At 46.1% G+C, this 72,089-nt stretch overlaps 1 pseudogene; it reads right to left on the bottom strand.

Annotated features, from left to right (window-relative positions):
* Positions 1-12,514: 12,514 nt before the first annotated feature.
* On the bottom strand, positions 12,515-45,696 carry LOC144506093 (dynamin-like GTPase OPA1, mitochondrial; annotated as a pseudogene).
* Between the last annotated feature and the right edge of the window lie 26,393 nt (positions 45,697-72,089).

Genomic DNA, 72,089 nt, shown 5'->3' with positions numbered 1-72,089 from the left:
ATTGAGTCGCTGGACTGACTATTTTCCCTGGAGTTGAAAAGAACAAAACCTGTAAAAATCTTGAGGAGTTTAAGAGGGTAGATGCTGAAAAAGTCTTTCCCCTGGCCAGGGAATGTAGAACACAGGGTCACAGTCTCAGAATAAGCATTCAACCATTTAAGACTACAGTGAGGGAATATTCTTAACTCAAAGTTTGTGCATCTTTTCAATACCCCAGAGCGCTGTGAATGCCAGTCGTTGAGTATATTCAATACAAAAGTCAAAGGATTTTAATGTTTAAAGTTTATTTATCAGTGTCACAAAGAGGCTTCCATTAACAGTGCAATGAAGTTGCTGTGAAAATCCCCCAGTCGCCACACTCCAGCGCCTGTTCGGGTACACTGAGGGAGAATTTAGCATGGCAAATGCACCTAACCAGCACGTCTTTCGGACTATGGGAGGGAATCGGAGCACCCGGAGGAATCCCACGCAGACACGGGGAGAACGTGCCGACTCCGCACAGACAGTGACCCAAGCTGGGAATTTTGGGTATTGGGGGATATGAGGGTAATTGGAGTTGAGCAGCACATCAATCATGATGGGTTGGAATTTTGTAGTAGGTTCAAAGGGCTAAATGGCCTATTTCTACTCCTGTTTGTTATAACCTTATGTCCTTAATGAGGGAGTGGGGCCATGCATATCCAGCCAGATACAAATATCGTGCTGTAGGATTCCGACTCATCGAATCATAGAATCCCTACAGTGCAAAAAGAGGCCATTTGGCCCATCGAGTCTGCACTAATCAAAATTCCCTCTCAGGCCCTATCCCCATAACCCCACTTTTTTACCCTGCTAACCCCCCTAACACTAAGGGACAATTTAGCATCGCCAATGCACCTAACCTGCACACCATTTGACTGTGGGATGAAACCGGAGCAACCGGAGTAAACTCATGCAGACACGGGGAGAATGTGGAAACTTCACACAGGCAGTCACCCAAACCGGGAATCAAACCCGGGTCCCTGGCGCTGCGAGGTGGCAGTGCTAACCACTGTGCAACTGTGCTGCCCAAATGTATCTCTGAGCCGAAAACTTGCTCCTTTTTGGAAAGTTGTATGTTTCTGATGGTATCTTTGTGTTTTAATGTACTGAGTGGAGTAATAAGTCACAAACAAATTAAATTTGTTCTCACTACACTCTTGACATTTTACTTTAAGTCACATAATTCTTAATAAAGCAATATTATGAAACAGTCCCCTCATCTTGAAAGAATTTGATACATGCAACCTCAAGTGGGCAGCACTGCATTTTGTCACGGCTGAGATATGAAAGAAAAACAAAATAGATATCTACATATATATGGACAATTCTGGAGCAGCCAAGAGGTCTCCAGCTGGTCATATGCTGGTTCCAGCAGTTTCAAAGCTAATAAAGACCGATGCTTCAAATGTCTGGAATCTAATCCCCTCTGCATAGCGTGAACAGAGGCAAAGCTTTGCAGGTCTTAACCTCCCAAAATGAGTTAATGGCAGGAGCTTTAATTCTTCTAACACAGTGGTTTGAACAAGAGAGCTTTAATTAATTACCCAAAACCAGTGTCTCCAAGAACAAAAGGAATCCTGACTCCATGTAAACACCTCAAGAGTCCAGCCATGGGAATCCACCTTCGTCCCACATTGAGGTAAGGTGATGGGAGTTGTGTCAGATGTCCTCCCCCAAGCTACACTGTAATATTGACCAGACATACTGAACTCCCGTAGTTACTGTCTGACCTCCAACATGAACAGGACTCCAGGCAAGAGCCGGTGCTGTCCACCATCAAGTTGGTGGCAGCAGGAAGAAGCCTGGCCCTCATCAAACCTGCCAACTGCTGGAACCTTGAAATTTGTCCCTCCAGACTAACTCATTCTACATGACATCGCCCATTGTGGAAGTCTCACTCTGGAAAGACAGATTACTCTACGATTAGTCAATTGCCCCTGGGAAGGAACATTCCAATTGGCTTCTGATTCTGGCTCTGGATACATGTGAAACCTCAACTTGTATTTTATTGAGGTCGTGCCCTGAACCTTCTTAGAGTCATAGGGCCCTATTTTACCATTGCGGGCGCGGAAACGTGGTAAAGTCGGGTGAGAGGCCATTAACGTGATCCGCACCCGTGTCCGCGCAGATTGCCACTTTACCGAAACCCGGGAATGGCGGCGATCTGCTTTTGCATGCATCTAAATTGAATTGATGAACTGCCCGCCCAACTTTATCAGCATTTCCCCCTTTATCACCGCGTTTGCCGATCCGGGACTGCGCCGTAATGGACCTGCTAAATAAAAGTCTGAATCGGACGCTCCAGCTTCTGGAGAGCGCATTCAGAGCTTCCAACAGCTCTCTGACTCGATCAGTGGTGGTGGGGGGCAGGGGAAGGGAGGGGGTGGGGGGGGAGGAGGGAGGCGGGTCAGATCATTCTCTGGTTGGGGGGGGAGGGAAGTGAGGCCAGACTGTTGTCTGGTTTGTGGGGGGGGGGGGGGGGGGGGAGGCGGGTCAGATGTATCTCTGTGGAGGGGGGGAGAGGGCCGATCGTTATCTGGTGGGGAGGGAGGAGGAGGTGGGCCAGATGTTCCTCTGGAGCGGGGAGAGGGGTGAGTGAGGCCAGACCATTCTCCGGGGGGGATGAATGAGGCCAGATCGGTGTCTGGAGGTGGGGGGGGGGAGGTGAGGCCAGATCGTTGTCTGGGGGGGGGGAGGAGGTGAGGCCAGATCGTTGTCTGGGGGGGGGGAGGAGGGAGGCGGGTAAAATGGATCTCTGATGGAGGGGGGGCCGATGGATATCTGGTGGGGGGGGGTAGATGGATTTCTGGTGGGGAGGTAGATGGATCACTGGTGGGGGGCAGCGGGTCCGCTGCCACTCTGCGTGTGATCAGTAGGGGGGGGAGGGGGCAGGGGTGGCGATTGGTCTGGGTATTGGGGGGGTGGAGAAGGGGGACAGTGATGTGTGTGGGTAGTGGGGGGTGGATAAGGGGGAAAGTGATGTGTGTGGGTAGTGGGGGGGGGGTGGATAAGAGGGACAGTGATGTGTGTGGGTGGTGGGGGGGTGGATAGGGGGAAAGTGATGTGTGTGGGTAGTGGAGGGGGTGGGTAAGGGGGACAGTGATGTCTGTGGGGGCCATCGCTCCCACTTTTCGCTCCCAGGCCGCTTTCTCCTCTTTCTGCGGCCCGGAGCGATCTGACACGGGCGCGCTTTTTCAAATTTTTTCTAACTGCGCATGCGCAGTTCAGAGCTCCGATCGTTTTGGCCACGCTAAGCCCCACCCACAGCGCGAATGGGACTGGAGATGGCTGAGTGCGTATGGGGGCGTCTGAAAGCAGATTTCTAAGTCGGATCTGCATTACGCCCAGATTCAGCACTTAGAATGAAAATGGTAAAATCAGGCCCATAGAGTCATAGAGGTTTACAGCATGGAAACAGGCCATTCAGCCCAATTCGTCCATGTCGCCCTTTTTTTTTAAACCCCTAAATTAGTCCCAATTGCCCGCATTTGGCCCATATCCCTCTATACCCCTCTTACCCATGTAACTGTCTAAATGCTTTTTAAAAGACAAAACTATGCCAGCCTCTACTACTACTTCTGGCAGCTTGTTCCAGACACTCACCACCCTCTGTGTGAAAGAATTGCCCCTCTGGACCCTTTTATATCTCTCCCTTCTTACATTAAATCTATGCTCTCTAGTTTTAGATTCCCCTACCTTTGGGAAAATATATTGACTATCTCGCTGATCTATGCCGCTCATTATTTTATAGACCTTTATAAAATCACCCCTCAGCCTCCTACACTCCAGAGAAAAAAGTCCCAGTCTATTCAGCCTCAGCTTATAATTCAAACCATCAACTCCCGGTAGCATCCCAGCAAATCTTTTCTGCACTCTTTCTAGTTTAATAATATCCTTTCTATAATAGGGGTGACCAGAACTGTACACAGTATTCCAATTGTGGCCTCATCAATGTCTTGTACAACTTCAACAAGACGTCCCAACTCCCATATTCAATGCTCTGGCCAATGAAACCAAGCATGCTGAATGCCTTCTTCACCACTCTGTCCACCTCTTCCTTTTTCCGCATGCCCCGTTTATTGTGTGAGTGGATGGATGTGGTGGATGTTGCGAAATCTCTCTCACAGTGTGCATGCGTGTGTGCGCGTGTGTGGCCCTGGCACTCTGGGATCATCTGAATCAGATGCTACATTCCGTTATCCTTCATTAATGGAATGGACTGTTTCATGATGGCTGGCTTTTTGGTATCATCAGCCTCTTTTGCTTCCACATTTGGTGGGTCACCTCATGTACGAGGCCAGCTTCAGCTGCAGTAAAGCATTTTCCAGTCACTATTACCCAGTAGAATATGATGGTGGTAAGGTCAGGGACCAGTAATCCGAAGGCCCAGGCAATAGAGCTGGGGACACGGTTCAAGCCCCGTCCTGATGGCTGGTGGAATTTCAATTCAATGAACAAAATCTGGAATTGAGAGCTGGTGGTAGTAATGATGACCATTTATGGACATTCTGTTTATCCCTATTCACTCTCTCCTTTCTACTAACCAATCCTAATGTATATAGCGCTAATATATTAACCTCCATTAGCCCTTGCATTGCACACTAACCTTTAGTGTGGCACCTTAATTTACCTGTGGTTGTCGCAAATAACCATATGATTCACTGGTGCACTTGAAGGAAGGGCATCTGCCACACTTACCTGGTCTCGCCTACTTGCGACTCCAGATCCACCAGAATAACTCAATGCTGAAATGGTCTAACGGGCCATCTGGTTCAGAAACAATTAGGAATGGGCAAAAATATTGGTCTTGGCAGTAATGCCCACATCCCATCTTAGAATCCGTACAGAGAGGAAGGGGGCCATTCGGCCCATCGAGTGTGCACTGACTCACTGACAGAGCACCTCACCAAGACCCTATCCCTATAACCCCCCATATTTAACCTGCTAACCCCCCTAACCGATACATCTTGGGACACTGATGGGCAATTTACCACAGCCAATTCACCTAACCAGGTGTCGGACTGTGGGAGAAAACCGGAGCACCCGGAGGAAACCCAGTCAGACACGGGGAGAGCATGCAGACTCCACACAGTCAGCCAAGGCCAGAATTGAACCCGGGTCCCTGGCGCTGTGAGGTGGCAGTGCTAATCACTGTGCCACTGTCTGCCCATGAAAGAATACATTTAAAAAAGCAAGTTCCTCTGTCAAGAAAAGAAAACTGCTAATATTGATACACGGCTGCTCTGTGCATTCACAGTTTGAACAGATTGTTAGCTAACTACAGCTCATAAACAGCTCATAAACGGTTCTGCTGACTCACTTCAGTCTTTTAAAGATATATCAAATTTACAGTCCCTGGATCGTTAACGCTGTGGCTATAGGAGGGTGCAAGTGGAATGTCTCAGCAGTGCTTTGGGTATTTATTTGCTCTTATCCAATAAATAATTTTGAGCCTATTAATTATTTTGATGGAGTAAGGTGAAAATCCCACTGATTACCTTGAACTTCAGGAATTAAAATTACTTTGGTTAGATTATAATTCACTATCTGTTCTGAAGCAATCAGTAAGATAATTTTTATTTGGCCAATATATGTTAAAGATTGTTAAGAACTTTATTTTCTTTGCATATATAAGTAAAGTCTTCATCAATTTTCTTTCCATTTGACTTTTACACTTTCCATAGGATCCCTAGAGTGCGGGAGGAGGCCATTTGGCCCATGCAGTCTGCACCGACTCCCCCAAGAGCATCTTACCCAGCCCCAATGCCCACCTCCATCTTATCCCCGTAACTCCACATATCCAGCATAGCTAATCGACACATCTTGGGACACTAAGGGGCAATTTAGCATGGAGAATCCAAATAACCTGCACATCTTTGGATTGTGGGAAGAAACAGCACCCAGAGGAAACCCATGCAGACACGGGGAGAATGTGCAAACTCCACACAGGTAGTCACCCAAGCTGGGAAACAAACCCAGGTCCCTGGTGCTGTGGGGCAGCTGTGCTAACCACTGTGCCACCGTGCCATCCACCAAAAGCAAAGATTTTAATTTGATACTTTTGTCCTCCGTTCTTCCCACTTTTCTCCTGCTTTACATTTCTGTCTCTCTTTTTTAAGTTGAGACATGCTTCTCTGATCAGTGCAACGTGCTTGCGGGGGAAAAGGTGACTGTCGGTTTATGAGGGCAGAGGGTTTGGGGATGGGGGAAGGGTGTGGGCAGTCAATTGACAAATGCGAGGTTATTCACTTTGGAGGAAATAATAGCAAATTGGATTATTATCTAAATGGAAAGAAATTACAACATGCTGCTGTGCAGAGGGACCTGGGGGTCCTTGTGCATGAGACGCAAAAACCCAGTCTGCAGGTGCAACAGGTGATCAAGAAGGCAAATGGGATGTTGGCCTATATCGCAAGGGGGATAGAATATAAAAGCAGAGATGTCTTGCTGCATCTGTACAGGGCATTGGTGAGGCCGCAGCTGGAATACTGTGTGCAGTATTGGTCCCCTTATTTACGGAAGGATCTATTGGCCTTGGAGGGAGTGCAGAGAAGGTTCACCAGGTTGATACCAGAGATGAGGGGTGTTGATTATGAGGAGAGACTGAGCAGATTGGGTTTGTACTCGTTGGAATTTAGAAGGCTGAGGGGGGATCTTATAGAGACCTATAAGATAATGAAGGAGCTGGATAGCATAGAGGTGGAGAGATTCCTTCCACTTAGAAAGGAAGCTAGAACTAGAGGGCACAGCCTCAAAATAAAGGGGGGTCAGTTTAGGACAGAGTTGAGGAGGAACTTCTTCTCTCAGAGGGTGGTGAATCTCTGGAATTCTCTGCCCACTGAAGTGGTGGAGGCTACCTCGTTGAATATGTTTAAATCACGGATAGATGGATTCCTGATCGGTAAGGGAATTAGGGGTTATCGGGATCAGGCGGGTAAGTGGAACTGATCCACTTCAGATCAGCCATGATCTTATTGAATGGCGGGGCAGGCTCGAGGGGCTAGATGGCCTACTCCTGCTCCTATTTCTTATGTTCTTATGCTACTCCTAATCCCAGTAATAGTGGAATAAAATCAAAATGTGCTGGAAAAGCTCAGCAGGTCGGGCAGCACCTGTGGAGAGAGAGACAAAACATAAGAATTAGGAGCAGGAGTGGGCAATTCAACCACTCAAACCTGTTCTGCCATTTAACCCCATCATGGCTGATCTCATCTTGGCCTCAACTTCACTTTCCATAACGCTTCAACCCATTATTAATTAAAATTCAAGAAAGCCCACCAATGCCTCTACTTTCTCAAAAGACTAAGGAAATTTGGCATGTCAGCTATGACTCTCACCAATTTTTACAGATGCACCATCGAAAGCATTCTTTCTGGTTGTATCACAGCTTGGTATGGCTCCTGCTCTGTCCAAGACCGCAAGGAACTACAAAAGGTCATGAATGTAGCCCAGCTCATCACGCAAACCAGCCTCCCATCCACTGACTCTGTCTCCACTTCCCGCTGCCTCGGCAAAGCAGCCAGCATAGTTAAGGACCCCACCCACCCCGAACATTCTCTCTTCCACCTTCTTCCGTCGGGAAAAAGATACAAAGGTCTGAGGTCACGTACCAACTGACTCAAGAACAGCTTCTTCCCTGTTGCTGTCAGACTTTTGAATGGACCTATCTTGCATTAAGTTGATCTTTCTCTATGCCCTAGGTATGTGTGTAACACTACATTCTGCACTCTCTCGTTTCCTTCTCGATGAATGGTATGCTTTGTCTGTATAGCGTGCAAGCAACAATACTTTTCACTGTATGTTAATACATGTGACAATAATAAATCAAATCAAATCAAAATCTGTCTATTTCCTCCTTAAATTTACTCAATTCCCTGGCATCCACTGTACTCTTGGATGAATCCCATAAATTCATGACCCTTTGAGAGAAGTAGTTTCTCCTCACGTCTGTTTTAAATCAGCTCGTAAGAGTTTTAACAACACCAGGTTAAAGTCCAACAGGTTTATTTGGTAGCAAATACCATTAGCTTTCGGAGCGCTGCTCCTTCGTCAGATGGAGTGGAAATCTGCTCTCAAACAGGGCACAGAGACACAAAATCAAGTTGCAGAATACTGATTAGAATGCGAATCCCTACAGCCAACCAGATCTTAAAGATACAGACAATGTGGGTGGAGGGAGCATTAAGCACAGGTTAAAGAGATGTGTATTGTCTCCAGACAGGACAGCCCGCAAGTCCAGGAGGCAAGCTGTGGAGGTTACTGATAATGTGACATAAATCCAACATCCCGGTTTAGGCCGTCCTCATGTGTGCGGAACTTGGCTATCAGTTTCTGCTCAGCGACTCTGCGCTGTCGTGTGTCGTGAAGGCCGCCTTGGAGAACGCTTACCTGAAGATCAGAGTCTGAATGCCCGTGACTGCTGAAGTGCTCCCCCACAGGAAGAGAACAGTCTTGCCTGGTCATTGTCGAGCGGTGTTCATTCATCCGTTGTCGTAGCGTCTGCATGGTTTCCCCAATGTACCATGCCTCGGGACATCCTTTCCTGCAGCGTATCAGGTAGCTACCCCTTATTTCCCCACATGCACAGAGTCACCCCCTCTCCCATCCACGGACAGAGGGAACAGTCACAACCTCTCCAACCCACCCTCATAGTTACAGTTCTTTAACCCTGGGATCATTCTTATGAATCTCCTCTGTACTCTCTCCAATGCCTGGAGAAAGATAGATAATTATGTGAGAGGGAAAGGAATAGGTGGACATTCTGGTAGGGAGAGTTGCACTGAGAGTTCGAGGAGAATTGTGTGGAGAACAAATGTCTGTGTAGATCTATTGGACTGAATGGTCTGCTCCTTTGCTGTAAATTCATGATTCCACATAATACAGAATAAAACCAATTGAATGTCTAAAAGATATTGCAGTGACTTGGATGCTGACCTTTCACCTCTAAGCCACAGAATTCCCAGACCGATGAAGTGAATGGTATCTACATGTGTCTAATGGAGGCCTTGTGACGTAGTGTGTAGCATCCCTGCATCTGAACCAGAACCTCCGGGTTCGGGACCCACCCCAGGGCCAAGGTAGGTATATTCATAACGTGGTCTAAAAAGCTGTACGTCAACTTGCAAAATCCTTCCAAACACCCAATAGCTGGCGGTAAGTACAGAAGAGATTCCTGGTCAGCCATGCTTGATGAGGAGTGATGTCCCTCAAGCAATAAGCCCTTGGTGATAGACTAAACGACCTGTTCCAGGAATAACTAATAATGGAAGGTCCATTAATGATCCAAGGTGAATGTCTGCCTTAGTGCGCCACTAAGTGCAGGAAGAGAATTGGAAACAGGGGTCTAAACTGTGTTTGGACAATTTTAATGCACTCAGCGAAAGATTAGCCAGTGACCAGCTGTGGTATTCAGAGAACACTGACCCCTTATCAGATTGTCCAGATTAGAAAACAAACTGGAAATTTTTGACAGAATTTGCACCTTATATTAGATTTTTTATTCCTTTTCGAGGAGCATGTTTCTGCCGTAAATAAGCAGACCTTGTTCACAACACAACTGGCAATCTGATCAAAAGAAATGGTTTGACTTTATTGTCGTAAAAGTCTATCTTTCCATAAAGAATGTGCCTTACTTACTGAAAGCTATTTCCCTGTTGTTTTATGATTGCATTACCTTCCGTATTGATTTCATATTATAATGCATAGATCACTGAAATTTCCATTACATTCAGAAGTGCATAACGTTCATGAGCTATTCTACTCCTTTGGTACACATTATTGTCTCTCATGCTCAGTACTGCTATGATGCCAGTTCCAATTTTTTTTCTGCTTGCTGTCCCCTTTTGACTCACCATTATGTTATTTTATATTGCCAACCAAAGTTCAATGTCTGAATGGTCACACCAGATCATGGAGACATCGAAACCTTACAGGGCAGAAGGAGGCCATTCAGCCCATTGAGTCTGTACCGGCAACAATCCCACCTTATATTAGATTTTTTATTCCTTTTTGAGGAGCATGTTTCTGCCATAAATAAGCAGACCTTGTTCACAACACAACTGGCAATCTGATAAAAAGAAATGGTTTGACTTTATTGTCGTAAAAATCTATCTTTCCATAAAGAATGTGCCTTACTTATTGTTATACAATTTAGCCTGGCCAATGCACCTAACTCCCAAATCTTTGGACTGTGGAAGGAAACCGGAGAACCCGGAAGAAACCCACGCAGACACATTCCGCACAGACAGTGACCCAAGTTGGGAATCGAACCCAGGTCCCTGGTGCTGTGAGGCAGCAGTGCTAACCACTGTGCCACCGTGCCACCCATTCAGGAGATGGTTGGCCCAAGAGGACACCTCCGACAGTGCAACACATCCTCACCATATGCTAAGAAGCATCTTCCTGGATTTCACACTCGATGAGTTATGATGATCTGCAATGTGTTGTTTGAAAGAGTGATGGAAGCAGCTTCAACATCATTTTCAAAAGCGATTTGGATCAATCTTGGATCAGCACCACCTGAAGTTTTTCATCATTTTAATAGCTCCTGTTCTTGAAAATTGACTATTCTTTGACCACCAAGAGAGGTCAGGGACCTGCACATTCAGACCTGTGTTCCATTAACCGTCAAGGCTTTATTATAGGGACGGATAGAGAATCATGCAAAGGGTAGCAGGACTTCAAAAGGGTCTGCTCACACCTGCAGCTTCTAACAGGGAGAAAGGGAAATCTCTGTTGCAGAATGGAGTGCTGCAGTGATTTAAAATCCTGCCAGGTGACCAGGGGGCCTGGAGATGAAAGTGACCTGGCCACTTCAGAATTTTCACGGCTGACAGATAGGAATGCAGATGCTGATCACAGGGCTGCCTGAAATCACCATGCCAGGGGTGATCTCAGGTCTGCCAGGGCTCAAAAAGGCCATCTATCCATGTGATCCCCATCCCAGAGGGAGAGTGGCAATGTCAACCCCTTGCCCCCAGCCAGAGCCCACCCAACCTCCGACCCTTGAAAGACCCTTACTGTGCAGCCTAGCAGTGGCAGAGAGGCAAAGGACCACTAGAACGACCTCCTTAACCCCCTCCTCCCCTCAGGGCCCAAGACACCAAGCCAGAGGGTGTCAGTACCAGGGTACCAGAGGGCAGTGCACTGTTGGCACTGTCAAAGTGCATGGCCTGGAGGTGGACCTGAGTGTAGGTTGGGGGGAGGTGGGGTCTGAGGGATGAGGGAGTTGAGTGTGAGGGTCAGGTTGGGTCACCCTAATTTGTGTGTGTGTGGCCTGTTGGTGACCTATTATTTGAGTCTTGGAGGGAGAATGCCCCTCTTTTCTGAGGAGTTAGTGATGCTCCCCTGGATGTTCAGGGCATGATTTTCCAGCCGCGCTCATCCTAAGATTGGAAAACCCCACCCAGGATCAACGGATCTTTGCAGGGTCCTGTCCTGCCCACTAAAATTCCCGGGGTCGGGCAGGATGGGAAAATCCCATCCTCATTGTCCAGCATTGAATCATAGAGTCCTACAGTGCAGAAGGAGGCCATTCAGCCCATCAAACACAATCCCACCCAGGCCCTATTCGCATAACCCCATGCATTTACGCTAGCTCGTCCCCCTGATGCTAAGTGGCAATTTAGCATGGCCAATCCACCTAACCTGCACATCTTTGGAGGAAACCGGAGCACCCGGAGGAAACCCACGCAGACACGGGGAGAACAAGCAAGCCAGATCCACATCGGTCATGACCAGCACCAAAGCCCATGGCATTTCCCACTGGAGAGGTGGGTGAATGGCAGGGGTGCTGGTGAATGGGCCGTTAAGCCAGTTAATGGTATTAGCGGGTTTGCATAATTATCGGGCTGCCACCCGCTCGGGGTGCGAGCTCGAATGGGGTGAGTGAGACGGGCCGGGAGCATTGCGATGGGCTTTTTGCCTGACGCCCTATTCTCCGAGCCAATGCGATTCTCGCTAGCAGCAAGCGGGCACAGAGAATCCCCCCCTAGGTCTGGTGCTGGCAATGAGGCAGCTTACTTAATCCAGCATCGACAAGGCTTCACTTCATCTCTGCGTAAAAACCAGCACACTGGATGTTAAACTTTTGCGTGTTTAATTGCAATAAAAAACAGGCTTTTGGTATCAGACACAAAAAGTACTGGAAAAGATTTCAGTGTAACAGAGAAATTCAAAAATGTTTCAGTCTAAGCAGAGACGAAGCTTTACAGCACTAGATGTTTGGGTGATGAGTCTGAGTACATGATAGATAGAAATTGAAGCATTTGTTTTAAAGATGAAGATATTGATCAATTGTATATAAGTGTTCTGCTTCATTACGTTGCTATTTCATTCCTGTTTACAGAGGTCACTGGGGTTTACTATCCTTACATCCTGCTTCAATTTTTCCACAATACTCCTTTCATCAATGTGTTCCTAATATTATTCATTGGAATCATTTGAAGCTGTAAAACCTTGAATCTTTAATGATGACTCGCGCTGTCAGTTTAGCTTAAAAGTAATAACTCAAATTCAAAGCTGTTTTCATGCAAACACCGGATTCATACAAAGGTCGATCTTCTTCAATATTATCTTCTTCCATTTTCTTCTCCCGCTTGAAATGGATACATCCGGCATGAGATCCGGCAACCGACTCCTCCTGAATTAAAAGAAACTGAAAACCTCGGCTTCATCTGGCAGCCTCTGCGGAGAGAGAAACAGAGTTAAACATTTCGCGTCCACATAACACTTCTCCTCCCCACTGCACCAGAGAAATGCAGTCTGGAGATTACAGCTGAAAATTGTGTGTGAGGACAGGATTAGAGTCAGCTAGGGTGCACCCTGCAGTGAAGGGGTTGCTAATAGTTACTGTCAACTAGGCAATCTGGCACTTCAGTGAGTTAACATAAAAGCACAAGAACTAGGAGCAGGAGTAGGCCATCTGGCCCCTCGAGCCTGCTCCACCATTCAATAAGATCATGGCTGATCTTTTTGTGGACTCAGCTCCACTTACCTGCCCGCTCACCATAACCCTTAATTGCTTTACTGTTCAAAAACTTCTTGATCCTTGCCTTAAAAACATTCAACGAGGTAGCCTCAACTGCTTCATTAGGCATGGAATTCCACAGATTCACAACCCTTTGTGTGAAGAAGTTCCTCCTCAACTCTGTCCTAAATCTGTTCCCCCCTATTTTGAGGCCATGTCCCCTAGTTCTGGTTTCGCCCGCCAGTGGATTATGTTTCTATAAGATTCCCTGCTCATTCTTCTAAATTCCAATGAGTATAGCCCCAGTCTACTCAGTCTCTCCTCATAAAGCCAACACTCTCAACTCTGTTACTTAGTAACAGAAGTTATAGTAACTCAGTTACTATAGGGCAGTGGTTCCCAACCTTGTATATATCATGGCATATCTCCATATTTTTTTAAAAATTGAATCACACTTCCTATTTCCTCTGTCTTCTTCCCTTGCTGGAAACTTTGTTTTTAACTTGTAACAGCGAACCACTTTAACAGCTAACCACTGTCCCACTGTGCTACCGTGGGGCAGCATGGTGGCACAGTGGTTAGCACTGCTACCTCACAATGCCAGGGACCCGGGTTCGATTCCCGGCTTGGGTTACAGTCTGTCTGGAGTTTGCACATTCTTCTCGTGTCTGTGCATGTTTCTTCCAGGTGCTCCGGTTTCCTCAGTCCAAAGATGTGCGGGTTAGGTCGATTGGCCACGCTAAATTGCAGGGGGATTAGTAAGGTAAATAAGTAGGGTTATGGGGCTGGGGCCTGGGTGGGACTGTGGTTGGTGTAGACTTGATAGGCCGAATGGCCTCCATCTGCACTGTAGGGATTCTATGATTCTCTAACTTCTCCCTGTCCTCTTGCCTGTTTTGGTTTAACCACTCCCTGCCTCTCTCACTTCTCCCAGGGCTTTTGTGCCATTATTTAGTTTTCCCTGTTTGTACAGGTACATGGGACCTTTGCCTTTGGCTCCAAGATCCATTGGCCTTGCACATGGGCCTGACCTACATAAAAAATCTAAACTGCACAGACGAAACTCTTTCCCAGCTGATGCTTGCGCGGGAGGCTCAAGATTTGTCAGGTCTTGGAGATGCCAGCGTGAATCTTTTTTCGTGGTACACTTTGGGGGGGGGGGGGTCTTCACAGCACACCATCATGCCACGGAGCACTGGATGGAAACCACTGCCATAGAGAGTGTTTTTCCCTTTTGCCAAATTTGGATACTCATTATTTATTAACTGGGAAGTTTTGGGACAATACAAAATGGAAAGGCATGGGACAATGTATATAAAAGATAGAAGAATTCAAACCTCTTCTAACCTCTGGGTAACTAATGTAAAAACCTAGACTGATCACCCCACGGAATTCACCCACACCCCAAATATCCCTCCCCCAATGGGTTTCCCCATCACCACAACCCGACCATTGGCTCCAAACCCCCCTCTTCCCTGACTCATCAACCCAGTGGTCTAACCCTACTGAATTCACTTCCCAGGCCCCTTTCCTGTGCCTGGCCCGCAGCCCCGACACTATCCGCAGACTGGAAGCCCCCCCCACCCCTGACCCGCAGATCTAAACCAACCATCCCCCTGACCCTGCGGACCTGACCTAACCTGTCCCCTCACCCCCGACCAACAGACCAGCCTCCTCCTGTCCCTGGCCCGCAGACCTGACCAGACCTGACCAAACCCGCCCCTCCCTCCCATTACCTCATTCCCCCACCCTCCCGGCCTCTGAGCACTCCCACCCTCCTGAAAAACCCCACGCTCGAAATCCAAACCTCCCCTCCCCCCCCCGCCCGACCTCCGACATCTCAACTCTCTGACCCTCCCAGCCACCTAAATTCCATTCACTTACCTTAGACACTTACATTCTTCCATTTCCACTGGCCCTGTTAAACCTACCTGCTCTATGGCAGCAACTGCAGTAAAAAGATAGAGGGCATGGCATCCTTAAATCCACTGATGCTGGACTGCGCTGGGGCCTGAGAGGAACCTTTAGATGCAGACCCCAATCAGCTCCAGTAATTGGATGTTTCAGCGCAGTTTTCAAAAGCAGCTAGTGCACTTTAGTGTCTTCTCACTGATGGGGGCGACCTCTTCCCAATGCTAGTCACAAATTATGGCCCATAGTTCCAAGTCAGGATAGTTTGAGGCTTGGAGTCAAATGTATAGTTCCTGTAATCATCTTCAGACCTTCATTACTCTATCCGACATACATTTATACACTTTGCAGAAAATAGGCTTCCTTTGCCTCAATCTTGAAATGTGTCTTTCATCAGTTGCGTCTACTTATCCCAGGGTTCTCAGGATTGACATGGGGCGGCACGGTGGCACAATGGTTAGCACTGCTGCCTCACAGCTCCAGGAACCTGGGTTCGATTCCCGGCTTGGGTCACTGTCTGGGTGGAGTTTGCACATTCTCCCCCGTGTCTGCGTGTGTTTCCTCCAGGTCCTCCGGTTTCCTCCCACAGCCCAAAGATGTGCAGGTTAGATTGATTGACCCTGCTAAATTGCCCATAGTGTCCCAGGATGTGTAGGATAGAAGGATTAGTGGGGCAAATGTGTGGGGTTGTGGAGATGGGGCCTAGGATAGAATTGTTGTCGGTGCAGACTCGATGGGCCGAATGGCCTCTTTCCTCACTGTAGGGTTTCTATGATTCTATGATTTCTATGATTGTTCTGTCCAATACAACAACAATTTTCATTTATACAGCACCTTCATTGCAATGGAATACTTTAAGATGGTTCCCAGGAATGTTATTAATTAAAATTTGACAGGGAGAAGATATTCAGTTGGGTGACCAAAAAGCTTGGCCAAAGTTCATCGTAATGTCCAAGGGAGGAGTGGAGAGATGGAAAGGTTTAGGGATGGAATTCCAGAACTTGGGACTCAGGCAGCTGAAGGCACAGCCGCCAATCGTGGGCAACGGACATCACAAATGAGGGAGATAGTTGAAGGAGGATGCAGAACTAGGAGGATTGCAGAAAGGGAGGAGGTGATGGAGAAGGGAGGGAGGGAGAATCAAGGGGAAATTTTACACGCGAGGATGAGAATTATAAAATTGAGATTTTGCAGAACTTGAGGCAACATTGGACATTGATCATATGGGTGACAGGTGAAAGGGACCTGGTGCGAGTTCGGAAAAGATAGCAGAGTTTTCGAAAAGCTCACATTTACACATGGGAGGCCAGCCAGGAGAACATTCAGACAGTCACATCTACAGGTAATAAAGGCATGGACTAAGCATTCAACAGCAGATAGCCAGGGTTAGGAAGGGAGACAGCATTGTCTGTGCGGAATTTGCACGGTCCCCCTGTGTCTGCGTGGGTTTCCTCTGGGTGCTCCGGTGTCCTCCCACAGTCTGAAAGACGTGCTGGTTAGGTTGCATTGGCCATGCTAAATTCTCCCTCAGTGTACCCGAACAGGCGCCGGTGTATGGTGACGAGAGGATTTTCATAGTAACTTCATTGCGGTGTTAATGTAAGCCCACCCGTGACACTAATAAAGAAACATGAAAACGTTAAACTTTAAAACTTAGCAAAAGAAAAATAGATGACTTTTAGATCCAAAATCCTTCCAATTTTCTGGCACTATGCTTTTGCAACTTCATGAGAATTTATTTATTTAATGATTTATTTCTCATCCCGAGGTGGCTGAAAAAAAAGTTTATTTATTAGTCACAAGTAAGCTTACATTAACACTGCAATGAAGTTACTGTGAAAATTCCCTAGTCGCCACACTGTGGCACCTGTGCGGATACACTGAGGGAGAATTTAGCAGGGCCAATCCACTTAACCTGCACGCCTTTGACCGTGGGAGGAAACCCAGTAAGAAGTTTAACAACACCAGGTTAAAGTCCAACAGGTTTATTTGGTAGCAAAAGCCACACCCACACAGACATGGGGAGAACGTGCAAACTCCACACAGACAGCGACCCAAGCTGGGAATTGAACCCAGGTCGCTGGTGCTGTGAGGCAGCAGTGCTAACCATTGTGCCACCGTGCCGTCAGATGGTGGTGACAATTGTGGACTTTCTTCTACAACTGCTGCAGGACATGGGTTTGAATGAAACAGTTTGAATGGCTCACTAGGCTAGATCTGAGGGCACATTTCAGTGTGGCACTGGAGTCATAAAATTCCCAGACTGTAAGGACAAGAGACTGTTTTCCCTTCGGAGACAGTAGTGATGTTAATTTGATCACAGGTCTGATGGTGCAGTATGAATCTTAGGCACTAATACTTTTCTTGATAATAGGAATGCAGCATTACTTGAATCTGCTTCCTAGCCACTAACCCTGTGTCCCAGCATCGTCTCTGGATACTCACTATGACCTTAAAACAAATGGCAAATTAGCGAATCAACAAATCGACATAAAGTAATAACCTCTTAAGAGGGCACTGTAACAGAAACCAAACTCCAAAGGAAACCTATTTAACTGAACCAAAGTATTGTTTTGGGGGCCAATGAGGCACTCCAGTCTCGGCAATGCCCACCGCTCATTGGAAGAGCTAAAACATACCAGTGTACTTCCTCTCCTAGGACACCTGGCCACAAAGTAATTGAGTAATAGAGGTCCTTCGGCCATCGAGTCTGCACTGGTCAAAGACAAACCATCCATTAATTCTCATTCCATTTTCCAGCACTTGGCCCATAGCCATATATGCCTTGGCATTGATATTTCTCAAATATTCTGAGGGTCTCTGCCTCCACCACCCTTCCAGGCAGTGAGTTCCAGACTCCCACCACCCTCTGGGTGCAAACATTTTTCCCCATGTCCCCTCTAAACCTCCTGCCCTTGCCTTAAATCATTCTCCTTGCTCATTGATCCCTCCACCAAAGGGAAAAGTTTCATCCTCTCTACTCTTTCTCTGCCCCTCATAATTTTATACTTCTCAATCATGTCCCCCTTCAGTCCTTCTGTTCCAAGGAAAACAGCCCCAGTGCATGACCTCACACTAATCCTTAGTGAATCCTATTTGCCATTGATCAGTCCATCTGACTAGCCGGTCCATATCCTGCTGTAATCCAAGACTATCCTCCTCTTTATTTATCACCCAACCAATTTTCATACCATCCACAAACCTCCCTTTAACAAAGCTATGCTGACTGATCTTGATTAATCTCTGCCTCTCCAAATGCAAATTAATTCTGTTTCTTCGAATTGCTTCTAATTGTTTCCCCATCACTGAGGTTAGACTCACTGGCCTGTAGTTTCCTGGTTTATCCCTTCCTCCCTTCTTGAATAATGGTACCACATTGGCTGTCCTCCAGTCCTCCGGCATCTCTCCTGTGGCCAGAGAGGAATTGAAAATTATTGCCAGCGCCCCTGCTATTTCCTCCCTTGCCTCACTCAACAGCCTGGGAGACATTTCATCCGGCCTTGAAGATTTACTTACTTTGAAGTGTGCCAAACCATTCAGAACCTCCTCAGCCTTCTCTTATAAATCTTTAAGCTTCTTACGTGGCTGCGAAGAGGAAGGATGCAGAATGTGATCAGTTGTGATGTTCCCTCCATCGCAAGTATGAGTAGGTTTGATATTTCCTGCCTCACCGACGCCTCTACTTCCTCAGAAGACTAAGGAAATTTGGCATGTCAGTTAAAACACACCAACTTTTACAGATGCACCATAGAAAGTGTTCTTTCTGGTTGTATCACAGCTTGATATGGCTCCTGTTCTGCCAAGACCGCAAAAAACTACAAAAAGTCGTGAATATAGCCCAATCCATCACACAAACCAGCCTCCCATCTATTGACTCTGTCTACATTTCCCGCTGCCTCAGAAAAGCAGCCAGCAAAATTAAGGACCTCACACACCCCGGACATTCTCCCTTCCACTTTCTTCCGTCGGGAAAAAACTACAAAAGTCTGAGGTCACGTAACAACTGACTCAAGAACAGCTTCTTCCCTGCTGCCATCAGACTTTTGAATGGACCTACCTTGCATTAAGTTGATCTTTCTCTACACTCTAGCTGTGACTGTAACACTACACTCTGCACTCTCTCCTTCCTTTCTCTATGAACGGTATGCTTTGTCTGTATAGCGCGCAAGAAACAATACTTTTCACTGCATACTAATACTTGTGACAATAATAAATCAAATCAAATCAAAATCAATTCTGTGTTGATAAATGAATCCTTGTGGTTCTTGGATGTACTGTTGCTGGGGCCTGACACTGGTGTGTACATACTTTTGAGGGGAAAATTACTCCAGAAATTCCTTTGATGGTTTTACAAATGGACAGCGAAACACTACTTTAAACCATAATATTGTCGCCACAGTAACAAATCTAAAGCAAAAGCAAGTTAATAAAATCACAACAGACTCCAGGAATATTGCTTCAGGGTGCTTGCTGTGTAACTTCTGATTTCCTGCTGCTGCTCCACATTATGTGCGTTGTCACAAGACTTGATATTTAAAGCACCCCCAGGTAGGCATGACATTAAGAAAAACACAGCCACCCTGGCGGTGTAGGTAGTACGGTGCGCACGAGTCCTGTTACCAAGGGAACATTGGGTAGCACCGCATCGTTCAGCCCAGCTTTACCCAGAGAAGATGAAGCAACAGCGATGGAGATTTGCTGAAGCTTCAGTGTCGCGGAGAGATAGTCCAGGCAGACAAAGAGAAGCAAAGGCTGTACTAATCAATTGTTAACAGTACATAACTCACTGAGGTGAAGTAGCAGCTCGAGAGAGTGTGGGAGGTGAGACGTGAAGTTTTGCAATCAAAACTCTGATATATTAGACGGATCCTGGCTGCAACGGTGATTAGCCAGGCATTATCCCTGCAATATCTGACATGGTTGGCTGATACTTGCAATAGCAGCGACACACTAAACATCCAATAACGATGCTCCTATAAGCTGGTGACAAACTGGCCCATAACCACTTTCAAATTGGTTCTCAAATCACTCCATTTATATATATATATACACTTCTATCCATTTATGCTCGCGCCAGGTGTCTAACATATTCCAGGCAGCACTTATCACACACGGACACACTTGTTCCCTTACACGCTTCCTCTACAGGTGCAATGGGCTTTTTCAATTCATTAATGCAGGCACAGGGTTGCAGATTTCCCAAATTCTGTGAGGACGCAGCGACTTGTGCAACTTTCCACATTGCAAAGTGCCCTTTGCTTTGCCCCCAGCCTCACTGCCTCAGGTCTGTGCAAGGCATCGGTGTGTTTCTTTGAAGCATTGAAGATCAGCGCTGTGTGATTTCTCGTGACGATTCTGTCTGCTTATTTCTCTATGGGTTCTTGCAACAATTACAGAGAGGCAGAATCCGTAGAAAAGAGGAGCAGGAGTAGGCCATTCAGCCCTTCGAGTAGATTCAAGGCTGATCCTCTATCTCAGCACTTTGACACTCTCTCCCCATACCCCTTAATGTGGAGGTGCCGGCATTGGACTGGGGTGGGCACAGTAAGAAGCCTCATAACATCAGGTTAAAGTCCAACAGGTTTATTTGGAATCACGAGCTTTCGGAGCGTTTTTGGAGTGAGTTACTCACCTGATGAAGGAGCAGCACTCTGAAAGCCCATGCTACCAAAAAAACCTGTTGGACTTTAACCCGTTGTTGTGAGACTTCTTACTATGCATATCCCTTAACACATTTAATATATGAAAATCTATTTATTTTTAAATACATTCAGTGACTTTGCCTCCACAGCCTTCTGTGGTAGAGAATTCCAGAGGTTCACCACCCTCTGAATGAAGAAATTTCTCTTCATCTCATATCTTGAGACTTTGACTCCTTGTTCTTGACCCACCCCCAGCCAGATGAAACAACATCCCTGCATCCAGTCTGACCATCCCTGTCAGAATTTTATACATTTCAATGAGATCCCTTCTCATTCTTCTAAATCCCAGTTAATACAGGCCCAGTCGACCCAATCTCTCCTCATACAACAATCCTGAAATCATTCTGGTGAATCTTTGCTGCACTCCTTCAATGGCAATGATAAGCTTTCTTAGATAAGAAGACCAAATCTTCACACGTTACTGCAAGTGTACAGGATATGTAACAGAAAAACAATTATTGCCCATCCCTATTTGTCCTTGACAAGGTGGTAGTGAGCTGCCTTCTTGAACTGCTGCAATCCCCGAGGTGCAGGCACACCCACTGTGCTGCTAGGGAAGGAATTCCGGAATTTGACCCAGCGACAGTGAAGGAACGACGATGCATTTCCAAGTCAGGGTGGTGAATGTCTTGGAGGGGAACTTCCAGGTGGTGGTGTTCCCGTGTGTCTGCTGCCCTTGTCCTTCTAGATGGTAGAGGTCATAGGTTTGGAAAGTGCTGCCTTAGGGGCCTTGGTGAGTTTTTACAAAACAGATCATGATTTAAGTGCCTGCAAATTGGTTGACCCTTCAAAACCAATGGGACATGTCTCCGGAGGAATCGTTTGAGTCTCGGGTATGGTCTTGCCTTGCCATGGGGAAGGGTGTCTCTGGCTCTGATGCAGCCCTTCCTCCCCCAGCCCAGACCAGTGAAGTGAAAACGAGCTCCATTGAGTTGGTGTGCCAGGGAGCGTGACAATCAGTAAGGATAGGCAACAACACCTCCTCCATGATCATCCTCAACACCGGTGCCCCACAAGGCTGTGTTCTCAGCCCCTTACTATACTCCATATACACCTATGACTGTGTGGCCAAATTCCCCTCCAATTCAATTTTCTAGTTTGCTGCTGACAGCACCGTAGTGGGTCGGATCTCAAACAATGACGAGACGAGTACAGGAATGAGATAGAGTATCTGGTGAACTGGTGCAACATCAATAATCTCTCCCTCAATGTCAACAAAACGAAAGAGATTGTCATCGACTTCAGGAAGCGCAGTGGAGAACATGCCCCTGTCTACATCAACAGGGATGAAGTAGAGATGGTCGAAAGCTTCATGTTTTTAGGTGCCCAGATCACTAACAACCTGTCCTGGTCCCCCACGCCGGCACTATAATGCAGAAAGCCCACCAACGCCACTACTTTCTCAGAAGACTAAAGAAATTTGGCATGTCAGCTATGACTCTCACCAACTTTTACAGATGCACCATAGAAAGCATTCTTTCAGGTTGTATCACAGCTTGGTATGGCTCCTGCTCTGCCCAAGGCCGCAAGAAACTACAAAAGGTCGTGAATGTAACCCAATCCACCACGCAAACCAGCCTCCCATCCATTGACTCTGTCTACACTTCCCGCTGCCTCGGCAAAGCAACCAGCATAATTAAGGACTCCACGCACTTTGGACATTCTCTCTTCCACCTTCTTCCGTTGGGAAAAAGATACACCAACCGACCTTCTGCATTCAGACGTTTGAATGGACTGACCTCGCATTAAGTTGATCTTTCTCTACACCCTAGCTCTGACTGTAACACTACATTCTGCACTCTCTCCTTTCCTTCTCTATGAACATGATGCAGAGATGCCGACGTTAGACTGAGGTGGGCACAGTAAGAAGTCTCACAACATCAGGTTAAAGTCCAACACCTGATGAAGGAGCAGCGCTCCGAAAGCTTGTGATTCCAAATAAACCTGTTGGACTTTAACCTGGTGTTGTGAGCCTTCTTACTGTTCTCTATAAACGGTATGCTTTTCCTGTCTAGCGCACGAGAAACAATATTTTTCACTGCATACTAATACATGTGACAATAATAAATCAAATCAAATCAAAACCAAATCAAAATAAATCAAATCAAATCAAATAAATAAATCTGTCAACAAGGCTGCAAAATCACCCAAGATTGGGTCTTTACCCAGTTTAATTGGTTGCGCACCTCTTGTGCAGCAGATAGTCAATCATATTCCCAAACTGCCAGCTGGAAAGTTTTGCAGTGGCAAAAATACATTGTCAAGTTGTCCCAACGCAGCTCCCCACTATTTTCCTGGATACATCCCACCTTCAACCATGAGTCCAGAAACATCCAGCCCGTGTCTGCACCAACAAATGTTTTATAATTTTAAGGATCTTCTTAAGGTCAATCCTCAGCCTTTCTTTTCTCGGTTAACAATCCCCAGCTTGTTCAATCTATCCTGATGGATATAACACACCTCAGTTATCACTCCTATGAATAAGTTATTCATCTGTCAAAGGGTAAGGCATTTAAAAAGAAATTTGGCACTTATTTCAATTTGCATCTTTCTTTTCTACAGCTGCTGCCCATGAGTTAGTTAGATCTCTGGATGCACTGACAGATCTTCATTGGGGGCGGCACAAAGGTTAGCATTGCTGCCTCACATCGCCAGGGACCTGTGTTCGATTCCCGGCTTGGGTCACTGTCTGTGTGGGGTTTGCACGTTCTCCCCATGTCTGCATGGGTTTCCTCTGGGTTCTCCGGTTTTCTTCCACACTCCAAAGCTGTGTGGGTTAGATGGATTGGCCATGTTAAATTGCCCCTTCGTGTTGGGGGATTAGCAGGGTAAATGTGTGGTGTTACAGGAATAGGGCCTGGGTGGGATTGTGGTCAGTTCAGGCTCGATGGGTCAAATGGCCTCCTTCTGCACTGTGGGGATTCTATGATTCATTGCTGGATGCGAGGAGCCCATCTTTAGATCGAATGAGATCCTGGACAGTGTGAGCGGTGGCAGGCTATTCCATTTCAGGGGCCATCGCTTTTGGGAAAGGAGGTGGTATTGTGGTATTTTCACTGGATTAGGAATCTCGACGCCCTGGGAATAAAATCACACATTGTTGGAAAAGCTCAACGGGTCTGGAGAGTGATGGGGGGACCAGAGAATCCCAACAATAAAATCATTTGAGGGGGAGGTGACGTAAAGCTCTTTCAAAGAGGCAGGATTTAAGGAGCATCTGGATGGAGAAGAGAGAGGAGGAGAGGTCGAGAGGTTTATGGAGGGGTGGGGGGAAGGGGGGAAGGGGGGAAATCCAAGGCATGATCTGCCTTTTTCACAGCAATGTTGGCTGAGGGCTAAATAATTCGCTGGGCTACTGAAGAGCTCTCTCTCTCTCCCTTGCCCATCTTCAAAGTAGTTCCTTGAGATATTTTACGTAATTCTATTTATTTATTTAGTTATTAGTGTCAGCAGTAGGCTTACGTTAACACTGCAATGAAGTTACTGTGAAAATCCCCTAGTTGCCACACTCCGGCGCCTGTTTGGGTCCACTGAGAGAGAATTTAGCATGGCCAGGCTTGCGTAGGTGAGGCTACTCGTGATGCTAAAAGCAGGATAAAAGCAAATTATTGTGGATGCTGGAATCTGAAACCAAAAGAGAAAACACTGGAAAACCTCAGCAGGTCTGGCAGCATCTGTAAGGAGAGAAAAGAGCTGACGTTTCGAGTCTAGATGACCTTTTGATGAAGGGTTTTTGACAAAGGGTCATCTGGACTCAAAACATCAGCTCTTTTCTCTCCTTACAGATGCTGCCAGACCTGCTGAGATTTTCCAGCATTTTGTCTTCTGATAAAAGCAGGGTTGCTCGTGAAGCCAGGATTAGAGCAGTGCAGATTACCTTGGAGGGTTGGAGAAGATTACACAGATGGGAAGTTGGTGGACAGATTTGAACAGGAGGATGAGAAAATTACAGTTGACGGATTGCAGGAGCTGGTGTAGACCAATCGGCACAGAAATGAACTCGGTATGAGTTTGGATGATGGCAGCAGAGTTTTATGTGGAAGCTCCAGTTTATCGAGTTTACACAATGGGACATTGGCCAGAGTCACATCTAGAAGTAAGGGAGACAGAAGGATGAAAATTTCAGCAACATCTGATCTGCGTCTGGGGCAGAGATGAACGATAGTGCAGAGGCACAGGGAGGCGTACTTGGTGATGAAGAGGTTACGGAGACGCGGGTCAGCTTAGCTGAGGGTCAGATTAGATGCCAAGGTTGCGACGGAACCGCTTCAGCCTGTGGCAGTGAGGCGGGAGAGGGATGGCGCGGGCGCTCAGGATTTGCGGCAGGGACTGAAGGTGAAGGCTTTGCTCTTTGCAATATTCAATTGGCGAATATGCAGCGTGACAGATGACAGCCAGTGGGAGGGTGAGGGGTGCTGAATGACATGGCTGACTGCGCGAGGTGGAATTGTCAACACAACGCAGGGTGCTGTTGGAAAAATGACTCCATTGCTTCCACTCGCAACATATTGAAGTGGCAAAATACTCGGAATACAATTAGCATGACTAACGATAACTGCTCTTGTCACAAAGCTTTTCCATTAACACAAACTTGCATTTTTCAGTTCTGTCTCATTAGAATCTACTTATCACTGCTCTAATTGTGCCCCATACTGTTTATTACCCAGCTCAGTACCACTGACATGATGCCCACCTAGCGTGCCGCTGTCCTGCGCAGCATTGCAATGTGATTATTAGCCTTTTGATTTTTCTTTCCTTCCTCGGGGTTACGGTTGCCATGTGTCCCCAATGCAGTAAAGAAAGACTTGCATTTACATTTCACAACCCTCATCATCGCAAAGAGTTTCGCAGCCAATGAGGTACTCTCTGAAGTGTGATCGCGACGGTAATGTAGGAAAACCCAGCAGTCAATTTGCGCACAGCAAGATTCCACAAAGAGCAGTGAGACCACATGATCTGCCTTTTTCATAGCAATGTCGGCTAAGGGCTAAATAATTAGCTGGGCTACCAAGGAGCTCTCTCTCTCTCCCCTGCCCTTCTTCACATTAGTTCCATGAGATATTTTACATGATTCTATTTATTTAGTTAGTTATTAGTGTCAGCAGTAGGCTTACGTTGACACTGCAATGAAGTTACTGTGAAAATCCCCTAGTTGCCACACTCCGGCACCTGTTTGGGTACACTGAGGGAGAATTTAGCACGGCCAATGCACCAAATCATAGAATCATAGACTCCCTACAGCACAGAAGGAGGCCTTTCGACCATTGAGTCTGTACTGACCAAACCCCACCCAGGCCCTATTCCCATAACCTCGTTTACCCTCCAATCCCCCTGACACTAGTGTCAATTTTAACCTGGCCAATCAACCTAATCCGCACATCTTTGGACTGTGGGAGGAAACTGGAGCACCCGGAGGAAACCCACGCAGACACAGGGAGGATGTGCAAACTCCACACAGATAGTGATCCAAGGCTGGAATTGAACCCGGGTCCCTGGAGCTGTGAGGGACCAGTGCCATCGTGCCATCCAATCAGCACGTCTTTCAGACTGTTGGAGGGAACCGGAGCACCCGGAGGAAACCCACACAGACACGGGGAGAACATGCAGACTCCACAGAGACAGTGACCCAAGCCAGGAATCGAACCTGGGTCTCTGGCACTGTGAGGTAGTAGTGCTATCCACTGTGCCACTGTGCTGCCCCATCTCACCGAAAGGGCGAACCAGTTTAATATCTCATCAAAAAGACCTTGGCAAGATTGTAAAATCTTGGAAACATGACTGTCACGACTGATCAGATCACTGTAAATTTGGTTTTGCCGGTCAGGAGAATACCCGGATTTGTTTTTGCACAGTGGGATGGAAGCTCTCACACCACCCTGAGCAAGCTATGGTGCTTTACAACCACATCATCATCGCAAATGATCCAAAGGCCACATCTTCCTGACCTGAAAATTGGTCTGCTCCAGGAAAGGCAATGTATCTCAAAAAGTTGAACAATAGTTTAAGCAAGCTTTCTCACGCTGCTCCGATGCAGTGGCTATGCAAGTGGTATTTTCCACTCATGGGAAGCTTCCATCAGTTCAAAAAGATATTCTGCCTGTCACACAATGAAACAACACTGCGTATGAATTTCGGAGCCAGTGTAATGCCAGATACTTAGGCTGCACATCCCAATGATTGATCAAGTCAAACAACATGTTCCTCTGGCTGGTCATAGTAGACACAATACAAACTGTACTCAACCAGCCCATTCCTGCAAACACCCGAGGCAAAATGTTCACTGTTAGGTGTGATTTTGCGATTGGGTAGCACTTGTTGAAGAATCCTGAGTGTGCTGACAGCTACATTAACAACCAAGTTAAGATGATCAGCCGAGCTCATAATGTGGCTCATTTACACTTGATGAAGCGACATAGGCAAGGACCCAATCTCTCCAAAGAAAAGGATTATGTTCAGGACACATGCCTTTTTTAAATCACCTAGAAGCAGGTGGGAGTCTACAGTCCCCCATTGCTTATTCCATGGCAACAGCTCTGCTAACCAATCAACACCACTTTTATCCTCTGTTAGAAATTGTCATGATTGTTTGAAATTTCCCAATCCTCTGTTTGTCCTGAAGGGTGCAAGATAATGGGCTGAATTCTCCGGCTGTTCACACCGACGGGATTTTCTGGTCCTGCTGCAGTGAATAGAGATTTGGCTGAGCGCCAAACTCTCTGTCCTCATTTGGGGCTGGAAAATTCCGGCCAACAAACTTTTCAGCAATATTCAATATCAAAGTGCGTGTGATATGTGGAAAAGATGGGAGTTTTTTTTTAAGTTACACATAATGACTCTGAAAAGAGTTCACTGTATCCAGGGGACATTTTTGTTTTAATCAGTCAAGGCGGTAATAAGGCCAAATTTAAAACTATGGGCGGAGTTTTACTGGCATATCCGCCCAAGATTCGTACGAAACCCGCCCGAGGCCAACAGAAAATGTCATCCTCGCCTGCCCCCGGAATCGGGGCGGGTGTGCCTGTAAAATTCTGGCCTATGTCTGTGCTTTACCCTACAGATTTCTGAACTTTGTTCTCTCCTCTCTGTGGATGCTTTGGTATAATGTCAAATCAATGGCAGCCTTCCAATGCCTTGAGTCAAACAGCATTCACTATGTGGGCACCGAGGCCACAACAACAATCGCATGCATTTATACAGCAACTTTAACATCATAAAATGCTCCAAGCTGCTTCACAGGAGCATTCTTAAAGCAAAATATTACATCGAGCTACTTGAGGGGGTATGAGATCAGATCACCAAAAACAAAGAGGTAGGTTTGCATCTTGAAGGCAGAGAGAAAGGCCGAGAGGCAGAGAGATTAAAGGAGGGAATTTCAGAGTTTAGGGACGTATCAAGCAGAAGTCAAGGCTGACAATGGTGAAGCAAGTGAGCATAAGCAGGCGAGATTGATTCCAGAGATGAGGGGTTTGTCGTATGAAGAGAGATCGAACAGTTTAGGCCTGTAGTCTCTGGAATTTAGAAGAATGAGGGGAGATCAAATTGAGGTATACAAGATGATAAAAGGTATGGATGAAGTAGATGTGGAGCGGATGCTTCCTCTTGTGGGAAATTATAGGACAAGAAGCCACAATCTTAGGATTATGGGGTAGCAAATGTAAAACAGAGTTGAGGAGAAACTACTTCTCCCAAAGGGTTGTGAATCTGTGGAATTTGCTATCCCAAAGTGCGGTGGATGCTGGGACAGTGAGTAAATTTAAGGAGGAGTTAGACAGATTTTTAGTTGGTAATGGGTTGAAGGGTTATGGAGAGAAGGCAGGAAAATGGGGATGAGGAGCATATCAGCCATGATCGAATGGTGGAGTGGACTCGATGGGCCGAATGGCCTAATTCTGCTCCTATATCTTATGAGCTTATGAATTTAGTGGCGCAGTAATTAGCACTGCTGCCTCACAGTGCCAGGGACCCAGGTTTGATTCCCGGCTTGGGTCACTGTCTGTGCAGAGTTCACACGTTCTCCCCGTGTCTGCGTGGGTTTCCTCCGGGTGCTCCGGTTTCTTCCCACAGGCCGAAAGACTTGCTGGTTTGGGTGTATTGGCCATGTTAAATTCTCCCTCAGTGTGTACCCGAACAGGCGCCAGAGTGTGGCGATGAGGGGATTTTCACAGTAACTTCATTGCAGCATTAATGTAAGCCTACTTGTGACGCGAGTAAATAAACTTAAAACTTATGATTGATCATGGGGACCATCACATTGAGCCAAATCCTGGCATCAACTGATGCATCTTGAAAGCAATGATTGTAATTTTACTCCTCCTCGTGACTGTGATGTTTCTCTGGCTGTGATTGAAAGCTCGTGCCAAATAAATCTGTTGGACTTTAACCTGGTGTTGTGAGACTTCTTACTGTGCCCACCCCAGGCCAACGCTGGCATCTCCGCATTGTGATTGACCAACTCAGCGGAGATCGGGGATTCAAAGGATGGCCAACTCCAGAACTCTTCGCGCAACATCTTATTTGACACCTCCAAGGAGTTCTGCACTGGCCGAGATGCTATCTTTTGGATATGATATATGGGGAGGCAGCATGGTGGCACGTGATTAGCACTGCTGCCTCGCAGCTCCAGGGACCTGGGTTCAATTCCCGGCTTAGGTCACTCTCTGTGCGGAGTCTGCACGTTCTCCCTGTGTCTGTGTGGGTTTCCTCTGGGTGCTCCGGTTTCCTCCCACAGTCTGAAAGGCGTGCTGGTTAAGTGCATTGGCCATGTTAAATTCTCCCTCATTGTACCCGAGCAGACGTCGGAGTGTGGCGACTAGGGGATTTCCATGGTAACTTCATTGCAGTGTTAACGTAAGCCTACCTGTGTGGCACTAATAAATAAACTTTAACTTTATGAGCAGCAAATATTGGCAATGATTCAGCCAGACCCAGTGATGTCACAAAGCTTATTGACCTGAAATATTAACTCTGCTCCCCTCTCCACAGTGCTCCCAGCATGTTCTGTTTTTGATTTCAGAGTTCTAGCACCTGCAGCATTTTGCTGTGGTGTTCTCCGACAGGATTGACTAACTTGGCCCATGGAGCGCGGTGCAGACAGTGAAATAGGAACACCCAGAGGTTCGAGAGGCAGCAGCAGCCACTCAAAAGCTACTTGTTCCATCAACAGGCACGGTTGAAAATTCTCTGATGCCTTTATTTACTTTTAAATGTCAGTCCTTTTAAAAACATTCGTTAAAAATTCACCACCTTAAGCATGACTGCTCTTGGTTCGTTTTGTGATGCTGGAGAGAGTGGAGATCACAGCAGGAATCCATGTTTATTCAAAGGATCAGAAAGACATTATGGTGAAAATATTTTATCATGCTCTTTGCGTACTGCATTGAAATCTATATTTTTGTTTGGTGAATTTTATGCACATTAACATGAGGGGTCACAGTAATGGGGAATGTGACATTCTGCAACTTCTGACACCCTGGTGTCCCATATTAAAGTCTCAGGCCAGGTGTGTAACAAGTCAAGTGCAGATCCATAATCATTCCAAATTTTAAGTTGATTTGTTTATTTAGTTCCAACCCTGAGACCACATGTTGAGCAGTGAATACAGTATCGTAAATTGAGAGAAGCTAAGTAACTCCCTGTGAAACCTGCATGATGACTATCTCTTTCCCTTTCACCAGCCAGGGTCCCAAACACAAGTAGGCTTACATTAACACTGCAATGAAGTCACTGTGATAATCCCCTAGTCGCCACACTCCGGCACCTGTTCGGGTACACTGAGGCAGAATTTAGCATGGCCAATGCACCTAACCAGCACGTCTTTCGGACTGTGGGAGGAAACTGGAGCACCCGGAGGAAATCCACGCAGAAGCGGGGAGAAAGTGCAGACTCCACACAGCCAGTGACCCAAGCTGGGAATTGAACCCAGGTCCCTGCCGCTGTGAGGCAGCAGTGCTAACCACCGTGCCACCAAATCCATCTCATTCACTATTGTCCTTTAGGGAAGGAAATCTGCCATCCTGCCTCAGTTTTACCTAAATTTGATTCCAGAGTCACATTGAGCCTTTAAGTCTTTTTTTTTAGTCTTTCATGAGATGTGAACGTCACTAGCAACGCAAGCATTTCCTCTCTTAAACTGAGGGCCAGTTAAGAGTCAACCACATTGTTGTGGCTCTGGAGTCACACTGGCAGATTTTCTTCATAATTTGACTTTTAATTCCAGATTTTTGTTTAACTAAATTCAAATTCCAACATCTGCTGCAGTGGGATTTGAACACGGGTCCCAGAGTAGTGCCCTGGGCCTTTGCATTATTATTGACTATACCACTACACCACTGCCTTCCCTGCAAAGGGACATCCCCTGAAGTGGACTATCCTGCCTCTGCTCACTGTCTAGGATCTCATTTGATCTAAAGGTGCTCCAGCTTCCAGCAATGAAGATCTGTCTGTACATCCAGAGACTGGACTAATCATGGGCAGCAACTGTAGAAACAAAGGATGCAAGTTGAAATAGGTGTCATTTTAAAAGAAAATGCCTCTTGCCTGGTAAGCCTTCAGTTGTCAAGAAGGCAGCTTACCACCATCTTCTCAAGGACTATTAGGAATGAACAATAAATGCTAGTCAACGATGCCCTCATCCAGAGAATGAATAAATAAAAGAACAAAGAACAAAGGACAGTACAGCACAGGAAAAGGCCCTTTGGCCCACCATGTCTGTGCCAACACGTGATGCCTTTCTAAACTAAAGATCTTTTGCCTCTATGTGGTCTGTATCCCTCTATTCTCTGCCTATCCCTGTATATGCCCTGTTTGTGAACAGAACTCCCACTTACCTGACGAAGGAGCAGCGCTCCGACAGCTTGTGGCTTTTGCTACCAAATAAACCTGTTGGACTTTCACCTGGTGTTGTGAGATTTCTTACCGTATTCCTGTATCTGCCAAGATGCCTCTTAAACATTGCTATTGTATCTGCTTCTACCACCTCCTCTGGCAGCGCATTACAAGCACTTACCACCCTCTGTGTAAAAAAACTGCCTCTCACATCGACTTTTAACTTTCCCCCTTTTACCTGAAATCAATGTTTCCTCGTAATTAACATTACTACCCTGGGAGAAAGACTCCGACTATCCATTCTATTCCTGCCTATCTTAATTTTATAAACTTCTATCAGGTCACCCCTCAGCCTCTGACGTTCAGGTAAAAACAAACCAAGTTTGTCCAATCTCTCCTCATAGCTAATGCCCTCCAAACCAAGCAACATCCTGATAAACATTTTCTGTATCCTCTCCAAAGCCTCCACAACCTTCTGGCAGTGTGGCGACCAGAAATGTACGCTGCATTCCAAATGTGGCCTAACTAAAGTTCTGTACAGCTGGAACATAGCTTGCCAATTTTTAAAGCTTATTTGGAGTTTTGTGGAGAGACCTTGATTATAACTTTGTATAGCTGCTGGAACATGACGGAAAGCTGACTGGTATCTTTGGCCGGGAATTTCCTTGGCCTTGCCACGGCTCCACTGTTATCTGGTTGTGTGAGCGAGTGATGTCTCCATCACATTTCCAGCAGGGTTATGCTGGCTGAACTGGCTTAGCTCTGGGGAAATGTGGGCTTTGCTTCCTGTGACAGATGAAAGATGAGCATGCAAAACTGATCAGAATCGCCCATATATCCTGTTAATCAGTTTAACCAACCTCGCAGATATTGCATCCTGTGCAGCAGAAACAAATTCTGTCAGAAGGTTACTCTCGGTTAGAATCTTATGTACACAAAGGTGTATTCTGGGCAAGCTTTTGTGTCTCAAGTTTCATCCCTTCCTCTTTGATCATCCCTGCGTATGTTAGGCCGGCATTGTGGCACAGTGGTTAGCACTGCTGTCTCACAGCACCAGGGATCTGGGTTTGATTCCCAGCTTGGGTCACTGTCTGTGCGGAGTCTGCACATTCTCCCCATGTCTGTGTGGGTTTCCTCCGGGTGCTCCGGTTTCCTCCCACAGTCCGACAGATGTACAGGTTAAGTGGATTGGCCATGTTAAATTGCCCATTAGTGTGAGGGGGACTAGCTCGGGTAATTGCATAGAGTTACGGGGATAGGGCCTGGGTGGGATTGTGGTCGGTGCAGAATCGATGGGCCAAATTGCCTCCTCTGCACCGCAGGATTCTGTGATTCTATAAGAAGGATTTGTCTTGTTCAGTCAACTTTATCCCGTGACTCTGCAAGTAACCCTCGCACCTCCTGACATTGTCCAACTCCCTTCAGGATAATTCACACTTCCAGCTGCAGGTTGTTCACTAGCTCACTAACAGCACAAAGGTATCATACTTGTGCTGTAATGGCAAGAGTTCTACAGTCAATATAATCTCCGAGCATCCTCACAGATTACTTACAACAATCTCTCACAGGAGACCTTTGCAATTGGTGAAAACCGTAGAGGGGAGATTGATCAAACTTGATCCTGTCATCTTCCTCAGACATTGTGGTGCTGGAGCAAAGCCAAAAGTACATTCATTATCCGCTTGGATTCTCTGCTACATTTGTCTTTTGGGCCACGTGGTTTGCCTTGTTTAACCTATCTTGCGTTGTCGGACTGTAAATAGCTTTGTGATTTTATGACATGCCATAAATCATAGCTGGTATTATCTGAAACTTCTTTCTCATGCACATTTTCTTCCAGAAGCGTTTCTTTCTCTCCTTTTTTTCCTCTCGACAAGGAAAGGAAGGTGATTGGTAGTTACTCTTGCTCCTGGTGCTTCCCTGTATGATCTTGAAAACACGTCCTTGCCTTCCTCCTTGTCAATCAGCAGAGTGGCCATATTGTCTTCAATATATGTATTCATGTACATGAGAGGTCTCTGTGTGAAATATGGGTGGAATAGGGGGTGGGGATGATTTGTAGGCAGGTTATGGCAGGATATTCCCATGTACCCATTCCTTATCAACAACCCCAACTGAAATTGGTCCTCGGAATTCTGATGTTACACTCTGAAGGGAGGAACAGCGTGTAATAATTTAGAATCATAGAATCGCTACAGTACAGAAAGAGGCCATTCAGCCCATCAAGCCTGCACCAATGACAATCACATCCAGGTCCCATCCCCAAAACCCCATGTATTTGCCCTGTGTGGGAGCATTTTCAGGCGCTAAGTATTAAGCTGGCTTTCATGTGGAGGATTTCCACTCTTAATGACGGCTCAGCTAATACAAAGACTCGCGGAGACAAGTACTCTGGTTAAAGATGTTTCTTTATTTCCCAAGATTGGTTCAATGTACAAGGGAGAGAGATTTGGAGCAGTTCCAAATCACTCTGAAATTACATCACTCTCAGTATTACAATTATACAATTTCCAAAAGCTATTTGCCCACCCCTTGCTCACCCCAGCCGGGTATGAGCCATAGATTATTTACCTTGGCCAATAATATTTACCCCCTGACAGCATGGGACTATGTGATTTTGTGAACTTTGAAAGTCTTTCTCACAGTCACCCGACACCCTCTCCAGACCTTCTTATCTGGTGTAATGTATACCCTATTCATTAGAAATATCTGGGACCTTGGTGTGTCCTTGGCTAGTGAATATCCTATTCATTAGGACCGTCTAGAGACACTGATAAGAGTTGCTCTTCCCTTCACTTAATAGCTGCATTGTTCCCAGGAACATGGTTCTTTTTACTTAACTATGTCCCATCATGCCTGAGAGCATAGTGTCATTCGCCAAGTGTATGTTTTTAATGCTGAATATGTTTTCAAAAATATATGCCTAAATTCTCTCACAGCGGTTATGTGTGCCCCTATGCAAGCAGTGTTTTTCAGGCACTTTGTAACTTCTCTATACTCTATTCACTCTGATCTAATCTACCCTGATCTGTTAGTCTTTTAACTCCAAATTATTCTAAATCCCCTCTTGCACCTTGCGAATCTCCCTGACAATTGAGCATAACCAATCAACCCAACACACACATCTTTGGAGTGTGGGAGGAAACCTGAGCACCCGAAGGAAACCCATGCAGATACGGGGAGAATGTGCAAACTCCACACAGACAGTAACTCGAGGTCGGAGTGGAACCTGGCACTGTGAGGCAGCAGTGCTAACTACTGTGCTACCGTGTCACCCGTATTCTATTCCTTTCTATCCCTTTCTGTCATCAACAGGCATTCCCAGGTCAGATGAAACTCAGTTTACTACAAAGTAAAGCTCTCTCTCATCTCAGCCTCCTACAGCATCCTAACTACAGACATATTCTGCCCACATATACCACCCTCATACACCCCTCCCACCATAGTCCACCAGTGCTGTCTTCCCAGATCATTGGGTCTGGATGAAATTATCTGTTTAGTGTTGAATGAGGGTGGATTGGCAAGGTACAGCTGAGGCAGCTCTCTGTTCAATGTTGTTTGTTGACCCCCCGTCTCGGAGTGAGTTAGTCGGGAATCAAAGTGCAGGTCTACCAGCTGACCCTGTGAAATCTTAGCTTTGGAAAATTAAACTGAGTTTGACCCACGTGTGCATGTGTTGTATATATATATATGTGTGAAAGTGTGGCGGCTGAATGGATGTGTATGTTAGATATGTATGTGAGGTGTATGTTGGGTGTGTGTGTATGTATGTTGGACATGTCCGTGTGTGGGTGTGTTTGCTGAACAGGTTTGATGGGTGGAATTTTCCCATCCTGTCCATTGACCTTGGGCGGGGTCTTGGAGCGAGTGCAGCTGGAAAACCCCACTCACATATGTGTGTGCTTCTGGGGTGAAAGTACAGGGAAAGTACAGGTAGAAATAGGGAAAGGGCAGAACTAGTTCCATGGAGGGAGAAGGAGCACATTGTTACAATTAACTGAGAGAGAGTGAATGTGGAGACTACGAACATTAATCAGGAGAGCACAATCAGGTCTCACACAGCTTAATAGCCAGAAATTTGATTTGATTTGATTTGATTTATTATTATCACATGTATTAACATACAGTGAAAAGTATTGTTTCTTGCGCGCTATACAGACAAAGCATACCGTTCATAGAGAAGGAAAGGCAAGAGTGCAGAATGTAGTGTTACAGTCATTGCGAGGGTGTAGAGAAAGATCAACTTAATGCAAGGTAAGTCCATTCAAAAGTCTGACAGCAGCAGGGAAGAAGCTGTTCTTGAGTCGGTTGGTACATGATCTCAGACTTTTGTACTTTTTTCCCGAAGGAAGAAGGTGGAAGAGAGAATGTCCGGGGTGCGTGGGGTCCTTAATTATGCTGGCTGCTTTGCCAAGGCAGTGGGAAGTGTCGACAGAGTGCCCGATTTTGCCAAAACTTCGCGCCCGTTTTCGAGCACGAAATCACGGTAAAGTTTGGCGTCGGGCCTATACCGCAATCTGCACCTGATTCCGAGCAGATCGCGGCTTTACCGACACCCGATTCGGGTGCATTAGCATGCGCTTAAATCAACTTAATGAACCGCGCGCCCAACCCTACCGCCAAATCCCACTTTACCGTCTTCTGGCCCGTTCCAGATCCACGCTTTTAGCGACCTGCAGAATAAAAGTCCAAAGCAGATTTCTATTCTGCAGGGGAACCTCCGAAGCACACCCTCCCCAACCATCCTTCGCAGACCGCCCCCGCTAACCACCCCGGCAGAACCCCCCCCGGATCAGACTCCCCTGGGAGGCAGGCCCCCTGGCAGAGCACACCCCCAACCTACCTCGATCGCTGGTCTCCCTCCACCACCCTTCCGTTAGCGAGATAAGCTGTATGTTCCTCAGTGATGTTTAGCAGCCGTTCCAGTTCGGTTTTGGTTTCACTTCGAACATGCTGTTCTGGAGACCGTGATTTCCAGTAGAACCACCTTTCTTGCCAATCTGGCCCCACCATATCACGAATTACAGACTCAGTATCTCGAAGACGGGTTTGCATGGTTTCTTCCAGGAAATGGATAGCTGCATCCCACTGCTGTTTGTCAGATATGGAACGATCTTCTAAAGCATTGTGCTGGATGACTCGCAGACTGTCTTCAGCCTGCTCATCCCACCTGTGACGTTTTATACATTCATCTTTAACAGCATGTTTTAGTTTGTCAAAGATATCATCATGGTCCTTCCCATTGTGCTCTGGCATAAATCGAGCAAATTCATCCTCCAAGGTTCCCCAAGCAACCTCTACTGCTTTGTGAGGCAACTGTTTGTCAGTCCACAGCTTGAGCTTGATGTCCACTGTGGTATTGAATGTGCCTGAATTCACAGACTGGGCAGCAGGAAGGTCAATATTCTCTATCACATGTGTAGAGACTCTTTCCCACAGTTTCCTTTGTAGAATCTCTTCCCAGTGTTTTGGAGGAACCTGACCTAAGCTGATCACTTCATCCAGAATTCCATTCTTCGCCTTCTCGTATAGTTCATTCCTGTCGAGTTCCCTCAGCCGAGGATAGTTGTTCTTCCATTCAGTTTCAAAGTTGAAGCGAGTAGCTTTAAATGCATCAGCCTGTTGTTCCAGACTCGCGCACCATCTTCCAGAAACAGTCTGAAACTGCTCGGCTCAAGTTCTTAGTTGTCACTTGATGTGCTTTCAGCATCCCTGTCTTCAACAATTTTGAATTCTGAAAGAACTCTCCTTCATAATCTTTTAGGGAATCAATACCTTCATTGGTGTTGCCTCTACCGGTAACAACTGCAAAGTAACCCACAGCCTTCATTGGAAACAACTTGCCTTCCACAATCTGTTGAATCTGACTTGGACTGGCTAGGTTTTTCTCAGCTAGATCCATTTTGGTCAACACAAAGATGGTCCTTCTGCCTTGTGGGTCCATCTGGCTCACCAAGTCAGTTACAATACTGCGTACAGCACCTACTGAACCATCTTGGATTCAAAGGATAATGAATGGTACTGGTCGATCTTCCTGGTGTTATCAGTACTGTAACACCAGGAATGGCTGCCGACACCAAGGATGTAATTTTTAGCATAAGCAAGGTTTACATGCAGAACCCTAATGCCATTATCCCTTGTATCCAAGATGGTTCAGTAGGTGCTGTCTGCAGTATTATAACTGACGTGATGAGCCAGCTGGACCCACAAAGGCAGAAGGACCATCTTTGTGTTGACCAAAGTTAGAAGTATTCATTGAAGCTCTTCATCAAGAAAAATAACAGTCTCACATCACACACTGCCATATATCCCCCCATCCTCCCCCCACCCCCCCCCCCCCCCCCCACAGAGGATGATCCGTCATGCCCCCTCTCCTCCTCCCACCGCCCCCCCCTCTCCCCCCCCCTCCCCCGCCCTGCCCCCAGATGATCTGGGTCAGAGAGCTGCTCTCTCTGCTTTTTTCTCCCTGCCCGTGCGCGCTGCTTCAGATTTTTTTTTGAACTGCGCATGCGCAGTTCAGGGCTCCAATCGGTCTGGCAGCGCTAAGCCCCGCCCACTGTGCGGTTCGGACTGGAGCCAGCAAAACGTGTGTGGGCGCGCTGGAAAGAGGATTCCGGGCTCGGATCTATTTGACGCCCAGATTCGGCACTTAGACTCAAAATGGTAATATCAGGCCCAGAGTCAATGGATGGGAGGCTGGTTTGCGTGATGGATTGGGCTACATTCACAATCTTTTGTAGTTCCTTGCGGTCTTGGGCAGGCAGAGCAGGAGACATACTAAGCTGTGATACTACCAGAAAGAATGCTTTCTATGGTGCATCTGTAAAGGTTGGTGAGAGTCGTAGCTGACATGCCAAATTTCCTCAGTCTTATGAGAAAGTAGAGGCTTTGGTGGGCTTTCTTAATTATAGTGTCGGCATGGGGGACCAGGACAGGTTGTTGGTTATCTGGAGACCTAAAAACTTGAAGCTCTCAACCCTTTTTCCTGTTGTACCGTTCTAATGTTTTTTGTGATGTCGGTTGAAGAATAAATATTTGTTTGGGCACTGGGGAAAATTTCGCTTCTCTCACCTCAGTGAATCGGCCTCATTGCGTCTTGGAAGTGCAGCAGAGAGGGAGAGATTCGTGAGAGGAGTGCTGCGGGTAAGCGCTGTTATTTTTTAACTTACTTTTTCGCGGGTTTTTTCTTTAAAAATATCTAAACCCGGAAGTGGTCGCGCAGGGAGGTCTGGGAGAGAGAGATTTTTTTTTTAAAAAGTTACTCACCTCAGTGAATCAGCCTCATTGCGTCTTGGAAGTGCAGCAGAGAGGGAGAGATTCGCGAGAGGAGTGCTGCGGGTAAGCGCTGTTATTTTTTAACTTACTTTTTTGCGGGTTTTTTCTTTAAAAATATCGAAACCCGGAAGTGGTCGCGCAGGGAGGTCTGGGAGAGAGAGATTTTTTTTTTCCCCAATAAATTGGAACAGAGAGGAATCCCGATACTCTACACTTGTAGAGTATCCCACCCTCCCTCCTCCTCTAACCTAAAAAAAAAGACCCAGTGAGAGCAGGGCTTTGGAGAAAACAGGAGGAGGAAAGGTAAGTTTAAAATTTTCATTCACTTTTTTTTTTTCCCTGTGTGTTTAAAGGGGCAATTATGAGTGTGAGGCCAGTATGTTGTTCCCAATGTAGGATGTGGGAGGTCCTGGAGGCTCCTAGCCTCCCGGACGACCATATCTGTGCTGGGTGTGTTGAGCTGCGGTTCCTAAGGGACCATGTTAGGGAACTGGAATTGCAGCTCGAGGACCTTCGCCGGGTTAGGGATAGTGAGGAGGTCATTGACAGGAGCTATCGGCAGGTGGTCACACCGGGACCACGGGAGGAGGGTAACTGGGTAACAGTGAGGAAGGAGAAAGCTCGGTTGATGGTGAGCACCCCGGTGGATGTGCCCCTTAATAATAAGTACTCCTGTCTGAGTACTACTGGGGTGGACAGCCCACCTGGGGGAAGCAGCGGTGGCAGTGTCTCTGGAGCTGAGCCTGGCCCAGTAGTGCAAAAGGGTAAGGAAAGGAGGGTAGTGCTAATTGGGGACTCTACGGTGAGGGGGTCAGATAGGTGTTTTTGCGGACACAGACGGGACTCTCGGATGGTGGTTTGCCTCCCTGGTGCAGGGGTCCGGGATGTCTCTGGTCGAGTCCCAGAAATCCTGAAGGGGGAGGGAGAGGAGCCGAAGGTCGTGATGCATATAGGTACTGCTGACATAGGTAGGAAGAGGGAAGGGGTTATGAAAAGAGAATATAGGGAGTTAGGTAGACAGCTGAGAAAGAGGAATGCAAAGGTAGTAATCTCGGGATTGCTGCCTGTGCCGCGGGAGAGTGAGAACAGGAATCGGTGGAGAATGAATGCGTGGCTGAGGGACTGGAGCAAGGGACAAGGATTTGGGTACTTGGATCATTGGGGCCTCTTTAGGGGCAGGTGTGACCTGTTTAAAAAAGACGGGTGGCACTTGAATCCCAGGGGGACCAATACCCTGGCGGGAAGGTTGGCTAAGGCTACTGGAGAGACTTTAAACTAGAAAGGTTGGGGGGAGGGAATCGAAATGAGGGGACTGAGAGCGAGGAGGTTAGCTCGCAAATAGATAAGGAATGTAAACAGGGTAAGAGGGAGGTTAGACGAGTGATGGAGAAGGGAAGTGCTCAGGCTGAAGGTCTGAGATGTGTCTATTTTAATGCCAGGAGTGTAGTGAATAAAGTGGATGAGCTTAGAGCGTGGATTGCTGCTTCGAATTGTGATGTGGTGGCCATTACGGAGACTTGGATGTCTCAGGGACAGGACTGGGTGCTTCAGGTGCCGGGTTTTAGATGTTTCAGGAAAGACAGGGAGGGAGGCAAGAGAGGGAGGGGAGTGGCACTGTTGATCAGGGATAGTGTCACGGCTGTAGAGAAGGTGGACGCCGTGGAGGGATTGACTACGGAGTCTCTGTGGGTGGAGGTTAGGAACAGGAAGGGGTCGGTAACGTTGCTGGGTGTTTTCTATAGGCCGCCCAATAGTAACAGAGATGTTGAGGAGCAGATGGGGAAACAGATCCTGGAGAGATGTAGGAATAACAGAGTTGTCGTGATGGGAGATTTTAATTTCCCAAACATAGATTGGAATATCCCTAGGGCTAGGGGTTTGGATGGAGAGGAGTTTGTTAGGTGTGTCCAGGAGAGTTTCCTGACACAGTATGTGGATAAGCCTACTAGAGGAGAGGCTGTACTTGATCTGGTGCTGGCTAATGAACCTGGACAGGTGGAGGATCTCTCGGTGGGTGAGCATCTTGGGGATAGCGATCATAATTCTATCTCCTTCACGATAGCATTGGAAAGAGATAGGATCAGGCAGGCTAGGAAAGTGTTTCTCTGGAGTAAAGGGAAATACAGTGTCATCAGGGAGGAAATTAGACGGGTAAATTGGAAGGAGGCATTCTTGGGGAAAAGTACCGAAGGAAAGTGGAGGATTTTCAAGGAATGTTTGTCTGGAGCTCTGCATGACAACGTTCCGATGAGACAGGGGGGTGTTGGTAGGGTACGGGAACCGTGGTGCACGAAGGTTGTGATGAACCTGGTGAATAAGAAAAGAGAGGCGTACAGAAGGTTCAGAGAGCTAGGAGGTGTTAAGGATTTAGAGGAGTATACGGGATGTAGGAAGGAGCTTAAGAAGGAAATTAGGAGAGCGAGAAGGGGTCATGAGAAGGCCTTGGCGGGTAAGATTAAGGAGAATCCCAAGGCTTTCTACAAATATGTCAAGAGTAAAAGGATGAGATGTGAAGACATAGGACCCTTAAAAGGTGAAGGGGGAAAAGTTTGTGCGGAACCGTTAGAAATGGCGGAGGTGCTTAATGAATACTTTACCTCGGTATTCACGGTGGAAAGGGATCTGGGTGGTTGTACTGCTGGTTTGCGGTGGACAGAAAGGATCGAGCATGTGGACATAAAGAAAGAGGATGTGTTGGAACTATTGAATGGCATCAAGGTTGGTAAGTCGCCGGGACCGGATGGGATGTACCCCAGGTTACTGTGGGAGGCGAGGGAGGAGATTGCGGAGCCTTTGGCGATGATCTTTGCATCGTCGATGGAGACGGGAGAGGTTCCGGAGGATTGGAGGATTGCAGATGTGGTCCCTATATTCAAGAAAGGGAACAGGGACAGCCCGGGAAATTACCGACCGGTGAGTCTAACCTCAGTGGTTGGTAAGTTGATGGAGAGGATCCTGAGAGACAGGATTTATGATCATCTAGAGAAGTTTAGTATGATCAAAAGTAGTCAGCACGGCTTTGTCAAGGGCAGGTCGTGCCTTACGAGCCTGGTTGAGTTCTTTGAAAATGTGACCAAACACATTGACGAAGGAAGAGCGGTGGATGTGGTCTATATGGACTTCAGCAAGGCGTTCGATAAGGTCCCCCATGCAAGACTTCTTGAGAAAGTGAGAGGGCATGGGATCCAAGGGGCTGTTGCCTTGTGGATCCAGAACTGGCTTGCCTGCAGAAGGCAGAGAGTGGCTGTGGAGGGGTCTTTCTCTGCATGGAGGTCAGTGACCAGTGGAGTGCCCCAGGGATCTGTTCTGGGACCCTTGCTGTTTGTCATTTTCATAAATGACCTGGATGAGGAAGTGGAGGGATGGGTTGGTAAGTTTGCTGACGACACCAAGGTAGGTGGTGTTGTGGATAGTTTGGAGGGATGTCAGAAGTTGCAGCGAGACATAGATAGAATGCAAGACTGGGCGGAGAAGTGGCAGATGGACTTCAACCCGGATAAGTGTGTGGTGATCCATTTTGGCAGATCCAATGGGATGAAGCAGCAGTATAATATGAAGGGTACCATTCTTAGCAGTGTAGAGGATCAGAAGGACCTTGGGGTCCGGGTCCATAGGACTCTTAAATCGGCCTCGCAGGTGGAGGATGCGGTCAAGAAGGCGTACGGCGTACTGGCCTTCATTAATCGAGGGATTGAGTTTAGGAGTCGGGAGATAATGCTGCAGCTTTATAGGACCCTGGTTAGACCCCACTTGGAGTACTGCGCGCAGTTCTGGTCACCTCATTACAGGAAAGATGTTGAAGCCATTGAAAGGGTGCAGAGGAGATTTACAAGGATGTTGCCTGGATTGGGGGGCATGCCTTATGAGGATAGGTTGAGGGAGCTTGGTCTCTTCTCCCTGGAGAGACGAAGGATGAGAGGTGACCTGATAGAGGTTTACAAGATGTTGAGAGGTCTGGATAGGGTAGACTCTCAGAGGCTATTTCCAAGGGCTGAAATGGTTGCTACGAGAGGACACAGGTTTAAGGTGCTGGGGGGTAGGTACAGAGGAGATGTCAGGGGTAAGTTTTTCACTCAGAGGGTGGTGGGTGAGTGGAATCGGCTGACGTCGGTGGTGGTGGAGGCAAACTCGTTGGGGTCTTTTAAGAGACTTCTGGATGAGTACATGGGATTTAATGGGATTGAGGGCTATAGATAGGCCTAGAGGTGGGGATGTGATCGGCGCAAGTTGTGGGCCGAAGGGCCTGTTTGTGCTGTGGCTTTCTATGTTCTATGTTCTATGTAATATTTGAGGGGACAGATTGGGACCTCCAACTGATGGCTCACCCTTCCCATCTCAGACAGCGCAGGACCCGCTCAGTACTACACTGGGAGTGTCATCCTGCCTTGTGTTAAAGTCATTGGTGTGAGATGAGTACCCACAGCCTTCTAACAGAGGTGAGAGTGTTAGCCACTGAGATACAGCTTACACTGAATGAGTTATCAGATTCTCCTGTCAGAAAGTGAGCCTTGGCGAAATAGCAGCTACTCACCCCATAATTTACCATCTATTTTACCACTTATAAATTTGAACTCTGAGCTCAAACATGAATAACCTGTTATTAGTTACTTGTGTTCCTCATTCTGTGAAGAACTGCATTTAACTCCATGAATATACAGATCCATGACTTTCCGCTCGCATCTCCATTAATAGATTAACCGTCTAATCGATCTGGCATTAGCTCCCAGAATAAATTATGGAGAAATGAGCCATGTAATTAGCTCCGTGAATAAATGATGTTGAGTAATTCTGTCGTTTTTAAAAATTATATATTCTTGGTCTATAAGCATCATAGCTAAGATATTCTTGCGTTTTGCACATTCTTAGCTGCCTCTGGGGAAGTGGTGGTGAGTTGCCATTTTGAACCACTGCAGCCTGAGTGGCGAATGTGTACCCACAATGCTGAGAGGTACAAAATTCCTGAACTTTGACCCAACCGCCACAAACAGCAAGAACATGGGTAATTTGGAGGCAAGTTTGCAGGTGATGGTGTTCTTATGCACCCGTTGCCCATTGTCCTTCCAGAAACTAAAGGTTTTGGAAGGTGTTGCCAAAGATGTTTTGATGTATTGGTGCAGTTCATAGAATCATCGAGTCTTATGTCCAAAAAGAGGCCCTTCAGCCCATTATGACAGCTCCAGACATCAATCACCTATCTATGAACATGTGTGAGTGAACACTGCAGATATAGAGTCATAGAGTCATAGAGGTTTACAGCATGGAAACAGGCCCTTCGGCCCAACTTGTCCATGCCACCCAGTTCTTACCACTAAGCTAATCCCAATTGCCCGCATTTGACCCATATCCTACTCTACCCATCTTAGACATGTGACTGTCTAAATGCTTTTTAAAAGATAAAATTGTACCCGCCTCTACTACTGCCTCTGGCAAGTCAGTAGCAGAGGGAGTGGGTGCTTCAGCTCATGGGTGGAGGGTGTTCGGGGTGGGGGTTGGGAGAAGGTGGGTGCGGTACTTTGAGCTGGGTTGGAGTTGGGCTATCTGAGTGCTGTCACTGTACTCGATCTGGGCAAGTAGAAGGAGCTCCATGAGGGTTAGGGTTAGGGTTAGTTACCCATGATGGAGATGAGACATTCACCCACAGAATACACAGCTACATCTGCACCCATAACCATAGTTCCTGCTCAAATCCCTATGAGATATTAACCTCTTCCTGAACATTTTAGCTTGATGGTTGTTGATGGTTGTTGATAGTGCACACCATGCACTATTACACTGAGGTGTTCCCTTTTAAAGGAATGCTACCAATAGGTTAGTTGACTGTAACACGTCTGGAAATCTAACCACCACATTCCAGAATATTCAAACAAAAACAGAGGGAATCCTGCACAGAGAGATAATGTCCTACTTAGCTGCAGATTCACAAGTGACAAAACCCCAAATTTCCAACTGTAGGTAGCGACATGCCATGAGTTTAAGCATCATAAGGTCAGAAGTAGGGATGTTCGCTGATGATTGAACTTGTGTTCAGCACCATTCAAAACTCCTCAGATGCTGAAGCAGTCCATGTCCAAATGTAACAAGACATTTGCAATACCCAAGCTTGGTTGACAAGTGGCAAGGAACATTCATGCCATATGTGTGTCAAGGAATGACCATCTCCAACAAGCGAGAACCTAACCATTGTCTCTTGATGTTCGATAGTAATACCATCATTGAATCCCCCACCATCAACATCCTGGGGCCACTTGGCCCTTTGAGCCAGCTCCGCCATTCAATTTGACCATGGCTGATCATCAAATTCAATTAAATCTCTGATTTCCTGTCCAATGCTTTTCCCAACATTACCACGACAGTTTGGTGGTCTGTATACCACCCCACCAATGTTTTTTGCCCTTGTTGTTTCTTAACTCGACCCATACGGATTCCACATCATGCATGCCAATATCTTTCCTCAATATCCTATCAATATCATCTTTAATCAACAATGCATCTCCACCACCTTTTCCTTTCCGTCTGTCCTTCCTAAACACTGAATCGCCTCACCTCCTAACACCCAAAGATTGTCCACCATCTACACGGCACAAGTCAAGAATGTGATGGAATACTCTCCACTTGCCAGGAAGAGGGATGGAGTCAGTAGCTGGGGAGCAGAGATAGAGATGGGCAAAGAGAGAGAGAGAGAGACTAAGGGAGTGAAGGGACATGAGAATATGGCTTGTGACAGCATGCCCAGGGGATATATCATCCTACATCTCTTCCTATTTCTTGTGTTGTGTTATTATTGAAGTGTGGGGCAGAACCTAATGCCCTTCCAAGGGGAGTATGGAGGTTGAAAGGGTGGCGGGGGGGGGGGGGGGAATAATCAGGTGAGAGTGTGCCAGGTAGGAACCTTGCCACCTTCCTGTTCTGCCCCAGCTAAGTCAGGAAGAATCATGGGCAGCCTTATCAACCAGCACTAACTGAGGCTCCTCTGTGGAAAATGTGGGCCACGGTCATCGCTTTGCTGCTGGTAACTAACCAGCCAGCAGCTGGTGGGGCAGTCACCACGCAGTGAGCCAGAAAAACAAACCGGACTCCTGAGGTGGGAGGAGGGTCCCTCTTTGTCAAGCACTCAGTGCCTGATTGAGGCACTCTGCGTCGGAATGGGGGGTCTACTCAGAGCCACCCCAGGCCCTTGCTACTGACCCTGCTGCCCTTCCCCACACCAGGCAGCAGCCCCCTTACCGTAAGCCCCCATCCCACTCTTACCCCCCCTTATGGTCTGGGTTTATAGTTTGTTTATTGGTGTCACAAGTAGGTTTACATTAACAGCACAATGAAGTGACTGTGAAAATCCCCCAGTCGCCGCACTCTGGGTACACTGAGGCAGAATTTAGCACAGCCAATGCACCTAACCAGAACATCTTTCGGACTGTGGGAGGAAACCGGAGCACCCGGAGAAAGCCCACGCAGACACGGAGAGAATGTGCAAACTCCACACAGTCAGTGACCTAAGCAGGGAATTGAATCTGGGTCCCTGTTACTGTGAGGCAGTAGTGCCAACCACTGTGCCACCATGCTGCCCCATACTGACCTGGGTGCAGTGTCGGCACTGACCACCGCTCATCCTCGAATTGGATGGCAGCTCTCGAGGAGTGGGATGGCGCGATTTCTGTCTCTAGGGTTCCTGCCCAGTTAAATTTCCAATTGGCACTTGTTATGGCGAATCTTCCCCAAAGGAGGGAGCGCAGGACACTCAAATTTCTTGAGACACAGAGGCCCAATCATCCAAGACCACTGCTACACAAATATCAAACATGCCGACCACTCTACCGCTCGCCCACACTTTGGCAAATCAGAACACAAGGCTGTGCTCCTGCTCTCGGCTTACAAACAAAAACTGAATTGGGAGAATTCATTAACAAAAAGTGGTGCAATGTTGGTCTGAGGAATCGGATGATCTCCTACAGGACTGGTCAGTATTTAAAAACTCTGCGACCAGCCTGAATGAATACGCCACTACATTAACTTAATTAGTAAGTGTGTAGAAGACTCTTTGCTAAAGAAGCAAATCCATGTGTTTTCCAACCGGAAACCATGGATGAACAGAGATATCCACTGCTTGCTGAAGGCCAGGTTTGAGGCGTTCAAGTCAGGTGACCCTGACCTATACAAGAAAGCCAGATATGATCTAGGGAGATCCATCAAAGATGCCAAAAAACAGTACCAGACCAAGCTAGAGTCCCAGACTAGCCGCATGGACCCCCACCAACTATGGCAAGATCTGCAAGACAAAACAGGATACAAGATGAAGGCATGTAAAATTGCCAGTTCCAACGACTCCCTGATGAGCTCAATGCATTCTATGCCCATTTTGAGCAAGTGATCAGCGAGAGCATACTCTCCACCCTGGAAGCCTCGGATGAACCTGTATCTGAGGCCACCATTGCAGATGTCAGAGCAGCCTTCTTGAAGGTCAACCCTCGGAAAGCGACTGCCTGGATGGGGTACCCGGATGTGCACTCAGATCCTGCATAGACCTGCTGGCTGGAGTATTCACAGACATTTTTAACCTCTCTTTACAAGAGGTTCTATGGGCATAGAATGCATTGGGTTCATCAGGAAGGGGTGCATTGGTGCCGGCGATTTTACATGCCTTCATCTGAGGTCCCTATCGGCTTCAAGAAGATGACTATCGTCCCGGTACCAAAGAAATGCCAAGCAGCGTGCCTTAATGACTATTGTCTAGTGGCTCTGACATCCACCATTATGAAGTGCTTCGAAAGGTTAGTCATGGCATGAATCAATTCCAGCCTCCCAGATTGCCTGGATCCACCACAGTTTGCCTACCGCCACAGCAGGTTCACAGCAGACGCCACCTCCCTGGTCTTGCACTCAACCCTAGAACACCTAGATGACAAAGACATCTATGTCAGACTCTTATTTATTAACTACAGCTCAGCCTTCAACACCATTATTCCTACAAAACTCATCTCCAAACTCCGTGGCACTGGGCTCGGTTCCTCCCTCTGCAACTGGATCCTGAACTTCCTAATCCACAGACCACAATCAGTAAGGATAAGCAACAACACGCCTTCCACAATCATCCTCAACACCGGTGCCCCACAAGACTGTGTCCTCAACCCCTTACTATACTCCTTATTCACCTATGACCGTGTGGCCAAATTCCCCTCCAACTCGATTTGCAAGTTTGCTGATGACACAACCGTAAGTGGGTCAGATCTCAAACAATGATGAGAAAGAGTACAGGAATGAGATAGAGAATCTGGTGAACTGGTGCGGCAACAAAAATCTCTCCCTTAATGTCAACAAATGAAGGAGATAGTCGTCGACTTCAGGAAACATAGTGGACGGCATGCCCCTCTCTATATCAATGGGGACAAAGTAGAAATGGTCGAGAGCTTCAGGTTTTTAGGTGTCCAGATCACTAACAACCTATCCTGGTCCTTCCATGCCGATGCTATAGTTAAGAAAGCCCACTGATGCCTTTACTTTCTCAGAAGACTAAGGAAATTTTGCACATCCGCTACGACTCTCACCAACTTTTACAGATGCACCATAGAAAGCATTCTTTCTGGTTGTATCACAGCTTGGCATGGCTCCTGCTTTGTTTGAGACCGCAAGGAACTACAAAAGTCGTGAATGTAGCCCAATCCATCACTCAAACCAGCCTCCCATCCATTGACACTGTCTATACTTCCCGCTGCCTCGGAAAAACAGCCAGCATAATCAAGGGCACCACGTGCCCCTGACATTCTCTCTTCCACCTTCTTCCGTCGGGAAAAAGTTACAAAAGTCTGAGGTTACGTACCAACCAATTCAAGAGCAGCTTCTTCCCTGCTGCCATCAGACTTTTGAATGGACCAACCTTATATGAAATTGATCTTTCCCTACACCCCAGCTATGACTGTAACACTACATTCTGCACTCTCTCCTTTCCTTCTCTATGTGCAGTATGCTTTGTCTGTATTTCGCGGAAGAAACAATACTTTTCACTCCATACTAATATATGTGACAATAATAAATCAAATCGAATCTAATCAAATATAGTCACTACTGTAATGTAGAAAATGTGGGAGCAAAATTGTGAACAGAAAGCCCCCGACAAAGACAGATGGAATAATGATTAGACAATCTGTTGCAACAATGTTGGCTGTGGGATAAACTAGTGGGATAAACTCAACGTCGACAAATGCCAATTTCCAGATACAATTTTACAACTCATCTGCTTCATCCTGGATCACAATGTCTTCACTTTCAACAACCAGTTCTTCATCCAGACACACGGAACAGCCATGGGGACCAAATTCACACCTCAATATGCCAACATCTTCATGCACAGGTTCGAACAAGACTTCTTCACCGCACAGGACCTTCAATCGATGCTATACACTAGATACATCGATGACATTTTCTTCCTTTGGAGTCATGGTGAGCAATCACTGAAACAACTCTATGATGACATCAACAAGTTCCATCCCACCATTAGATTCACCATTGACTACTCTCCGGAATCGGTTGCATTCTTGGACACACGCATCTCCATCCAGGACGGTCACCTCAGCACTTCACTGCACCGCAAGCCCACGTTACCTCATGATGCTCCACTTCTCCAGCTTCCACCCTAAACACGTTAAAGAAGCCATCCCCTACGGACAAGCCCTCCGTATACACAGGATCTGCTCGGATGAGGAGGATCACAACAGACACCTCCAGACGCTGAAAGATGCCCTCATAAGAACAGGATATGGCGCTCGACTCATCGATCGACAGTTCCAACGCGCCACAGTGAAAAACCGCACCGACCTCCTCAGAAGACAAACACGGCACACGGTGGACAGAGTACCCTTCGTCGTCCAGTACTTCCCTGGAGCGGAGAAGCTACGACATCTCCTCCAGAGCCTTCAACATGTCATTGATAAAGACGAACATCTCGCCAAGGCCATCCCCACACCCCCACTCCTTGCCTTCAAACAACCGCACAACCTCAAACAGACCATTGTCCGCAGCAAACTATCCAGCCTTCAGGAGAACAGTGACCACGACACCACCCAACCCTGCCACAGCAACCTCTGCAAGATGTGTCGGATCATCGACACGGATGCCATCATCTCACGTGAGAACACCATCCACCAGGTACACGGTACATACTCTTGCAAACTTGGCCAACGTTGTCTACCTGATACACTGCAGGAAAGGATGTCCCGAGGCACGGTACATTGGGGAAACCATGCAGACGCTACGACAACGGATGAATGAACACCGCTCAACAATCACCAGGCAAAATTGTTCTCTTCCTGTTGGGAAACACTTCAGTGGTCACGGGCATTCGGCCTCTGATCTTCGGGTAAGCGTTCTCCGAGGCGGCCTTCACGACACACGACAACGCAGAGTAGTTGAGCACAAACTGATAGCCAAGTTCCGCTCACATGATGACAGCCTCAACCAGGATCTTGGGTTCATGTCACACTATCCGTAACCCCCACAACTTGCCTGGACTTGCAAAATCTCACTAACTGTCCACATCTCTTTAACCTGTGCTTAATGCTCTCTCCACTCACATTGTCTGTCCCTTAAGACTTGATTAGCTGTAAAGACTTGCATTCCAATCATTATTATGTAAATTGAGTTTGTGTCTCTGTGCCCTGTTTGTGAACAGATCTCCCACTCACCTGACGAAGGAGCAGTTTGCTACCAAATAAACCTGTTGGACTTTAACCTGGTGTTGTTACACTTCTTACTGGATAAACTAGGACCCAGGGTGGAACTCTCCTGCTCCTCCTCAAAATAGTGCTACAGGATCTATTACATTTCCCTGAGAGGGCAGACAGGCAGACAGTTTCTCACTTCTTTTGAAATGAATTAAATATGCAACAGAGACTGCACTTGAAAAATAGTTCATTAGCTTTCTTTAAACGTCATGAGTTTGTGAAAGAAACCATATAGAGAGATGAGCTCTTTCTGTTTTAGACATGAAAACATGTCTGTCAAATTGTCTCTTGTTTGTTCTTAACTCTCTCTCAGACAAAACTTACATCAAAGTGAATATGTCTTACACAGAATAGATTTCACTTACAATTCTGAAATGTGGTCCTCGCTGATTTAATTAGCACCCCAAAGCAAACAAAGGTAAAGATCAAAGAGTACTAGAGGCACGACAAGTTGGTACCTGATGGAATCTTAACATTTCTTGCAACTAGGCAGATCCTGCTTTCAGTTTATGCAACGAACCGCAAGCCCTGCATTTCTATTGAAATGATGTGGAGATGCCGGCGTTGGACTGGGGTAAGCACAGTAAGAAGTCTCACAACACCAGGTTAAAGTCCAACAGGTTTATTTGGTAGCAAATACCATAAGCTTTCGGAGCAATGCTCCTTCGTCAGATGGAGTGGTCTGCACTCCATCTGACGAAGGAGCATTGCTCCGAAAGCTTATGGTATTTGCTACCAAATAAACCTGTTGGACTTTAACCTGGTGTTGTGAGACTTCTTACTGTTTCTATTGAAAGCCAATAAATCCTCAGCGTTTGACAATCTACACCCGAGGGTACGAACTGATGTGCTCATCGAAATAATGGATGCGTTGCTTATCACTTTCCCAAATTCTGTGGATTCTGGAACATATTGTAGAGTGGAAAATGTAACCCTGCTATTTAAAAAAGGAGGGAGGGAATTTCAGACCAGTTAGTCCAACATCAATAGTCAGGAAAGTGCTAGAGTCTATTATAAAGGGAATGATCACAGGACACTTAAAAAATATCAACAGGATTAGACAAAGTCGACATTGATTTATGAAAGCATCATGTTTGACAAACCTACTGGAGTTTTTTGAGGATGTAAGTACTTAGATGTAAGTATTTAGATTTTCAAAAAGCTTTTGATAAAGTCGAACATAAGAGGTTAGTGTGCAAAATGAAAGCACATGGGATTGGGGGCAATATATTGCAATGGATTGAGAATTGGTTAATGGACAGGAAACAGAGAGTAGCAATAAATGGGTCTTTTCGAAATGGCAAGCAGTAATTTGTGGGGTCCCACAAGGATCAGTACTTGGGCCCCAGCTACTCGCAATACTCATCAATGATTTGGAAGAGTGAAGCAAATGTAATATTTCCAAGCTTGCTGATAACATGCAACTTGGTGGGAATGTGAGTGCCGAGGAGGATGTTAAGAGTTTCAAGGTGATTTAGACAAGTTGAGTAAATGGGTAAATAAATGGCAGATGCAGTTTAACATGGATAAATGTGAAGTTATCCACTTTGGAAGGAAAAACAAAATGGCAGAATATTATTTGAATAGTGATAGATTGGGAAATATTGACGTACAAAGGGAATTGGGTGTCCTTATACACCAGTCACTGAAAGCAAGCCTGGAGGGAAAGTAAGCAGTTGGGAAGGCAAATGGTATGTTGGCCTTCATTGCAAGAGGATTTAAGTACAGGGGCAAAGTTGTCTTACTGAACAGGGTCTTGGTGAGACCACACCTGGGGTGTTGTGTGCAGTTTTGGTCACCTTACCTAAGAAAGAATATACTTGCCATAGAGGGAACCTATGCCACATAGATTCCACAGCATCAGAGCTCATATCCTTCCTCATTATTGTGTTAATTTCCTCTTTAACCAGCAATGCAACGCCACTGCCTTCTCTTTTTTGTCTGTCCTTTTTAAGTACTGAATACCCCTGGATGTTCATTTCCCATCCCTGTCTCCGTAATCCCGACTATATCATCTATTTGCGCGATTAATTTATCCACTTCATTGCGAACACTCCACGCATTAAGGCACAAAGTTTAAGGCTTGCCTTTTTAACATTACTTGTCCCGTTCCCACTATTTTTCACTGTGGCCCTATTTGATTCTGGCCCTTGATTTCCCTGCCCATCACTTTTCTTATTCCACTTACTGTCTTTTATTCTTGTCCTTGATTCCCCCTCCTGACTCCTTGCATATGTTCCCATCCCCCTGCCATTTTAGTTTAACCCCATCCCAACCACTCGAGCAAATACTCCCCCCGGACATCCGTCCCGGTCCTGCTCATGTGTAATATGTCCAGTTTGTATTGGGCCTACATCCCCCAGAACCAGTTCTAATGCCCCAGGAATATGAACCCTCCCCCTCACACCATCTCTTCAGCCACGTATTCCTCCAATATATCTTGCTAATTCTACTCTCACCAGCACGTGGCATTGGTAGCAATCCTGAGATTACCTTTGAGGTCTTACTTTTCAACTTACTTCCTAACTCCCTATATTGTGCCTTTTGGACTTCATCCCCATTTTCACCTCGGTGTTTGAACCAATGAAGACCATGACCACTGGCTGTTCACCTGCCTCTTTTAGAATGTCCTGTCACCTCTCCAAAACATCCTTGACCCTAACACCAGGGAGGTGACATACCGTGCTGGAGTCTCATTTTCAGCCACAGAAACACCTATCTTTTCACCTACAATTAAATCCCCTATAACCATTGTATTCCCACACTTTTTACCCCTCTCATGTGCAGTAGAACCAACTATGGTGCATGCAACAAATTTTGCTGCTGGTGTTGTCTCCTGAGAGACCATTCCCCTCAACAGTATCCAAAACGAGATATCTGTTTTGCAGGGGAATAGCCACATGAGATTCCTGCACTGCATGCCTAGCTCTCTTGCTCTGCCTGGTGGTTACCCATTACATTCCTGCCTGTGAAGTCTGAGCCTGCAGTGTGACCACCTCTCTATGCATAATATCCACGGTACTCTCCACCTCGCAGATGCACCACAGTGTTCCCAGATGCTGCTCCAGCTCCAAAACCTAGGTTTCCAAGCGCTGCAGCTGGAGACACTTCCTGCACACATGCTGGTCCTGAGCACTGGAAGTGCTCCCAGCTTCCCACATGGAAAATGAGGAGCACACCATGGCTTTGAACTCTCCTGTCATGACTTGCCCCTTTAAATTAAAGCTTTGGAAGATGCTTAATATCAACTAATACCAATTAAACTGGGGCTCTTCTTCCCTTGTCCTCTTTACTACAGAATATAGACCTTACAAAATATAAACTTTACTACAGAATATAAAACCTTATAAATTATAAGCAGTAAAATTAGTTAACACTTACCCAACCTTACCCACTACTCAGCTCTGTCCCTTGTAGCGTCTACTGCTACAGCAGAGCAAGACCACGAGAAATCATAGAAACCCTACAGTACAGAAAGAGGCCATTCGGCCCATCAAGTCTGCACCGATCACAATCCCACCCAGGCCCTACCCCCATATCCCAAGATATTTTACCCACTAGTCCCTCTAACCTACGCATCTCAGGACACTAAGGGGCAATGTTTTAGCATAGCCAATCAACCTAACCCGCACATCTTTGGACTGTGGGAGGAAACCGGAGCGCCCGGAGAAAACCCACATGAGGAGAATGTGCAAACTCCACACAGACAGTGACCCAAGCCGGGAATCGAACCCAGGTCTCTGGAGCTGTGAAGCAGCAGTGCTAACCACTGTGCTACTGTGCCACCTGAGAGAGTGTCGCTGCTTCAGCGAGTGGTACCGTACCGTACCACTCTCTGAAGACTTGAGAAATTAGAAAGCAAAAGAGAAAAAAGCACCTACTTCCCCTCTGCAATGACTTTCACTGAGTTCCAAATTCCCGATATCCACACTCACTCTAGTTGTGTCTCACTCAGGATGAGGTTTCTCCCACTGCTCATGGACAAAGCTCACTGATCCGGGATATCCGGAGTTACTGACCTGCGCAGAACGGATTCTTGGGGCTGAATTTTCCCGTCTCGCCCGCTACAGGAATCATAGCGGGCAGGGGCTGGGGGAGGGGGCAGACCATGAAGAAGTCTGTTGACCTTGGACGGGATTTTCTGGTTTTGGGGAGAGCGCGCCTGGGTGCTGTTGAGCGGCACAGAAGCAGCTCTTGGAGTTGCCGCGCTGCACATTTCTCACCAGGTTCAAGCAGGGCATCCGGTTGACAAAAGTTCAACCACATTCCGGTGTTGGTAAAAGGAATGGAGTACGATGGTTATTGTCACTCCACAGAAGTTCTGGGTCAATGGCTTTCTCTATCTCACATGCCCAGTCTTGAACTAACCCAGCTGAGGACAAATTTGGGTCTAATGTCCATTTTATACCCAATTCTTCTCCCTGCAAATACCTCCCACTCACACAATTTTAGGCCCACCTGAGTTTAAACGGAGAGTGATATTGGGCAATGTATGAAATGGCTGTTGAACCTAACCTGTGTAACTCGAGCCTTTGTACAATGAATGGACTATGAATTGTATAATTGAAGTATGACTCATTGTTTCGTCAGGATAGATCAGTGTGTAAATATCCATGCAAATCAAATTAAAACCTCCACAATTTACTTTCGCATATTTCCACAAACATATCACTTCTCAAGAGCTTAGCCTCCGTTTATTCTCCTGCTCATTATTTTATCGCTGTTCCATTTTCATTTTGGAAATCCATCTCCTGTCATCCGCACATGTTAAACTACATCCGTTTGTGAGGAATGTGTCCAGGAATGAATCAGTGGCTGCCAGATGTGGCAATTGTACAAACCCAATTAACCCAACAAAGCAATTAAGATGGAAATCCCCGCCCATGCGGCATTCCAACTTAATTCACCTCAACAAAAACAGAAAATGCTGGAAAATCTCAGCAGGTCTGACAGCATCTGAGGGGAGAGAATAGAGCCATTGTTCTGAGTCTAGATGACCCTTCAACAGAACTCAATTTACCTTAAGTTCTTTTGTGAGAGTAAAGATGAACTCAACTATGCCCCAGAATGTGAGAGTGTCAGTGGAAGACCAGGCAAAAGTTAAGAAAGTCCACCAACGCCTCTACTTTCTCAGGAGGCTAAGGAAATTTGGTATGTCCGCTACGACTCTCACCAACTTTTACAGATGCACAATAGAATGCATCCTTTCTGGCTGTGTCAAAGCTTGGTATGGCTCCTGCTCAAACCAAGACCACAAGAAATTACAAAGGGTTGTGAACGAAGCCCAATCTATCACGCAAACCACCCTCCTATACCATCCATACTTCCCACTGCCTCAGAAAAGCAGCTAGCATAATCAAGGACCCCACGCAAACCAGACATATTCTCTTCCACCTTCTTCCGTCAGGAAAAAGATATCACGTACCAACCGACTTAAGAACAGCTTCTTCCCTGCTGCCATCAGACTTTTGAATGGACCTACCTTATATTAAGTCGATCTTTCTCTGCAACCTAGCTACGACAGTGAAACTACATTCTGCACTCTCTCCTTTCCTTCTTCCCTATCTACTCTATGAATGGAATGTTTTGTCTGTATAGCACGCAAGAAACAATACTTTTCAATGTATCCCAATACACGTGACAATAATAAATCAAATCAATCATAGAATCACTACAGTGCAGAAGGAGACCATTCGGCCCATCATGCCTGCACCGACTTTTACCCAGGCCCTATCCCCATAACCTCACATACTTCACCCCACTAATACTCTAAACTTTATATAGCTTCAAACACTAAGGGACAATCCACCTATCCCGCACACCATTGGACTGTGGGAGAAAACCAGAGCACCAGGGGGGAAACCCACGCAGACACAGGGAGAACATGCAAATTCCACACATACAGTAATCCGAGGCCGGAATTGAACCCGTGTCCCTGGCGTTGCAAGGCAGCATTGCGTACCATTGTGCCATCGTGCCACCCCAAGAAAAGGCAGTGAGAACCAACAGCACATTCTCAAATCTGGTCAAAACATCCTGAGGCGAGGTTGTCGAATCTTTTGATGATCTTATACACCTTCTTGTCTGAGGAAGGTTCTGAAAGTGCACCTTTTGAGGGGATTCTGCGCAAATGTTTTGCTCATGGTATTTCTGTGAGGCAGCTTCCCTAACAAGGAGACAGGCTTAATTATGTACAGGCAAAGGATTCAAGTCGCTGCCTTGAGGATTGAGGGACAGAACCCTTTCATAGATATGATAACCCTTCAAAGATTTATATTAAGGCTTTAAGGAGAAGGTTTGCTCTTTGATGTGTGTTTCATACTAATCAATGGATCAAGCGATCGATTGAGCTAATTAAGCGTAGCATCAGGTATTTAAACCTCAGAGAAAGGGTTGCAGATCTGAAGTGTTTACTGGTGTTAATAATGACTGATCCATTTATGTCACTTCAGTTCCCCTCATGGTTTAATCAGCCCTCATTACCTCTCTCCCCCTCACAGATTAAAACATGCCAGAGGTAGGGAGAAGCAATACCGTGGAGGCATGCGAATGCCAGGGTGAGAATTGTAAAATTAACTCACTGATGGAGGGTCTGAAATGCATCTTCTTTCTTTCCTTAAAGAAGCCGAACACTTGAGTTCTCTTTGTTGACCTAAGGACAAGTCTGAGAAATAAGGCTGATAGCAAAAGTTGCAATTGAACCATGCTTATTTACAATGCTAATCCTCTCTATATCCTTGTCGGAAAAGCATGTCAGTTGCAATATTTTTAAGGGTCGCAGTTCTTTCACTGGATTTTTTGGATTTTAGTTTTATTTTTCACTAAGTTTGACTTCGAAAATCACTTAGTGTGAAAGACATCTACAAAACAGCTGCATTAACTGTGTCCATATCCAAGCTCAGAGTAAACTTTCTTGGTCTAATAATCCAGAGGCCTGGAGTCATGATTCAGAGACATGAGTTTAAATCCCACCACAGCAGCTGAGGAATTGAAGGAAATTTGGAATAACACAGCAGTGTCAGTAACAGTGGCCGCGATTCTCCTGATTGGGATTAAGTACCCATGCCAGCAGGAGGGTCAATCAGGATTAGACTTTGTCAACATTGCAGTCAGAATCAATGGGGTAAGTGAAGTGCATTCAATCGTGTAGGGAAATCAAAATAAACACAGGTGGCTGGAGGCTGATAGAAATCCACTGAGCTGACAGCTGGATCGTTTATCATTTGATTTGATTTATTATTGTCACATGTATTGGTATTCAGTGACAAGTGTTATCTATTGCACGCTATACAGACAAAACATACCATTGATAGAGTACATAGGGGAGAAGGAAAGGAGAGGGTGCAAAATATACCGTTGCAGTTATAGATAAGGTGAAGAGAAAGATCAGCTTAATAAAAGGTCGGTCCATTCAAAAGTCTGATGGCAACAGGGAAAAGCTGTTCTTGAGTCAGTTGGTACGTGACCTCAGACTTTTGTATCTTTTTCCCGATAGAAGAAGGTGGAAAAGAGAATGTCCGGGGTGCGTGGGACGAGGTACTGCATGTTGAACTTGTTACAGATCAAAAGCTTCAAGAGCAACGGAGAAGTTTTCAACGATTTCTGTTTGCTGGAAAGCCACGGCAACTTCAAATCAAAGCTGTGTGCGGACATTTTTTGATTTGATTTGATTTGATTTATTATTGTCACAAGTATTGGTATACCGTGAAAAGTATTGTTTTTTGCGTGCTATGCAGACAAAGCATACCGATCATAGAGAAGAAAAGGAGAGAGTGCAGAATGTAGTGTTACAGTCACAGCTGGGGTGTAGGGAAAGATCAAATTAATATGAGGGAGGTTCATTCAAAAGTCTGATGGCAACAGGGAAGAAGCTGCTCTTGAATTGGTTGGTATGTGACCTCAGACTTTTGTATCTTTTTCCTGATGGAAGAAGGTGGAAGAGAGTATGTCCAGTATATGTGGGGTCCTTGATTATGCTTTTCAGAGGCAGCGGGAAGTGTAGACGGAGTCAACGGGTGGGAAGCTTTCTGCGTGATGGACTGGGCTTCGTTCACGACCCGGGCAGACTGAAACCACCCCCTGCCCTCCCTCCTCAGGTGAAATTGACATCTCCTCTCTGTCAGAGGACTTCAAAGGAGTCTGCTCACATCTGCTGCATTCACAACCCTTTGTAGTTTCTTGCGGTCTTGGGCGGAGCAGGAGCCATACTGAGCTGTGATACATCCAGAAAGGATGCTTTCTATGGTGCATCGGTAAAAGTTGGTGAGAGTCGTAGCGGGCATGCCACCTCCTTGAACTCAGTGAGGGCAATGTTGTCAGCCATCCCTCCCCCAGTCTGCCATCTTTTCTGCCAGCTTGGCCCTGTGAAGACAAAGGAAAGGTATGTGGTGTGGTGGGATGGAGCAGAGTTTGGGTAAAATGCAAGATGTTTGTCCCCTGTGCGCAGTGAGACCTCCACAGAAGAACCAGAGGATGGAATTTGAGAAACATGGGATGCTGGTGATGTGAAAGTCTCCATCAGAGAAGGAGTATTGATATGTGTCACCCACTAATAGTTGCATGAGATCCCTAAAGTGTGTCGTCACTTGAGTTCATGACACCAGGCTGAGAGTTTGATACTGGAGGGAGTTGAAGGGTGCCTTAGCCTGGCAGAGTGGGTAAGATAATTCACCTTTTTTATGCACTGGATGGCACTTCAAGCACAGCTGCCAGCCAGGCTAATCTGCCCTGTGAAGGCCTCCCAGGTCGGAGACATGTGGTTGGTGTGCATCCTTGTGCCATCCTTGGGATACAGGACACGCTTGTGTGCCTGCTCTCCTCTGATCATAATGTTGATGGCATGGTGGGTAAAGCTGGGTACTACTTGCTTCTTGAAGCTGTAAGTCTCATTCTTCTGGTTGCCAAACATCTGTGATGGTCTCCTGAAGACAGCTGGGCTGGTGAGACCGAGATTTATGTGTCAGATTGGTGTTGAAATAACAGCCCCAGACCTTCAAACCTGCCAGCTGATAGCAGGCTGGCACATCAGCTACCAGCAAACTAGCAGCTTAGGCCCGATATTCACCTCTGTCTAATTAACAAACTTCTAAATGCGGAATTGGATGTGAGTTCCTGCCATCCTTACCCATAAGTTGGGCATGGGCAAAACTAACTTTCACCTTACTTAGTCCCATAAAAGATGGCAGGGTGGCACAGTGGCTAGCACTGCTGCCTCACAACACCAGGGTCCTGGGGTCAATACTGGCCTTGGCTGTTTAGAGTTTGCAATTTCACCCCATGTCTGCGTGGGTTTCCTCTGGGTGCTCCGTTTCCTCCCACTGTCCAAAGGTGTGTAGGTTAGGATGATTGGCCATGGTAAATTGTCCCTTAGTGTCAGGGGGACTAGCAGAGTAAATGCATGGGGTTAAGAGGATAGGGCCTGGGTGGGATTGTTGTCAGTGCAGGCTCAATGGGCTGAATGGCCACTTTGTGCATGGTAGGGTTTAAATGATTCCATGAAATGGAAAAATCCACCTTTTGAAATGACCAGCTTGTTGCAAAAATGCATCTGGTTTATTAATCTCCTTTTTGGTAAGGAAAATTGCTGCCCTCACAGTTGGCCTGGCCTATACGTGACTTTAGACCCACAGCAATGTGGTTGACTCTGCCCTCTGGACTGGTTTAGCAAGACATTCAGTTGTCTCAAGGGGGAACTGAAGAGGAAAGATCAAAGCCGTGACTAGGGGAGGCGGAGAGATGGGAGTGGGGGAGCACGAGCCATGTTGAAAGGAGGTGAGGATATGGAGATGGTGCCGTAACAACAAACAAAGAACAAAGAACAGTACAGAACAGGAAGAGGCCCTTCGGCCCTCCAAGCCTGCGCCGATCACATTTACCTATCTAGACCAACCGCTTATATCCCTCTATTCCCCGTTTCTTCATGTGCCTCTCAAGATAAGTCTTAAATGTCACTAATGTATCTGCCTCAACCACTCACTTGGCAGCGCATTCCAGGCCCCACAACCCTCTGTGTAAAAAACTTCCCCCGCACATCTCCCCTGAACCTTTCCCCCCTTCTCTAGAACTTATGCCCCCTTGCAATTGTCATTTCAGCCCTGGGAAAAAGCTTCCAACTGTTCACCTTATCTATACCTCTCATAATTTTGTAAACTTCTATCTATTGCCCCCTCAGCTTCCGTCTTTCCAGCGAGAACAATCCCAGTTTATTCAATCAATTATTCAACGTTATTCAATAACATTGCAGCATTCCCTCATCAAGCTGCACCTCCTTCAAGTGTACGATCGGTGAGTTTATGGTGATGAGCATGAGCAAAGACTTCACTGAATCCAGAACAGGAATCATGCTGACAAGCCCGGAAGGAAGAGGATCAGACAACAGACTGAAGGACCCAGAGGTCCAAGCCTGTGCGAAGAGAGAACTGTTCCCAGACCGTGTTTGAACAGCAAGCGCAACACAGGGATTATACAGGTACTCATATATTAATATCCTTCAGGATATGGACTTCAAAAGGGAGAGCCTGATTGCTGCTGTTTCATTTGCTGCATCGACTGAGATGTGCTCACATTGCCAAGTGCATCCTGCGATCCTCAAAACTGCACATTGTTGATATACTGAATGAAGATAAATCCAACAAAGGCTGCATGGTGTGGTTCTGAGCTGAGTTATGTCATGTTAAATTCAACACAGCCAATTGTTTTTGTCATCCCAAAATCACGATATTCTGCTCCTGGTGCTTGGTTTAATGGTCCCCCCTTTCTTGACTACATAGTTACGCATCAAACTGCATCGTGTACACACTGCTCACGAGTCCGACAGGAAGCCAAGAATTAAATGCGGCCTTCTAGCTTAGTGGTTACAGAGGATCAGTCGAGAATGAGTTAGATTATGTGACACACTAAAATTTGACAAGGTCGTAAGTTTCGATCCATTATTCTTATATTTTATGCAATTAGATTGACAATGGCCAACCCATTTTATCTTCTGAGGTTTTCACTACCCCTTCGCAAAAGTAGATAATGTAACCCACCCTCCCCAGAACTGGCCATGCACCACTCCAGACAGCATTATGGTCACAGTATGTTGTTCATAAGCCACCATATTCCATCGCACAGAAACAGGCCATTTGACCTAAGTCTCCTCCCGCCCCATCTCATCCAACATTATCAGCTTAACTGCATGGGCAAAGCGCTGTGGGTGCAGGGAATCGGAAATGAAAGATCATTGACCTGAAACAACGGCCAGAATTTTACTCTGCACACTCGGGGCATGTTATTTAACGTTCTAAATGACGTGGTGGGTGCTTGGAACGTGTTGTCAGAGGAGGTGGTGGAAGCAGGCATATTGGAAACATTTAAGAGGCATCTCGATGAGTAAACGAATAGGGAGAGAAGAGAGGGACAGAGACCCGGATAAGGGTAGAAGATTTTTTTAAGTTTAGTTCGGGCATCATGATCAGCACAGGCTTGGAGGGCCAAAGGGCCTGTTCCTGTGCTGTACTTTGCTTTGTTCTTTGTTCTTAGACTCTTGGGATAATGGGTGCCGACTGCTCGCCATCTTGAAAATTCAGGTCATGAACTCCATTTCTCTCTCTGAACAGATGCTGCCTGATCTGCTTTGTATTTCCAGAATTTTCTGTTTGTTTTTTTTTTCAGATTTTCAGCATCCGCAACAACTTTGTTATTTTACCTGAGGAGACTAATCCATGTATCAGCAACTCCATGAAGGCAAGGGAAATCCTGATAATCTGACATCGCCTGAGGCTTCTATTTGTCTTCTCTATTTTCACACTCAAGCTGAGGAACATTATGGATAATCTCAGCAGGTTCTGGCAGCGTCTGTGGAGAGAGAAGCAGAATTAAAGTTTCAAGTCTGCATGACTCTTCTTCAGAACTCTGAAGCACAGACCACAGTCTCCAAACATTAACTCTGTTTCTCTCTGCACAGCTGCAGCCAGACTTGCTGGACTTTTCCAGCACTTTCCTGTTTTTATTTCAGCTTTCCAACTTCTGCGTCATTTTGCTTTTAAGGAACTTTTTATTTATTCTATCATGGGATGTGGGCATCGCTGGCTGGACCAGCATTTCTTGCCCATCCCTAATTGCCCTTGAACGGAGTGGCTTGCAAGGCCATTTCAGAGGGCATTTAAGAGTGTTAGATGCAGCAAATCCATCATTCGGACGATCTCCATAGGATACACGGGCATTATATTAAACCTGATATAGATATAACATGGCCAATTTCAAGTGTAACAATGGACATTTTAAAGACAGGGTTGTACTATAGGCCCCCAAATAGTCAGCGGGAAATTGAGGAGCAAATATGTAAGGAGATTACAGATTGCTCCAAGAAAAATAGTGTGGTAATAGTCAGAGATTTTAACTTTCCCAACATTGACTGGGACAGCCATAGTATTAGAGGGTTGGCCTCTATTAGGTAAAGTATTAGAGGGTTGGATGGAGGGAAATTTGTTGAGTGTATTCAGGAGGAATTTCTCATTCAGTATGTGGATGGCCCGACTCGAGAGGGGGCAAAACTTGACCTCCTCTTGGGAAATAAGGAAGGGCAGTTGACAGACGTGTTAGTGAGGGATCACTTTGGGACCAGTGACCATAATTCTATTGGTTTTAAGATAGCTATGGAGAATGATAGGTCTGGCCCAAAAGTTAAAATTCTAAAGTGGGGCAAGGCCAATTTTGATGATATCAGGCAGGAACTTTCAAAAGTTAATTGGGGGAGTCTGTGGGAAGGCAAAGGGACATCTGGTAAGTGGCACGCTTTCAAAAGTGTGTTAACCAGGGTTCAGGGTAAATACATTCCTCTTAGAGTGAAGGGCAAGGCTGGCAGAAGTCGGGAACCCTGGATGACTCGGGTTATTGAGGCCCTGGTCAAGAAGAAGAAAGAGGCACATGACATGCATAGGCAGCTGGGATCAAGTGAATCCCTTGAAGAGTATAGGGGATGTAGGAGTAGAGTTAAGAGAGAAATCAAGAGGGAAAAAAGGGGACACAACATTGTTTTGGCAGATAAGGCAAAGGGGAATCCAAAGAGCTTCTACAAATATATAAAGGGCAAAAGAGTAACAAGGGAGAGAGTAGGGCCTCTTAAGGATCAACAAGGTCATTTATGTGCGGATCCACAAGAGATGGATGAGATCCTAAATGAATATTTCTCATCAGTATTTACTGTTGAGAAAAGCATGGATGTTAGGGAACTTGGGGAAATAAATAGTGATGTCTTGAGGAGTGTACATATTACAGAGAAGGAGGTGCTGGAAGTCTTAAAGCACATCAAGGTAGATAAATCCCCGGGACCTGATGAAGTGTATCCCAGGATACTGTGGGAGGCTAGGGAGGAAATTGCGGGTCCCCTAGCCGAGATATTTGAATCATCGATAGTCACGGGTGAGGTGCCTGAAGATTGGAGAGTGGAAAATGTTGTGCCTTTGTTTAAGAAGGGCTGCAGGGAAAAGCCTGGGAACTACAGGCCAGTGAGCCTCACATCTGTGGTGGGTAAATTGTTGGAAGGTATTTTGAGAGACAGGATTGACAGTCATTTAGAGATGCTACGACTGATTAGGGACAGTCAGCATGGTTTTGTGAATGGAAAATCATGTCTCACAAATTTGATTGAGTTTTTTGAAGGGGTAACCAAGAAGGTAGATGAGGGCAGTGCAGTTGATGTTGTCTACATGGACTTTAGCAAGGCCTTTGACAAGGTACTGCATGGTAGGTTGTTGCTTAAGGTTAAATCTCACGGAATCCAGGGTGAGATATCTAAATGTATACAAAATTGGCTTCTTGACAGAAGCCAGAGGGTGGTTGTAGAGAGTTGTTTTTCAAACTGGAGGCCTGTGTGTGCCTCAGGGATCAGTGCTGGGTCCCCTGTTATTTGTCATTTATATTAATGATTTGGATGAGAATATAGGAGGCATGGTTAGTAAGTTTGCAGATGACACTAAGATTGGTGGCATAGTGGACAGTGAAGAAAGTTATCTCCAATTGCAACGGAATCTTGATCAATTGGGCCAGTGGGCTGATGAATGGCAGCTGGAGTTTAATTTAGACAAATGCGAGGTGATACATTTTGGTAGATTGAACCAGGGCAGGACTTACTCAGTTAATGGTAGGGCGTTGGGGAGAGTTACAGAACAAAGAGATCTAGGGGTACATGTTCGTAGCTCCTTGAAAGTGGAGTCACAGGTGGACAGAGTGGTGAAGAAGGCATTCGGCATGCTTGGTTTCATTGGTCAGAACATTGAATACAGGAGTTGGAATGTCTTGTTGAAGTTGTACAAGACATTGGTAAGGCCACACTTGGAATACTGTGCAGTTCTAGTCACCCTATCATAGAAAGGATATTATTAAACTAGAAAGAGTGCAGAAAAGATTTACTAGGATGCTACCAAGACTTGATGGATTGAGTTATAAGGGGAGGCTGGATAGATTGGGACTTTTTTCTCTGGAGCGTAGGAGGCTGAGGGGTGATCTTATAGAGGTCTATAAAATAATGAGGGGCATAGATCAGCTAGATAGTCAATATCTTTTCCCAAAGGTAGGGGAGTCTAAAACTAGAGGGCATAGGTTTAAGGTGAGAGGGGAGAGATACAAAAGTGTCCAGAGGGGCAATTCTTTCACACAGAGAGTGGTGAGTGTCTGGGACAAGCTGCCAGAAGTAGTAGTAGAGGCGGGTACAATTTTGTCTTTTAAAAAGCATTTAGATAGTTACATGAGTACGATGGGTGTAGAAGGATATGGGCCAAATGCGGGCAATTAGGATTAGTTTAGGGGTTTTAAAGAAAAGGACGGCATGGACAAGTTGGGCCCAAGGCCGTGTTTCCATGCTGTAAACCTCTATGGCTTTATGACTTTATGACGGTATTATTTTAAAAGCTTACATTCAAGCAAAATGGTTGCAAACCAGACATCGGAATATACAACACCAGACCATCCAAGGAGTGAACAAAGAGGGCCATGAGTCATGGCGAAGTTATCTGACAAGATCATGCAGAGGGGTGTCGATAGCCCCGACCAACTACAGGAGAAACAATGGAAATGGTGACGAGTTTTACCCCAGCTATATAGAATAGTGCCTCCACTAATGGGAAAACATTTAGCAGATCCAGGAAACCACCTTGAGATACTTAGCAGCCCATCAGATACCTCCTAAAACAGTTTGGGCTCTTTGTCATTGAAGCTGATCAAATCAGTTTCATCCTGTAAACACTTTGCACCCCATTCTTCTGAAACTGACCAATGGGAGGAGTCAGCCAATTTGGTTAAGGGCCTTTTAAAAAAATATCGAACTCCAGACAAGGACACACAAGAGAAGAGGTGGTTGACCTTTCAGCAGTTAACTCTGCAAGGAGTTCTGTGAAGCTCGGGGCAGGAGAGTTGTGTGACGTTGGAAAGGAGTGAATTCATATGTCCAGGCAGACAATTACTTTGTGGCAGAGGAAAGAACAAGAAGATCCAGCAGAACCAGCAAGGACTTTTATTTTTAAAAGGATCTGAGGAGTGGTGAGTAGATTCTCTCAGCCTTCAGAAATCCCCCAATTAAATAAGGGTTGAGGAGGGGTCTAGGATTCTTCTTGTTTTTGTGTAAATTGTGTAATGCTAAGAATTTACATTGTGCCGTTCGAGTTTTCTTTCCATAGCATAGTATTGTAGTGTCTGTGTTTCATTGACTGAGTTCGGTTGGAGTTATTCTTGAATACATTTTTTAATTAACTTTGACTAGTCTCTCCCTCTCTCTCATCGTCCATCTTGGTAAGTCACTAAAAAGCCAGAACATAATTCCAGGGTACAGAACCGGAAAGAGGCTGGAGCACTTCAAAACTGCTCACTCAAGGGGGTCCACTGGTAAGGAATAAACAGCGACCCCTCTCTCTCCCTCTCTCTCTCTCTTGTGAAGCTGTCCCAGTGGCACTTCAGGGTTGTATTTTACTACCTACAAGAAAGAGAGACACACATTCGTAGGTGGCAGCCAGGGTAACTCAATGTGGCATAAGGATGAGCTCACTGGTCAGGAATAAACAATGAGTCTTTCTCTCTCTCTCTGGCGAAGCTGCCCCAGTGTGACACTCACCACTCTCTGTGTGAAAAAATTGCCCCTCTGGACACTTTTGTATCTCTCCCCTCTCACCTTAAACCTATGCCCTCTAGTTTTAGACTCCCCTACCTTTGGGAAAAGATATTGACTATCTAGCCGATCTATGCCCCTCATTATTTTGTAGACCTCTATAAGATCACCCCTTAGCCTCCTACGCTCCAGAGAAAAAAGTCCCAATCTATCCAGCCTCCCCTTATAACTCAATCCATCAAGTCTCGGTAGCATCCTAGTAAATCTTTTCTGCACTCTTTCTAGTTTAATAATATCCTTTCTATAATAGGGTGACTAGAACTGCACAGTATTCCAACCAGGAGAGAGCGACACCTACAGTTATCAGTAGCATCCAAGACCTGTCTGTGTGGAGTAAAAGGACATTTACAAGAGTCAACCATGCTGCTGTGAAGTCACATGGAGGCCAGAGAGGATAAGGACAGAAGATTTCCTTTCCTGTAGGACGTTAATTAACTGGATGGGGGTTTATGACAATTAACAATAGTTTCATGCGATCAAGCTTTCATTTGATTTGATTTGATTTATTATTGTCACATGTATTCGAATACAGTGAAAAGTATTGTTTGTCACGTGCTAAACAGACAAAACATACCGTTCATAGAGTACATAGAGGAGAAGGAAAGGAGAGAGTGCAGAATTTACTGTTTCAGTCATAGCTAGGGTGTAGAGAAAGATCAGCTTAATATAAGATTGACTCACCTGATGAAGGAGCAGCGCTCCGAAAGTGTGTGATTCCAAATAAACCTGTTGGACTTTAACCTGGTGTTGTGAGACTTCTTACTGTGTCCACCCCAGTCCAATGCTAGCATCTCCACATCATACTTAATGTAAGGTAGGTCCATTCAAAAGTCTGATGGCAGCAGGGATGAAGCTGTTTTTGAATCAGTTGAGTCTGATCTCAGATTTTAGTACCATTTTCCCAATGGAAGAAGGTGGAAGACAGTATGTTTGAGGTCTTTGATTATACTGGCTGCAATTCCACATTTTATTGATTGAATTGAAATTCCACCAGCTGCCATATTAGGGTTTGAAGCCACGTCCACAGTACATGGGTCGCAGTCATTAGATTACTGGTCCAGTGACATCAGGATGGAATGCCTGTCCATCACATGTTAACACACTCACAAAGACAAACTGAGGGGCAATTAATGTAGCCAATCCACCTAACCTGCATGCCTTTGGAGTGTGGGAGGAAACCAGAACACCCGGAGGAAACCCGCGCAGACACTGGGAGCATAGACAGTGACCCGAGGCCGGAATCGAACCCGGGTCCCCAGCGCTGTGAGGCAGTGGTGCTAACCACTGTGCCATCGTGCCACCCATATTAAATTCACTGTCTCCTATCTTGAGTCATGCTGCACACAATGTGCCCATTTGGACTCTCATGATATCTAATTACTCCCTCTCCGTCACTCTTTCTCCATATCGTACATTCAAAGGTTTACCTATTTCTCTTTTGACTGCTGCTGAATCTGCTTCTATAACTTTTACAGGTAATGCATTCCAGATCTTCGCGGCTTGCTGCATAATAAAAATGTCTCTCTTTACCACTTCTGCTCCTTCGCTAATCGCCTGAAATCTGTTCCCTTGAGTTGACGATCCTCTTACCAGCCAAAAGAGTTTCTTTTTATTCCCTCTGTCAAATCCATTCATAAATTTGAACATTGCTGCTATTAAATCTCCTCCTACACTTCCCTGCACTAAGGAGAAAAATCCTGGCTTCTGCATCTCTCTGCACATTAGTGAAGGGCCTTTTGCCGTTCTCGTAAATCTCTCTGTATCTCTCCAAGGCCTTGATATCCTTCCTAAAGTGAGAATTGCATGCAATCCTCGTGCTAAGGCCCAGTCAGTGCCTTATAAAGGTTTAACGTAACTTTCTTCCTTTTGTTCACTTTTCTTTTATTAATAAAGCCAAGGTCCTGTGTGATTTTCTGAAAGATTTCTCTCCTGCCACTTCCAAAGATTATTGCACATACACCCCCCCAGGTTTGTGTGTTGCTGCAACCCTTTATAATTGCACGTTTAGTTTATATTACCTCTCCTCGCTCTTTTGATTAAAATATATCACCTCACAGTTCCCTTAGGTTCTCCCCAAGCAATGCATTTCTGGTTACAGATTATTAAAGAGACAAGCCATAAGTGTTCATACTCAAGTTAATATACAAACCTAGCCTGGAAAGCACTGTTGGGCAATGTTATACAAGCAGAAATTGTTTGTATTAAATCTCTCTCACCGCAGTGTTTACAGTTGTGTTTGTCAAACTGTGAACACTTCCCTTCAACTTACCGGCCGGGTTAACTTAAACCTTCACACCACTCCTGGGGCAGAATTCTCCACCCCGGGACTAAGTCCTGTGACAAGGGTGGGGACAGGGAATGGTTCCCGCTAGGAATTAACTGCGTAGAGTGCAACCCCAGTATCACTTAGGGGTTTCCTGACATATCACACAGCAGGACAGGTTGTATAGAACCATAGGAAAAATTACAGCATGGTGGCACAATGGTTAGCACTGTTGCCTCACTGCGCCAGGGACCCGGGTTCAATTCCAGCCTCGGGTCACTGTCTATGTGGAGTCAGCAGGTTTTCCCCCTGTCTGCGTGGATTTCCTTTGGGTGCTCCAGTTTCCTCCCGCAGTCCAAAAATGTGCGGGTTAGGTTGATTGGCCATGTTAAATTCTCCCTCAGTGTACCCGAACAGGCGCCAGAGTGTGGCGACTAGGGAATTTTCACAGTAACTTCATTGCAGTGTGAATGTAAGCCTACTTGTGAGACTTATAAATAAACAGACTACATTAGCCATCGCCACGCTTCACGTAAGAGATGCCCGTCATTTTCCAGAGCGGGATAGTGAGTTTAGTGGCAAGGCAAGTTCCTTTTTGCCTTAAGGCCCAATATACACAGGTTGGGCTCGCATTGCAACAGGAGAAACACGAGTCATTGAACTGGGATCAGTCATGCTGTTACTCCTCTGTTTTGTGGTCTCTCAGCTGAATGCCCAATGTATCCTCCATTACACGGCACTACGCAGTGTTTCACTGGCTGTGAACTGCTCTAAGATGTGTCAAGTTTCTTGAACATCAGTAGGCTTCCCATTCCATGTCCAGCTATTTTCATCCTACCAACGAGGGGAGAGATGTGTCGAGTTCTATCTTCATCAGCACATCAAATATCTCAAGCTGATGAGCCTGTCAGATCTCCCTGTTCTGATAAACAATTGATCCATTGATGAGGCCAAAACACCTCTTTCCTAACCTCAGTATCCAAAAACGAAATGTTTTAAAGGCAAAGCGAGGGTATAAGAAATATACAGCCACATTTTTTCACTTCACTGACTAGGCTTAAGCTGGAAGACAGGATTGGCCAACGTTGGTGATACCCTCCTGAATTGTTTGGGTTATACAATGGACAATTGATACATCACCAGATTACCCCCCCAAATGGTGAAGGTTAAAACCTACCCCAAGTGGCAACAGGATTGGATTGGTCATTGTTTGAAGGCTCATTGTTCAGGCTTGGGGGTTAAGGGTTAGACATTGTTGCTTGAGGATTGGTGGGCTATCAGATGCCAAGTGGGAAGAAAGTCTACACCCAGACTGATTCCCGGAATGGCAGGACTGACATAGGAAAAGAGACTGGATCACCTGGGTTTGGACTCACTGGAATTTGGAAGAATGAGAGGGGATCTCATAGAAACATATACAATCTTGATGGGACTGGACAGGCTAGATGCGGGAAGAATGTTCCCAATGTTGGAGAAGTCCAGAACTAAGGGTCACAGTCTAAAAATAAAGGGTAAGCCATTCAGGACTAAGATGAGGAAGAACCTCTTCACTCAGAGAATTGTGAGGCTGTGGAATTCTCTATCACAGAAAGCAGTTGGGGCCAGTTCGTTATAAATGTTCAAGAGAGAGCTGGACGTGGCCCTTGTGGCTAAAGCATGGAGAGAAAGCAGGAATGGGATACTGAAAGTGCATGATCAGCCAGGATCATATTGAATGGTGACTCAGGCTCGAAGGGCCGGATGGCCTACTCCTGCACCTATTTTCTATATTTCTACCCAGCTGAGTTTACCAAACCAACAAAACGGGCAATATTGGTCTCATTCAGGCATCAGATTCCACATCTACCAGGAAGGATCCTGAAACCAGCTGTCTTGAAAAACAAAGAGCAATGGAGCTGCTAGCTGATGGTTAGAACACAAAGAGCAACAGGCATTTTTTTCAAATGCAACCATTGAATAACTTGGCAGTGCCTTAGCCATGCTATGCTGAATCCTCTTTAGCCCCTGGATGTCTAATTGCTAGCTGGTTTAACATTTCAGCAATAAGTCCCTGACCTCTCTATCCCTCAGTCATTTCAGATTAATTTTGGCTTCATTCAATAACGTTGTTTTGGACAGCAGATACTCCCACTACTTCGGTACAATCCTCAAATCAACATTTGCTATTAACCTTAATCTTCATTCAGCTCATTCTCACCAACAGGGAGTAGGGAAGTCAAGAGTTTAAAGTGTTCAGGGAGTTACGTCCAGAGTGCTGTTGAACTAGCTGGGTTGTAGAATGATGTTAAAGTTAAAGTTTATTTATTAGTCACACAGTAAGGCTTACAATAACACTGCAATGAAGTTACTGTGAAATTCCCCTAGTCGCCACATTCCAGCACCTGTTCGGGTCAATGCACCTGTGGTGAACCATAGATGGTTACCACTATGGGTACTGAACCATAGATGGTTATCACTATGGGTACTTGTACATATGTTACTCTTGTTACTGTTGGGGTTAGGGTTGGGGTGTTCCACCTGTTGGTATTGTTCTGTGGTATACTCCGGTTGGCTCCGCCTACCTAAAGGAGTATAAAGGTCACTGCACTGCCTAGTGACCCTTTAGTCTGGGATTGTATTGTTATGCAGTATGCTCCATTCTTGTTGCTAATAAAAGCCTTTATTTCCCGGGTACGATCCAGCCTCCCGAGTGAATTAATCGCGCATCAATTTTATTAGCAACCAATTTTGGTTGAAGAAAAAAAAAACCATGGAGCAAATGTTAAAACCCGATCGGCTTACCTTAGATCCGCGTGCCGCTGGAGCGTCGAACACTTTCGACCATTGGTTGAAGTGTTTCCAGGATTATATCGACGCCTCAACAGCAGTCCAAAACGACGCCGATAGATTGCGGGTCCTCCACGCAAGGGTAAGCGACACTGTGTATGCAACAATCCGTGATGCCCAAGACTACAAAGGGGCCATTGAACTACTTAAGAAGCTGTACAACAAACCGCCAAATGAGATTCATGCTCGGCACCTGCTAGCCACTCGACGGCGGCAGCCCGGCGAAACGACGGCACAGTACCTGCGTGAACTTCAGCAGCTAGCCAGAGCCTGCAATTGCAAGCCAGTGTCGGCTACTCAATACACTAACGATCTGATCCGAGATGTGTTCGTGGCGGGAATCAGCTCATCCTATATTCGCCTGCGGCTGCTAGAGCAAGGTAACTTGGACCTAGCTAAGACGGTGGAATTGGCTGATGCGATGGAAACGGCCTCCAGAAGTCTTGAAACT

Source organism: Mustelus asterias, chromosome 17, assembly GCF_964213995.1.
Source record: "Mustelus asterias chromosome 17, sMusAst1.hap1.1, whole genome shotgun sequence".
Taxonomy (NCBI): domain Eukaryota; kingdom Metazoa; phylum Chordata; class Chondrichthyes; order Carcharhiniformes; family Triakidae; genus Mustelus; species Mustelus asterias.
This window is presented reverse-complemented; position numbering and strand designations above follow the sequence as displayed.